At 37.6% G+C, this 72,089-nt stretch overlaps 5 protein-coding genes across 6 annotated transcripts; 3 read left to right on the top strand and 2 right to left on the bottom strand.

The window, feature by feature from the left end:
- Nucleotides 1-3,158: 3,158 nt before the first annotated feature.
- On the bottom strand, nucleotides 3,159-5,699 carry LOC141590864 (high affinity nitrate transporter 2.4-like). Its single transcript, XM_074411389.1, has 3 exons — nucleotides 4,890-5,699; nucleotides 4,503-4,618; nucleotides 3,159-4,091 (listed from the first exon to the last, which is right to left on the bottom strand). The coding sequence occupies exons 1-3, from the start codon at nucleotides 5,697-5,699 to the stop codon at nucleotides 3,428-3,430; spliced, it is 1,590 nt and encodes a 529-aa protein (XP_074267490.1). The 3' UTR covers nucleotides 3,159-3,427.
- A 9,095-nt stretch (nucleotides 5,700-14,794) lies between these two features.
- LOC141590863 (high-affinity nitrate transporter 2.1-like) lies at nucleotides 14,795-17,186 on the bottom strand. The gene is made up of 3 exons (XM_074411388.1): nucleotides 16,374-17,186; nucleotides 15,987-16,102; nucleotides 14,795-15,544 (listed from the first exon to the last, which is right to left on the bottom strand). The coding sequence occupies exons 1-3, from the start codon at nucleotides 17,184-17,186 to the stop codon at nucleotides 14,881-14,883; spliced, it is 1,593 nt and encodes a 530-aa protein (XP_074267489.1). The 3' UTR covers nucleotides 14,795-14,880.
- A 12,743-nt stretch (nucleotides 17,187-29,929) lies between these two features.
- On the top strand, nucleotides 29,930-31,436 carry LOC141589678 (borneol dehydrogenase, mitochondrial-like). Its single transcript, XM_074410310.1, has 2 exons — nucleotides 29,930-30,253; nucleotides 30,975-31,436. The coding sequence occupies exons 1-2, from the start codon at nucleotides 29,930-29,932 to the stop codon at nucleotides 31,434-31,436; spliced, it is 786 nt and encodes a 261-aa protein (XP_074266411.1).
- Nucleotides 31,437-33,355: 1,919 nt separating this feature from the next.
- LOC141591629 (iron-sulfur assembly protein IscA-like 1, mitochondrial) lies at nucleotides 33,356-46,408 on the top strand. Of its 2 annotated transcripts, none has more exons than XM_074412023.1 (4): nucleotides 33,356-33,467; nucleotides 43,422-43,616; nucleotides 45,717-45,834; nucleotides 46,030-46,408. In XM_074412023.1, exons 2-4 carry the CDS (start codon nucleotides 43,424-43,426, stop codon nucleotides 46,121-46,123), a joined length of 405 nt encoding a protein of 134 aa, XP_074268124.1. In that variant the 5' UTR covers nucleotides 33,356-33,467; nucleotides 43,422-43,423; the 3' UTR covers nucleotides 46,124-46,408. The 2 variants fall into 2 exon arrangements, with proteins under 2 accessions (XP_074268124.1, XP_074268123.1); XM_074412022.1 differs by lacking the exon at nucleotides 33,356-33,467 and adding an exon at nucleotides 43,103-43,249.
- Nucleotides 35,950-39,158, top strand: LOC141591628 (secoisolariciresinol dehydrogenase-like). Its single transcript, XM_074412021.1, has 3 exons — nucleotides 35,950-36,071; nucleotides 36,835-37,150; nucleotides 38,617-39,158. Exons 1-3 carry the CDS (start codon nucleotides 36,037-36,039, stop codon nucleotides 39,073-39,075), a joined length of 810 nt encoding a protein of 269 aa, XP_074268122.1. The 5' UTR covers nucleotides 35,950-36,036; the 3' UTR covers nucleotides 39,076-39,158.
- Nucleotides 46,409-72,089: the final 25,681 nt, after the last annotated feature.

Here is a 72,089-nt window from a genome sequence, read left to right as displayed (position 1 = left end):
CCAGCCGTTGGGCATTAGCTTGACACGTCCGTCCTGATATTGGGAGATCATAGATTCGTGCCCAGATTGATACGAGAAACAGAGAAGAGTCAGTAATTTTACCGGATTGATCAGGCTCATCGAAGCACCACATGAACTTGTCGAAGTGCCAAGGTTGAAGGTCTTCGCCTTAGCGTCAACAACGTTCCCCATAACTGGCTTCGCTTGTTTTGATTAATGTAAAAAAATACCTACTTCGTATTAAGTACAATTAATAAAAAAAGGATTATTCATAAGAATAATTCCAACTATTGGAGGTCTTCTCGTAATAATCTCAACTTTATTTAATTTTAGAATGAACTGCACCATTGATATGTGATTAGTTTACACCTTTTTACTTCCCATTTCTCATGCGTTTCAACCTCCTTATCACGGTTTTAGCTCCCTTTCGCTCATCTTTTGCCCTTTTATTCCATGTACCGCCACATTACGGTTCCCCGTGATCTTTTGCAGGGAATTAGTCTTGAAAAAGGGAAGACGGAATGAAATACGAGCGAAAGGCTAACCCGTGTTAGCTTGAGAAGAAAAAGAGGTGAAGAATGTTGAGAAGAGTGTTCTGCCGGCAGACCGGCAGTCGGTCTGGCCACCGGCAGAACACATTCCCCACAATGCCAAGAAAATGGAGGGAAAATGTTGAAGGCTGTGTTCTGCCGGTAGGCCGGCAGCCGGTCCACCGGTAGAACACAGCAGCTAGAGATTGAATTGGAATTAGAGAAGAAAAGAAGTTTGGCCTCGCTACCGGTAGACACACCGGTAGCCGATCAACCGGCAGAGCACATCACAAGGAGGTATTTGAAGACCTGAAGACAGTGTTCTGCCTAGGGCTGTTCACTCAGTGGTCCGGACCAAAGAGCAGACCGGACCGGATCATTTGGTCCGGACCAGATCGGACCGAATTTTGTTTGGTCCGGTCCACGATCCACCTATTTACTCTACTTTGGTCTTCGGTCCGGTCCTGGACCAACCCGAATGGACCGCGGACCGGACCATGGACCGAAGTTATGTAATAAAAGAATTTTTAAATTTGTAATATTATTGATTTTATTTTTTACTTTACTTACACGTATTATAAGATGTGTAATTATGTAGTTAAATCTCATAACAAAATAATGTTGTTTATTTTGATCATTACGAACTTCTCGAGTTCTAGTTTTATACGGTATAGCATGTCAATGACAATAATATTTGGTCCACTTTGGTCCATTTGGTCCGGTCCGGTCCGTTCCGTTCTGATCCACGTGTTTTTGTGGTCCAGACCGGACCGGACCAATATTAATATGGTCCGGTCCTCGGTCCACTTCTTAACCCTTATTTGGTCTTCAGTCCAGAGAGTTTGGTCCGGTCCGGTCCGATCCCGGACCAATGAACACCCCTAGTTCTGCCGGCAGGCCGGCAGCCGGTCCACCGGCAGAACGCAACATCTGACGGATTTTGGGCTTTTCTCCTCTTTTCTTCTTAATCTTATAAAAAACTATAAATACCCCCTACCTTAACCATTTGTGGACATAACTCTAGACCTAAATTAATTTCCTTTTCCAAGTTTGAATCTTGTTAATTACATTGCTAATCTTTCCTTAATTAGAACAAGTTCTTCAATTATTTAGTAGTAGAAATTGGGTTGTAAGAAGATTGAAGGTTCCTCCTTCCTTATTGTTCAATCCAAATTCCTTCCTTGCTATTGAGTTGGTATTATTTCTCTTCCTAATTTCATTAGTTTACATTTGTTTTTCCATTAAGTTTTCTTTGATTGTTTATGTTAAATTTCCATCCTTGTTGTTTGATTGTTGTAATTTTCACTCTTGTTTATCTTTCCTTTGTTCATCCTTGTTATTTACACCCAAAGATTGAGTCTTTGACTTCCTTGTGTTAAAGATTGAATCTTTGAGTTGCTTGTGTTAAAGATTGTGTCTTTTAGTTTAATCATCCTCATTATTAGTTTAAATTATCTTTCTTCATAATTATTGTTGGATTGTTGCATGTTTAGAAGTAGAATTCATCCTCCCATTATGTTTATGCTTAAAGACTCCATCTTTGTTGCTCATCTTGCTTTTAGAAACATGATTAGTGAGTAGTCTTTCACTAGGACTCGGCTTGACCCAACATGAGTAGCTTCACTAATTGAATCTCAAAAAGGCTAATTATTTGGGGAAATTGGTGAGGGTAGTTTAGAGGAATGACATGGTTTAAGGATTGATTTTTGGGTAGTGCCGACTTGTGACCCTTGTCCACCAACGAGAGTTGGTTAGGTTGTAATTTGGATACCCGAAATTTGGTTTTATCACTAACCTAGGTTGAGACCGAAATGGAGAACCAAGGGAGGGTACCTCTAGACTAGCGTTTGAAATCGACCCTCGAGAGAGGGAGTGGGATGACCCGAATTATGATGAGTACTTAATGACCTTGACCAAGTTCTTGACCATCTTGGAAATATGCATGTTTTTGGGGTTGTCGGGTGTTCAGTTAGGGATTCCGACCTTCGAACCCGAGAGGGGGGTTGGTGGGTAGTGCTAGTGTCCTATTTCGAACCCGAGAGGGGGGTCTTAGGCGAATTAGAGCCATCTCCTCCTCACCTAGTTACCCTTATGATTGGCCTAGAGATTTAATGGTGTGAAGTTACGAATTGTTTAGGGGAGAACCGAGTCTTAGGCTTTTAAACTATTTGATTCTCGACTTACCATTTCTTTTTGCTCATTTACCTATTTCTTGTTTAGTTTGAATTTCATTTTGTCTTAGGTAGTTTTAGTATAACAAACTCATCCCTTATTGTCGACTTAGCTAAACGGTAGGATTAGAACAATTAGTAATCTTCTTGACTCCTTGTGGGATCGACCCTCTATTTTGCACAACGATAAATCGTGCACTTGCGAGGTATAGCTTGACACCATCAACCATCAACTCCATCTTCTCATACCGTACTCGGGTGACTGGCCACCTGTAAATCAAGTCATTATCTTTTATTTTCTTTTATTCTTTAAAAATTTCATAATAATGACCAAATCCAACACGGAATTAATCAACTTTTATTGTGTAGTACAAATTGTGTGTGGTAGGCCGTAGTTATTTATCACTACACGATAACAAATACGAGTAAAACGTTGTACATTCATCTCCGAAAGCATACAAAAATGGTTTTTCAGATACTTTCAGCTGCCGCTAGAAGGTAATTTAATTTCTCCAATTCTTGATTTTTTTGTATTACATCATTCAATTAGTATCACTATAGACGGATATATCCGTTTAAAGTAAAAGACGGGTCAAATATGCTTAAAGTGGTGACATTTTTTTGTCCCACCATGCAACTTGTTGTTTGTCTTATGCTTAAAGTGTGTGAATATTTAGTCCATCTATAACTATAGAACATTCTTAAGAGAGACGGTCCAATTAACAACTAGACATTGTTAATATTAGGGCTTTGATTAGGAGGAGTAGGCGCAGAAGCCACCTTTCGACCACGTTCAGATTGTGAACTTTGTGCAAACTTAATACTCCCTTCATGCATTCCATCTCTCTTTTCAGCCTCAGAGTACTCTGCCACATAGTAATGTTCCTCGGTCGCGCTTTTCGAGGGCGGGAAGAACATACTCCCCCATTGAGGAAAATGAATTAACGTCACAGGAAGGGTACAGCATATGGTCATTACACCCATGTAAAGAAGTCCTTTATCGGTACTAAAGCTATCAGTTGTGAAAAATATGAATTGAGTCAACCCGGACCCAATATTACCTCCAGCACCGGTCAAACCCGAGATAATCCCGAGAGAGCGACGAGAGACAAAAGGGACGATGCCAAAGGTCGCACCGCAAGCTGCTTGGGCCCCTAAGGAGAAAAGGACTAAGGCTACAATCGCGGTTGTGAGCTTGTCGGATAGTCCAAGCCATATACAAAATAGTCCTCCTGCGGTTTGGAAAATCCATAGGGTCCAAAGCCGGCCTCTCATGCCGAAGTAGCGTGCGCTATAGTCCGAAGCAAACCCGCCAAAGGGACGTGATAACAGGTTCGCCATTCCAAAGCTGGCTGCTATTACTCCAGCTGTGTGTAGTGGGAGGTTGAACCTATTCAATTGTAGTCAACCAATTGCTGATGTCAATTAACTTAGCCGATAATTAATTAATTAATTATTATTTATTTATTTATACTATTATCCTTGTAATTGTTTAATAAGTTGAATTTCATCTGCTATGTTGTTTTCACTAAGCAATAATTCAAAACTCGACTCAATTAAATATGTCATGAATAATATCTCAAATTGACGATAGAGTTTACGACTTGATTAATATAGATGTGACGACAAATATAAGAGTAATTTTATTAAAATTGCAATAATGAGTTCATCTTTTAATTTATCATGAAATTATTCTGAGAATCTTTCCTTATATAGCTTCTTAATGCATGTGTGTCCTTAGGGCACACGTTAGAAAAACCGTTAATCGGAAAACTAAAAATAAGTAAGAAAGTTATAGTACCTGTCAAAGAAGTATTCAGCAATGACATTATCGGTAGTCAATTCCACACCCAAAGAGTAGCCATACAATAGAACGAAGATCCATGTTCGGTAGTTGGAGACAGCATACCAAAACACCTATATTTAACCATCATACTTCTACCATCAGCATGTCGATCATCGTAACTATTTCGCTATTAATTAATTAACGTACTATTTGTATCAAGTAAAACTAAAAGTGAGATTTCATTCGTTAATCGACAAAAATAGAAAACCAAGAATTTTTCAAAGTTTTAACGATTTTCTTCAAGTATACCTTAGAAAAAACCGTAATTTTAATATATGAACTGACCCTAAATAAACCGAGGTTTGAACTATACGGAGTATATATAAAAAAACAAATACGTACCTTGGAGAACTTGTCCTTTTTAACTTCACCCTTCTTTTGTAGGGCACCAAGATTACCATCAGGCAAATCCTGACCAAGAACAAGAACCAAAAGTCCCATAATAATATGTAACCATCCCGGAATAAAGAAGGCAATTCGCCAGGCCGCGAATTTTGTAGCGCCCATTTTACGTATAATTTCAAATAAAACAGGCATAAGAAGTTGTGTAGCACCACCACCAACATTACCCCAACCCGCAGCCGTCCCATTGACGGTCCCAATAATCTTACCATTAAACATGGTACTCATCCAATACTGACACGACACAAATGTGGCTAGACAAAATCCAATCATAAACCTAACGGCCACATACCCTTTGCATCCTCTATCAAGGCCATGCGAAACGGTAGGGGCCGTTAACATGACCAGAAAAGCACACGCATAGCGTGGGCCCATCAGGTCACATAGTGTCCCCATTATAAGCCTAGAAAAAACACTTCCAGACACTGATGCCACTGACGCGTTACCTATGTCACGTTTTGTCAGGTCTATATTATCCCTAATTATAGGGACTAAGGGTGCGGCCGCAAATGTTGATATGTAACACGTACAAAATGATATCCAACTTAAATGAAATGTGGTCATGTGGGGTTTTGCTAATGATAAAATCTTAAATTTTGTTGCCTTGTGCTCCGAGTCGACCGGTAATGCGAACTTGGCCGTGGTATCGGTTGGCACGGTTGAGGGTGACACCGAGAAGGCGAACGACTGTTCCCGTCCCGTGACTCCATGCATCGAACTCCCCGGTTCTCCTAGCTCTTCACTTGCCATTGCTCAAACTTTTTTTTTTGGCTAGTGATAAATGTATGATGATTTTGTTTATGTTTATGTATATGTTTATATTTTGTTTTGTTTTTTGTTGTTATATTAGAGACATGTAAACGAACGTATATATACTAAAAGAAAAGGTTGACATTTTAAAAGGTGACACCATGCAGTTGATAATATATAAAGCCAATTGGGATCCCAATGGTTAATAATAGTATTATTATCTCGGTTTTTTAACGTGTGTCCTGAGAACACACATTAATAACCTAAATGTGGTACGATTTGCAAGATATTCACATCAGATATTCAAGTATAAACTCATTTCTTATCCCTTCTATCTATATAAATTAGTATTGGACGTATTTTATACTTGAAACGGATATGACCGTCTTAAGAGAGACCAGCGAAATGTACATAATAATACAGCTAGTTGTACTAAATTAAGGGTTTAATAGGTCATTAATGAAGACTTTGAAACGAAAATTAATAAAAAGAACACAATACGCCGCATAGTATATTCTAATTCTAATTTTGGTGTGGCCTTATAGAAGATACCAAAAGATTATTTGCCTTTTGAATCTTACTTTTGGATACTTTCTAATTTCTATAATATTTTAATAATAAAAATACGTGGTTTTTTTTTAATATCAGACGGTTAGTTTTAAATCGAAGCTTGATGACGAAAGATATGTGATTATTTTATGGTTAAATGTAACCACAAAAGGTACAACTAGCGAACAACTAGTGTTAGAATTTACATGGTAACTTGTTTTTTAATAGTGGTTCTGATTGGTACGTAAAATGATTATAAAATCTCGTCTTATTGATTTATACCAAATTACCAACATGACCCGTCTGAAGCAGGACCAGGTGCTTGTAATAAGGCATTACTCAAAGTTTGGAGCTAATCAACTAAAGCTAGTTGTTGTACGTTAATTAGTGTACGTGTGGAATATTAATTGGTGTAAAAGAAGATACATCAGATTCAGGCATTATAGGATCTTGTAGGGAAGGTAGTATGCTAATAATTTGATTAAATATGTGATATTATAGATACGACAGAATATTATTGAACATGAATTGTTACCATAGACCTAGTTAATGAGATATTGCAAGTTTGCAACTAATAAGCCGATCTATACGAAGACTTGATAGTTATAAAATTCGGTACAGGTCATTTTTAGGTCTATAGCTAAACAACCTTATCGAATTTTCTCATTCAGGCCGATTTGGGTCAAATTGCGAGGTTTAGTTGGTTAGGGTCGAGAACTCGAGGTGTATGGACTCTGATCCGAGATCTAAGCTTAGAGCCTTAGACTTAATACAAATTAAGTTTCTAGTTAGATGTACAAGCAAGGCTTCATGACGTAGATAACTAAGACAATAATCGTGATCTCATAATTTTAAAGTGACTTTTGAGAAATTTGTTTATAATAAATTGCAACAATAATGATTATGGAAGAACCAAAAGAGTAAATACACGTAAACAAATGCAAATGGTTGGTAGCGACATGCTCAAATTAGTTGACGTTGGTAAAACTGTTTGCTATTATCGACTATGTGAATACTAACTACACAACTTGTATATGTAGACTTGTAGTAATGACTTGTTCAAATTTAGACACAAAACTTCTTAAAGTGGGTGAAACAAAATTTTAAATATTGTATATATAATAATATAATATACACGTAACTTTAAAGAAAAAAAGGTTTTGAAGTCGATCAAATCTTATAATAATATATCATTAAGAACGTTTACAATTAATCTCTCAATTTTCAAATTATAATCAAATGTGATCGATACTTATAAAGCCATATAACATGAATACATGAGTAATAAGTAGGTCATGGTTGTTTGTTAAATTGCTTACATACCAGATATGTAAAATCAAATACTATAAACATATTATTAACGTGTGACACAACATGAGATAATTTTATATTATTTTACTGTGAGATTACCTTCATTATTTTATTTTATTTTATCTTATATCGAGCAAGTTTTCAGTAATCTTCACAATACCAACATAAACCCTTTGGTTTATTAGTAGTGATCATTTTTAGGGTTAACCTTGTTTAAATAATTGTAACTATTTATGTATGTTAAAATTGTTTATTACTGATTCTATTTTATTACAATACCGTATTACAAATTAAAAAAACCTATCCTTATCATATAAATTATAATACTCTGTATAATGTAATGACTCAAACTATATATTATATTATTTCAAATACTTCATATATTTGATTGGGATGTTTATATCCTACAATCTCTATCCCTCAATAATAAGGGTCTTTGAGACACTTAATTACTTTTATATTGTTGTACACCGTCCTAAATGTAGTTGAATAGGAGTCTTAAGAGAAACTATAACATTCAATAGTGAATTAGTAAGGTCCACGTAAGAGGGAAACCTAGCTAGTAGTAAAGGGTATGTAGCACTCGTTATCCACAAATTTCAAAAAATGATTAAAATTATCGATTTTTTCAATCCTAAAATTCTTATATATAGACCTTAATATAAATATAAAACAATAATAAAAAAATTCGCTACCCCAAAATTTTATTTTTAGACTCGCCCAATGCACGTAAAACTCCATAATTAGTTGTAAAGTTTGACAAATTCAAAGGGGTCACTATATATTAGTTGAACATAAAAGTCGTTAATCACCCTTTTAATTTGGCTTCTATATCGTTTTGTTCTTAATACTATATTACTACTAATCATCCTCCTTGTAACTCTTCTTGATGGGGCATATTCTGCACCGCTGACCAAGTCAACACATTGAGCAAGGTCAAGGATATCCACAGCAAAGTCAACGACTTAGACAGCCTTGCCGATGCAGCCTATCGGCCTGTCACCTGGGTCTCGGTATGGCAACCAGCCAGCCGGGACACATATCCGCGTACCCATATCCAAGGACCCTCGGCCGGCCTGCCATAGGTCCATCGGCCGAGGGTAGAACGGTCTTTCCACCTGCTAGCCACTTGGCCACTTGGCCACTACGTGACAAAAGGTGAAAGTCTATAAATACTCCTCAACCTTCATTGAGGAAAGGATCCATAAATTAACTAAAGAATCACTATTCATCTGGTAATATCTTCCTTATCTCTCTACAATACATCCTTAGCCAAGTAACAACAACTTATCCCTCTAAGTTTACTGACTTGAGCGTCGGAGTGAGTACGCTTGGCACAAAGCCAAGCCCTCAGTTCGTTCATTGTTGCAGGAGAGGTCGAGTGGAACGATAAAGACAAGAGGGATTCAACTCAAGACATCATTCTACAAGCCACGGGTGGTAACAATACTTGCTCTGGAATTACACCCGGAACAATTGGCGCCGTCTGTGGGGAAAGACACTAGAAGCTAGTCACATTCATTCCCAAACAAAAAATATACACACAAAAGACCCACCCCAAAAGCCAAGAAGATGTCGAAACAACAAGAGGTATTCGTGACTGACGAAACCGAATTCTACCAAGATGATACCGTCCACAAATCTGGAGTTGTGCAACCCTCCGCTGGTCAAGTGATTCAACCGGAGTACGGGATGCCAATAATACCAGACACTCCGTGCCAGCCAGGTCACCATCATGGGACATGTGGTTGACGCAAAGAAAGCGAAGATGCTCCTGGACCTGGTGGGAGTACGCCGGCTCACACGTCACGCCGACAAGAGCGGCGGAAACCGTCGGGAGACCGGGGCCCAAAATGTGACCCCAAGAAACTTGAACGGAGCATTAGGAGAAGCGACCCGTCAAGACACCAGGAGGAGCCCAAAGTGGTCGTGGTAGACCTAAGTCCTTCTCGCACTCGTGACAAGACAAAGATCGCCCGCGGCACGAACGAGGCACACCCGGAGGAGCGAAAGAAGCCCAACTCGTCGAGTTGGAGAAGAAGTCCGACTCACCGAGTCGGAGGCGAAGCCCTTCTCGCTACGAGGAGAGAAGCCGGACTAGGAATGCGAGGAGCCGATCGCCGCGTGTCGTTCGACATGTGGTCGACGGACCCCTCGCGCCTACGTCCTAGATACCCGGTCGACTAAGCTGAAGTTACCACATATAGCATACAAAGGAGAAGGTGACCCAACCGACCACGTCGAGGCTTACGAGTGTCACATGTCAGTATGGGAGCAACCCGATGAGGTTTGGTGCCGAATCTTCCCAACGACACTGCATGGGATGGCACAGAGTTGGTACAAGGGGCTACCCGACGGGTCGGTATACTGTTACGCCGACCTAAAGGACGCGTTCCTAGCCCAGTATTCCTGCAACAAGAGGAGGGCCGTGGAGACATCGGACCTCCTGACTATTAGACAGGAGGGAGGCGAGTCCCTCCGAAGTTATGTGAAGAGGTTCGACGCCAAGGTTCAGCAAATTCGTGAGCTGAACAGCGAACTGGCAGCCTTCGCGCTGATGAAAGGCCTCCCAAGGGGAGACCTAAAAAACGAGCTCATCAAAAGCGGGCCGACCTTGGACGCCGCCAGAAATTGGCCGATCAAGCCATTAAAGTGGAGGACTATCACAAAACCTGGGTAGACCCTAGCGAGGCCAAACCCTCAGAAAAGAAGAGCCGCCGGGAGGATAACCCGGATGAAGGACGCCGTGACAATAATCGGTCACGGTCTGGTGAAAGACGTCGTGACAATAATAGGTCACGGTCTGATAAATCTGCCAGGAAACAGGACTCGACGGGCGCCGGGTAGAGTTCGGGAACGTACCACCAGAGGCGGTATAATGATAAAACCCCCCTCGTCGTATCGGCCGCCGAGGTCTTCGCCCTGAGCAAAAACGAGGGCCAGAAGTGGGAAAGGCCCCCCAAGCCGAAGGGAGACGATGACACGAGCCAGTACTGTGAGTACCACGGCCACACCGGTCACCTTACTGACAACTGCCGGCATCTGAAGAATGCCATTGAAGAACTGATCCGGTCCACGGTCCACCTATTTACTCTACTTTGGTCTTCGGTCCGGTCCTGGACCAACCCGAATGGACCGCGGACCGGACCATGGACCAAAGTTATGTAATAAAAGTATTTTTAAATTTGTAATATTATTGATTTTATTTTTTACTTTACTTACACGTATTATAAGATGTGTAATTATGTAGTTAAATCTCATAACAAAATAATGTTGTTTATTTTGATTATTACGAACTTCTCGAGTTCTAGTTTTATACGGTATAGCATGTCAATGACAATAATATTTGGTCCACTTTGGTCCATTTGGTCCGGTCCGGTCCGTTCCGTTCCGATCCACGTGTTTTTGTGGTCCAGACCGGACCGGACCAATATTAATATGGTCCGGTCCTCGGTCCACCTCTTAACCCTTATTTGGTCTTCGGTCCAGAGAGTTTGGTCCGGTCCGGTCCGATCCCGGACCAATGAACACCCCTAGTTCTGCCGGCAGGCCGGCAGTCGGTCCACCGGCAGAACGCAACATCTGACGGATTTTGGGCTTTTCTCCTCTTTTCTTCTTAATCTTATAAAAAACTATAAATACCCCCTACCTCACTACTACAAATCCAGGCAACTACAACGCCCCTTTAACAACGATTATTCACGAAAATCACAATAGACGTTGTAGAATGTATGGCGCGAATTTTACTAAAATAAATTACAACGGGTATTGTTATAAACACCGTTGTTATTAGTTTTAACAACGGGTCACACATTCACAACCGTTGTTAATAATTTGGTGCAAAATTGGCGCAAAGTTAGTGAAAAGTAATCACAACGATTATTTTTGAAACCCGTTTTTAAACCTTATTTAACAACGGGTGTTTTTTACAACCGTTGTTAAAACTTATTTCACAACGGTTGTTGTTTAATAACCGTTGTCAATACCTTCCATACTATAAACCACACAAACAAAAGTCTGCTGTGACCACAAAACACAACCCTTAATACACAAACACAAACACAAACACAAATACAGCAGACAAACAAACACAAAACACATACACACTCTCTTTCTCTCTTTCTCTATTTCTCTCTTTCTCATCGTCGCTTTATCTTCTCGCCGTCCTTGTGATTTCATCGTCTATTACGTTCTGTATTTATCAGGTAAATCTCGTCAAATCCGTTAGTTTCATCGTCATTATTTTCTTTTTCTATTTATTTCTTTTGCATGTATGTGTTTTTATCGACCATTATGTTATTTGTTTAAGTATTGTTCGCATAATTAGTTAGTAAAACAATGAAGAAGCAAGATGAAGAAGTAAGATAAACATAATTAATATATATATATATATATATATATATATATATATATATATATATATATATATATATATATATATATATATATATATATATATATATTTATAAATACATAAATTAAAAAAAAATTACATATGTAAAAATGCAATTCTTATATTTTCATGGAGGATCTTATTCTGCTCTATCGTATCCGTCCTCTCCTCCTTGGCTATTTGAGGTTCCGTTCGTGATTGCTATATCGTCATATAGCCGCAATCAATCTCTTCTTTGCTCCGTCAAGCCATCTTCTTTGGCGTGCTTGATGCGGATCGAGCTTCCGCAAGTTAGCTCCTGAAACTTTCCTCAATATGGAGGAACCGGCGGATGAAGTTGTTGTTGTTCTCGATCATGGTAAGAGTCTTAAGGATGAAATCATTCATTTTGTTGGAGTTTTTTGAGTTTGATTTGAAAGATTAAGTAGAGTTTGTTTTAGCAGTTAGAGTTTGGTGATGAATATATGAGATAATGGAAATGTTAGTTGAGATATGCAATGTATTTATACTAAGCAATGTGTGGGTTGAGTTAATTGCTTTTTAATTAATATATATGTTAGGAAGTTGTGCCATAATCATCATCATATCTCTCAATAATGCTGCTTCAAATCCTATTACTAACCCTTCTCATTCCATATTATCCGTTCATATGTACAGTGATGTCAGTAATAATGCATGCATAGGAATTCTAACAGGCGTAATTATGCATGCATCTAGTAATATTTAATTTAATTTTTTTTTATTTTTTAAGAACAAACAACAACGGTTATTTTAAAACAACCCGTTGTCTTTAGTTATAACAACGGTTTTGTATATTAAAACCCGTTGTTATAACTTTTCCCCCAAAATTGAGTCACACTTTCCACAACGGGTTTTTATACATAAAACCGTTGTTAATAGTTTTAACAACGGTTTCCTTAAGAAAACTAACCGTTGTTAAAACCTTCTACAACAGACGCTTTAACAACGTCCGCTTTTTTATATAACAACGGTTTTTGACCGTTGTTATAGCCTGTATCTGTAGTAGTGCCTTAACCATTTGTGGACATAACTCTAGACCTAAATTAATTTCCTTTTCCAAGTTTGAATCTTGTTAATTACATTGCTAATCTTTCCTTAATTAGAACAAGTTCTTCAATTATTTAGTAGTAGAAATTGGGTTGTAAGAAGATTGAAGGTTCCTCCTTCCTTATTGTTCAATCCAAATTCCTTCCTTGCTATTGAGTTGGTATTATTTCTCTTCCTAATTTCATTAGTTTACATTTGTTTTTCCATTAAGTTTTGTTTGATTGTTTATGTTAAATTTCCATCCTTGTTGTTTGATTGTTGTAATTTTCACTCTTGTTTATCTTTCCTTTGTTCATCCTTGTTATTTACACCCAAAGATTGAGTCTTTGACTTCCTTGTGTTAAAGATTGAATCTTTGAGTTGCTTGTGTTAAAGATTGTGTCTTTTAGTTTAATCATCCTCATTATTAGTTTAAATTATCTTTCTTCATAATTATTGTTGGATTGTTGCATGTTTAGAAGTAGAATTCATCCTCCCATTATGTTTATGCTTAAAGACTCCATCTTTGTTGCTCCTCTTGCTTTTAGAAACATGATTAGTGAGTAGTCTTTCACTAGGACTCGGCTTGACCCAACATGAGTAGCTTCACTAATTGAATCTCATAAAGGCTAATTATTTGGGGAAATTGGTGAGGGTAGTTTAGAGGAATGACATGGTTTAAGGATTGATTTTTGGGTAGTGCCGACTTGTGACCCTTGTCCACCAACGAGAGTTGGTTAGGTTGTAATTTGGATACCCGAAATTTGGTTTTATCACTAACCTAGGTTGAGACCGAAAGGGAGAACCAAGGGAGGGTACCTCTAGACTAGCGTTTGAAATCGACCCTCGAGAGTGGGAGTGGGATGACCCGAATTATGATGAGTACTTAATGACCTTGACCAAGTTCTTGACCATCTTGGAAATATGCATGTTTTTGGGATTGTCGGGTGTTCAGTTAGGGATTCCGACCTTCGAACCCGAGAGGGGGGTTGGTGGGTAGTGCTAGTGTCCTATTTCGAACCCGAGAGGGGGGGTCTTAGGCGAATTAGAGCCATCTCCTCCTCACCTAGTTACCCTTATGATTGGCCTAGAGATTTAATGGTGTGAAGTTACGAATTGTTAGGGGAGAACCGAGTCTTAGGCTTTTAAACTATTTGATTCTCGACTTACCATTTCTTTTTGCTCATTTACCTATTTCTTGTTTAGTTTGAATTTCATTTTGTCTTAGGTAGTTTTAGTATAACAAACTCATCCCTTATTGTCGACTTAGCTAAACGGTAGGATTAGAACAATTAGTAATCTTCTTGACTCCTTGTGGGATCGACCCTCTATTTTGCACAACGATAAATCGTGCACTTGCGAGGTATAGCTTGACACCATCAACCATCAACTCCATCTTCTCATACTGTACTCGGGTGACTGGCCACCTGTAAATCAAGTCATTATCTTTTATTTTCTTTTATTCTTTAAAAATTTCATAATAATGACCAAATCCAACACGGAATTAATCAACTTTTATTGTGTAGTACAAATTGTGTGTGGTAGGCCGTAGTTATTTATCACTACACGATAACAAATACGAGTAAAACGTTGTACATTCATCTCCGAAAGCATACAAAAATGGTTTTTCAGATACTTTCAGCTGCCGCTAGAAGGTAATTTAATTTCTCCAATTCTTGATTTTTTTGTATTACATCATTCAATTAGTATCACTATAGACGGATATATCCGTTTAAAGTAAAAGAAGGTCAAATATCTTAAAGTGGTGACATTTTTTTGTCCCACCATGCAACTTGTTGTTTGTCTTATGCTTAAAGTGTGTGAATATTTAGTCCATCTATAACTATAGAACATTCTTAAGAGAGACGGTCCAATTAACAACTAGACATTGTTAATATTAGGGCTTTGATTAGGAGGAGTAGGCGCAGAAGCAACCTTTCTACCACGTTCAGATTGTGAACTTTGTGCAAACTTAATACTCCCTTCATGCATTCCATCTCTCTTTTCAGCCTCAGAGTACTCTGCCACATAGTAATGTTCCTCGGTCGCGCTTTTCGAGGGCGGGAAGAACATACTCCCCCATTGAGGAAAATGAATTAACGCCACAGGAAGGGTACAACATATGGTCATTACACCCATGTAAAGAAGTCCTTTATCGGTACTAAAGCTATCAGTTGTGAAAAATATGAATTGAGTCAACCCAGACCCGATATTACCTCCAGCACCGGTCAAACCCGAGATAATCCCTAGAGATCGACGAGAGACAAAAGGGACGATGCCAAAGGTCGCACCACAAGCTGCTTGGGCCCCTAAGGAGAAAAGGACTAAGGCTACAATCGCGGTTGTGAGCTTGTCGGATAGTCCAAGCCATATACAAAATAGTCCTCCCGCGGTTTGGAAAATCCATAGGGTCCAAAGCCGGCCTCTCATGCCGAAGTAGCGTGCGCTATAGTCCGAAGCAAACCCGCCAAAGGGACGTGATAACAGGTTCGCCATTCCGAAGCTGGCTGCTATCACTCCAGCTGTGTGTAATGGGAGGTTGAACCTATTCAATTGCAGATATCAATTAACTTAGTCAATAATTAATTAATTAATTATATTGTTGTCATTGTAATTGTTTAATAAGTTGAATTTTATTTGTTATGTTGTTTTCACTAAGCAATAGTTCAAAACTCGACTCAATTAAATATGTCATGACTAATATCTCAAATTGACGATAGAGTTTACGACTTGATCAATATAGATGTGACGACAAAAAAAAAAAAAAAAAAAAAAAAAAAAAAAAAAAAAAAAAAAAAACTAGACAATAAGTAAGAAAGTTATATAACGTGCAACACTGCAACCATTGATTATATTTCAACTTTTAATCATATGAAATTTTATCTTTCAATATTTATTCATTTAGTCGGATTGTAGAATATTCAATATTATTTCAGTCCCCTTTACTATACTAGACGTGTTTAAAACTAGTAAAAAAGTTATAGTACCTGTCAAAGAAGTATTCAGCAATGACATTATCGGTAGTCAATTCCACACCCAAAGAGTAGCCATACAATAGAACGAAGATCCATGTTCGGTAGTTGGAGACAGCATACCAAAACACCTATATTTAACCATCATACTTCTACCATCAGCATGTCGATCATCGTAACTATTTCGCTATTAATTAATTAACGTACTATTTGTATCAAGTAAAACTAAAAGTGAGATTTCATTCGTTAATCGACAAAAATAGAAAACCAAGAATTTTTCAAAGTTTTAACGATTTTCTTCAAGTATACCTTAGAAAAAACCGTAATTTTAATATATGAACTGACCCTAAATAAACCGAGGTTTGAACTATACGGAGTATATATAAAAAAACAAATACGTACCTTGGAGAACTTGTCCTTTTTAACTTCACCCTTCTTTTGTAGGGCACCAAGATTACCATCAGGCAAATCCTGACCAAGAACAAGAACCAAAAGTCCCATAATAATATGTAACCATCCCGGAATAAAGAAGGCAATTCGCCAGGCCGCGAATTTTGTAGCGCCCATTTTACGTATAATTTCAAACAAAACAGGCATAAGAAGTTGTGTAGCACCACCACCAACATTACCCCAACCAGCAGCCGTCCCATTGACAGTCCCAATAATCTTACCATTAAACATGGTACTCATCCAATACTGACACGACACAAATGTGGCTAGACAAAATCCAATCATAAACCTAACGGCCACATACCCGGCTGCATCCTCTATCAAGGCCATGCAGAACACAGTAGGGGCCGTTAACATGACCAGAAAGGCACACGCGTAGCGTGGGCCCATCAGGTCACATAGTGTCCCCATTATAAGCCTAGAAAAAACACTTCCAGACACTGATGCCACTGACGCGTTTCCTATGTCACGTTTTGTCAGGTCTATATTATCCCTAATTATAGGGACTAAGGGTGCGGCCGCAAATGTTGATATGTAACACGTACAAAATGATATCCAACTTAAATGAAATGTGGTCATGTGGGGTTTTGCTAGTGATAAAATCTTAAATTTTGTTGCCTTGTGCTCCGAGTCGACCGGTAATGCGAACTTGGCCGTGGTATCGGTTGGCACGGTTGAGGGTGACACCGAGAAGGCGTACGACTGTTCCCGTCCTGTGACTCCATGCATCGAACTCCCCGGTTCTCCTAGCTCTTCACTTGCCATTGCTCAAACTTTTTTTTTTTGGCTAGTGATAAATGTATGATGATTTTGTTTATGTATATGTATATGTTTATATTTTGTTTTGTTTTTTGTTGTTATATTTGAGACATGTAAACCAAGGTATATATACTAAAAGAAAAGGTTGACATTTTAAAAGGTGACACCATGTAGTTGATAATAAAGCCAATTGGGATCCCAATGGTTAATAATAGTATTATTATCTCGGTTTTTCTAACGTGTCTTCTAAAGACACACATTAATAACCTATATGTGGTAAGATTTGTAAGATATTCACATTAGATATTCAAGTATAAATTCATTTCTTATCCCTTTTATCTATATAAATTAGTATTGGACCTATGTTATATTTGAAACAGATATCACCGTCTTAAGAAAGACCCAGCAAAATGTACATAATAATACAGCTAGTTGTATTAAATTAAGGGTTTAAGAGGTCATTAATGAAGACTTCGAAACGAAAATTAGTAAAAAGAACACAATACGCTGCATAGTATATTCTAATTTTGGTGTGGCCTTATTGAAGATACCAAAAGAGCATTTGCCTTTTGAATCTTACTTTTGGATACTTTCTATTATATGTTAAATTTTTAATAATAAAAATACGTGGTTAAATTATACTCCCTCCCAGTCGCTATAATGTTCCCTCTTTCCCAAAACGGATTATTCAAGTAATGTTCCCCTTTCTATTTTTAGAAACTTTTACTCTTATTTTATTCATTTCTCTCTCCTATCACCAAACCCCACACAACTCTTTTACTCATATTTTATTACTTTCCTTTATGTTTTGGCCCCACAATTCTTATTTAACTACTAATAATTCATCCCTCTCTCCTACCACCAACCCCACCCAACTCTTTTACTAATATTTTAATACTTTTCCTTAAGTATCGTGCCCATATCAAAGGGGAACATTATAACGACTGGGAGGGAGTATGTGATCATTTTATGGTTAAATGTCACCACAATGGTACAACTAGTGTTAGAGCGTATGGTAACTTGTTTTTTTAATAGTGGTCACATTTAACTGTAAAATGGTTATAAAATCCCGTCTTATTAATTCATACCAACATGACCCGTCTGAAAGAAGACCAACTGCTTGTAATAAGGCATTACTCAAAGTTTGGAGCTAATCAACTAAGGCTAGCTGTTTTCTTCAAAAAAAAACTAAGGCTAGCTGTTGTACGTTAATTAGTGTACGTGTGGAATATTAATTGGTGTTAAATAAAGAAGGTAAGTAATCAGATTCAGGCATTATAGGATCTTGTAGGGAAGGTAGTATGCTAATAATTTGATTAAATATGTGTTATTATTAGACCTGTCAAACGGGTCAAACGGGCGGGTTACGGGTTCGGTCGTTTCGGGTTCGGGTAAAATACGGGTCGGGTCTATTTCAGGTTTGAAAAATACGGGTTTATACGGGTCGGGTTTATACGGGTTTTGGGTCGAGTTTAGGGTTAGAACGGGTCAGATTAACGCCTTTTTAAAAAAAAAATCATTTTCTTTAATTCTACTTATAAACGCATAATTATTCTTAAATTTTTATTATTATCTAGTTTAATATATGATATTAGTAAGATTAAACATTTTTTGCTTAATATTTTCAATATCACACCGTTAGACGAACGGTTCGATACGGGTTTCGGGTAAAAAAACGGTCGATCAACATCTTTTTTTGTTATTTTTTAAAACTTCTTTTATATCGTAATTCCTACCATTTATATGTTCATTATCATCCTGCTCGTCTTAATCAACTTAATTGTCACCATTCTCGCCATCACCGCCTCATCATCATCATCATCATTACCCTAACTAACTCGCTAAGTACGACAGTGAGACACATATAGGTTAATAATGATGACGTGGCACGTGATCAAAGGTGATGATGTGGCAGTGCTGACGTGGAATGCGGTTCCACATAATACGATGAAAGGGACGGCGTGCCACACACTTCGAAGTGATGACGTGGCATGTGATCGAGGTGATGACGTGGCAGTGCCGACATGGAATGCGGTTCGATGTAACACGGTGAAAGTAATAGCGTGGCACACACTTTAAGGTGATGACGTGGCATGTCGCCTGAAATGATGACATGGCAGTGCTGACGTAGAATAGGGATTAATGTAATATGGTGAAAGTGACGGTGTGGCACACACTTTGTTGTGATGACGTGGCATATGGTTCAAGGTGATGACATGGCATATGGTTCGAGGTGATGACGCGGCATTCCGTATATATACATATATTTCCTTAGAATTTTATAAGTCAATACCTATTTGACATTTTCAATATTAAGGAAGATATATTGCCTTGACCCAACGGTCAACCCGTTACGGGTCGGGTTTCAACCCGCTATTTACGGGTCAAAACGGGTTCGGGTATTTTTCGGGTTCGGGTTGAAAACACCGGGTTATTTGCGGGTTATTTACGGGTCGGGTTACGGTCGGTTTTCGGGTCGGGTCAGCTTTTGACAGGTCTAGTTATTATAGATACGACAGAATATTATTGAACATGAATTGTTACCATAGACCTAGTTAATGAGATATTGCAACTAATAAGCCGATCTATACGAAGACTTGATAGTTATAAAATTCGGTACAAGTCATTTTTAGGTCTATAGCTAAACAGCCTTATCGAGTTGTGTCATTCAGGCCGATTTGGGTCAGTTTGCGAGGTTTAGTTGGTTAGGGTCGAGAACTCGAGGTGTATGGACTCTGATCCGAGATCTAAGCTGACTTAATACAAATTAAGTTGCTAGTTAGATGTACAAGCAAGGCATCATGACGTAGATAACAAAGACAATAATCGTGATCTCATAAATCATAATGTTTAAGAGACTTTTGAGAAATTTGTTTATAATAAATTGCAACAATAATGATTATGGAAGAACCAAAAGAATAAATACACGTAAACAAATGCAAATGGTTGGTAGCGACATGCTCGAATTAGTTGACGTTGGTAAAACTGTTTGCTATATTATCGACTATGTGAATACTAACACAACTTGTATATGTAGACTTGTAAGTCGTATTTTACGGGTAAATTTGAAGCTGTCACCATGCAAATGGTTGGTAGCGACATGCTCGAATTAGTTTACGAGTAAGTTTTCAGTAATGTGTCTTCACAATACCCTTTAGTTTAGTAGTAGGGTTTATTAGTAACCTTGTTTAAATAATTTGTAACTATTTTATGTATGTTGAAATTATTTATTACGGAATTCAATTTTATTACAATACCATATTACAAAAACCTATCCGATCTTTATCATAATACTCCGTATACTTGATTTGGATGACACTCAGTGGCGGAGCCAGAATCTATTACTTGTGGAGTCTTTAGGACATAAAATTTTCAAAACGGACAAATTTTAATGATAAAAAACGTCAATTATAGAAGGAAAATGAATTGGCGCCACCCAATTTAGGCGTCACCCTCTCAAGACCCCACAACCATATATGTGGCTACGTCACTGATGACACTTAATTACTTTTATATTGTTGTTCACCGTCCTAATTTAGTTTTTTTTTTTCCTTGGCAGCAATAAAATCATAAGCATTAAAGTCTCATAGCCGTTTTAGCTAAATTATAAGCATAGTTTATTAAGAGTTCTCAGAATAAAACTACAATAGAAACAGTGAAAAGATGTGAATAGGAGTTGAATAGGAGTCTTAAGAGAAACTATAACATTCAATATAGTGGATTAGTGAGGTCGACGCACGTAAGACTCCATAATTAGTTGTAAACTTGGACAAATTCAAAGGGGTCAATATATTAGTTGCACATAAAAGTCATTAATCACCCTTTTAATTTGGCTTCTATATCGAATTGTAATACTATATTACTACTAATCATCCTCCATATAACTCTTCTACATACTTAAAAGCATACTACTAACCTCTACGTATGTTAGAGCTAATGTGATCGTAAATATACGCATTGATTTTTTGTGATTGGTATGTTAGTCAAAGGTGATAAATGATTCAGGCAGCATTAAATACGCTTTGTTCCTACTCGTAATAAGGGATGTAAAAGAACTGATCTGACTTGAAACTAAATCCAAAAAAGCTTGGGTTTGGTTATATATTACCCCGTACTCCGTAAAATATTGTAACATACAGTAGTGCAGAGATATGAAATTCTCATACGACTGAAAACGAGTTCAAACCAACTTTTAATCCAAGTTATATATACAGAATTTGAGGCCCTGTCGAGCGAGCCTAGCTCATTTAGGCATTTGATTATTGGATTGTTATGAAATGTATCAACCTACACATAATACTCCCTCCAATTCACTGTTTTCTTCCCTATTTCCTTAAACGGATTATTCAGGTTTTCTTCCCCTTTCTTATTTTGGAAACTTTTTACTCTTATTTTATTCATTCATTTCTCCATTATCAAACCCCACCTAACTTTTACTCTTATTTTATTCATCCCTCTCTCCTCTCACCATACCCCACATAACTCACAATTCCTTATTTAATTCACAATTATTCATTCCTCTCTCCAATCTACAAACCCCACCATCTTTCTTTATTCATTTTTTAACTCCCTCCTTAATTCTTGTGCCCCAAAACAAAGGGAAGAAAACACTGAATTGGAGGGAGTATATTTGTTCTTCTAACCGAAGATTAGTTGTACGGCTCCTAAAAACAATGTTAGTTGTACGACAAGCTACAAACGAGTATAATCTATTGCTTTGACATTTTGTTACGAGCTCATCATCTTGTAACATCCTTATCGTCCACATGTGGATTATTGGGTCAACGTGTATATACATTGTATATCCTTTTGTCCTTTAGCTTGATAAGCTTAATACATTATTACTAATTTTCATTTCAGACGGATAATTCCGCCTTTAACATACAGCTTATGTGAAGACCATTTAAACTGAGTCACATACTCACATTTAGCTGAAAATGCATTACATATGGCGCATCTGGAGTCTTCGGACAAAAATAACCGTTTGAAGGGAGACCTTTCGATACATTATACTCCGTACATACATCGCAAATTTGTATAATATAAACATCAATTATCATATAATATTTTTTTTTATGGGTGCAAAATTATCATATAATATTCGTATATAGAAAGATGTCACCAGTTTTGTCTTTGTAGCTTTGTGGCAGAAATTAATTATAATAACTTCCCAACTAAACATAACATAATTATTAGATTCTATAATCCCCTGATCATTAGGGTTGCGTATTTACCATTATATAGACAATGTACAAATTACAATATCGGAAATTACGGGATTTCCATATCAACCATATAATAAACTAGGAAACTAAATATATTTACAATATTTACTATGACACCCCCTCAGTCGGAGCGGGAGGAGGGCGGACGCTCAGGCTGGAACGGAACCGTACAAATAAATGACGAGGCAACCCCTTGGTGAAAATGTCAGCGTATTGGTACTCCGCAGGGACATGTAAAACGCGAACCAAACCAACCTGAACTTTCTCTCAGACAAAGTGAATGTCGATCTCAATATGTTTTGTACGCTGATGTTGAACGGGATTCGTGGACAAATAGACGGTCGAAACATTATCACAAAAAACAAGTGTTGCGCGAGGAATAACAACATGTAGCTCAAGTAGAAGATTCCGAAGCCAGCTCGTCTCGGCTACAGCATTAGCAACACCGCGATATTCAGCCTCCGCACTGGAACGAGAAACCGTGGGCTGGCGCTTGGCGGACCAAGAGACCAAATTATCACCCAAAATCACACAATAACCGGAGGTAGATCGACGAGAACCCGGGCACCCAGACCAATCGGCATCCGAGTATGCCGTGAGCGAGTCAGTACGTGACTTCGTGAGGGTGAGGCCATGGTCAGACGTGCCTTTAATATAACGCAAAATCCTCTTGAGAAAATGGAAATGAGCTTCACGAGGAGAATGCATAAAGAGACAAACCTGTTGAACCGCATAGGAAATATCAGGCCGGGTAATAGTTAAATATTGCAACGCACCGGCAAGACTTCGATAAAGAGTAGGATCGGAGACAACGAGTCCGTCATCAGGACTCAATTTAGCACCAGTTTCAACAGGAGTCGTTGTGGGCTTGCAGTTAGCCATGTTGGCGCGACTAAGTATATCATTAGCATATTTCTGTTGAGATAAAAATAAACCATCAGCTGTCCTTGTAACCCGGGTTTGTAATGCCCAAAAAATGATGAAGAAGGCCAAGGTCCGTCATGGCGAATTCACGGGACAAGTCAGCAATAATGCGGCGCACAAGAGTCGGGGTGGAAGCTGTAAGAACAATATCATCCACATACAACAAAAGATAAGCAGTGTCTTTGCCATTTCGATAAACAAACAATGAAGTATCACAAACACTGCTCTTGAACCCCTGCGAAATAACGAAATTAGCAAAGCGTTGATACCAAGCACGCGGGGCCTGTTTCAAACCGTAGAGGGACTTTCGCAAACGGCACACATGTCGAGGAGCCGTGGGGTCAACAAACCCGGGTGGTTGATGCATAAATACCGTCTCAGCTAGATCACCATGGAGAAATGCGTTCTTGACATCCAACTGGTGGATGGACCAAGAGCGAGAAACAGCTAAACTAAGAACGGTTCGAATAGTGGTAGGTTTGACCACCGGGCTAAAAGTCTCATCACAATCCACGCCGACCTGTTGGGTTTTGCCATTAACAACAAGTCGGGCCTTATACCTCTCAAGAGTACCATCAGAGCGGTACTTGTGACGAAAAAGCCACATACAACGGATGACAGAAACATCCTCGGGACGGGGTATCAAGTCCCAAGTATGGTTCTCCTGTAAAGCACTAAATTCAGCCTGCATTGCCGCGTTCCAGTTCGGGTCACGAAGGGCGAGGTGGGGGCTTTTCGGGATAGGGCTGGGTTGGCTAGGGGAGTCGATGGTGAAGGCTTTTGGTTTAAAAATGCCATTCATGGCACGAGTGGTCATGGTGTGGGTTGGGAGGGGAGGCGGTGGAGGTGGCGGAGGTGGTGGTGTGGGTATGGGGGAAGCCGTAGGTGGGGTAAGGGGAGGGTTTGGTGATGGGGTTCGGGTAAGGTGAGGAGTGGCAAGGGATGTTGGAGTGGGAATGCGAGGTGAAGTTGGTTGGGCTGGGGCAGGGGAATGTGGTTGGGCCGGGGCAGGGGAATGGGGTTGGGTCGGGGCAGTGGGTATGGGGCCTGGTGGGGGTTCGAAGTCATCAAGGTCAGGTTCAACACTTAGAAAATCATAGGTGTTAGGTTGCACTGTGAAGGAGGACGCAAACGGGAACACGGACTCATCGAAGGTAACATGGCGAGAGAGGATTATTTTATTAGACTCGAGAGAGAGACACTTACACCCACGATTTTCAGTTGGGTAACCAAGGAAGACACATGGGACGGATCGAGGGGCGAGCTTATGAGGTCGTTTGGCACTTAAATTTGGGAAACAGAGGCAGCCGAAGACACGGAGATGAGTGTATGAAGGTTCTTTAAGGAAAAGAGCGGAAGTGGGTGAGCGATATTTTAGGAGACGAGATGGGAGAATGTTGTGGAGATAGGCGGCTGTATGAAATGCATCTACCCAATATTTAAGAGGAAGTGACGCGTGGGTAAGAAAGGCCAAGACCATTTCATTTAAGCGACGGATCATGCGTTCCGATTTCCCATTTTGTGGGGAAGTTTGTGGACACGAAAATCGAAAGAGCATACCATTTTTATTAGCATAGGAGCGAAATTCATTTTTATCAAATTCACGCCCGAGATCGCATTGGAATGATTTTATTTGGGAATTAAATTGTGTTTTGACGTAAGCTTGAAAATGATTAAATTTAATGTAGACTTCGGATTTAAATTTAACAGGATAAACCCACACAAATTGCGTAAAATTATCAATAAGCACAATGTAGTATTTATAACCTGTATGACTATGAATTGGAGAGGTCCATAAATCGGCATGAATTATATCAAAAGGTGCTAAAGAGTTCGACATAGACTCAACAAACGGAAGACGACGATGCTTACTAATTTGACACGACTGACATAGTTTGGAGGAAGACTCCTTATTACAAATATGAGAGGATTTAAAAGTAATACGTCCTAAAACTACGGGGCTTGGATGTCCGAGGCGATGGTGCCACGTAGTAGAGGTAAGACCGACAAAAGGCTGAGATGGAGATGGCGACACGGATGATGACACGGGGTAGAGCTCGCCATGGCTATTGCTCCTCAGAATCATCGTCCCAGTCTGGACATCCTTCACAGAAAAACCAAGGGGGTCAAATTCAACGGAGACGTTATTTTCTTTAATAAGCTGTCGGACTGAAACTAAATTCTTTATAATATTGGGCGTATAAAGGACATTATTAAGGTGCAGGGTGCGGTTTTGGGTTGTTATTTTTGAGGTTCCCGTTCCCCGAACTGGAATAGATTTACCATCACCGATAAAAATAGATTGAATATTAGAAACTTTAGAGGAGGGAATAAGAGTACCTGCATCCGCTGTTATGTGCGATGTCGCGCCCGTATCCATATACCACTGACCATCGGAGGGGTTGAAAGAGATAGCCTGAAACGCTTGAGCAATATCCGTGACCTGTGGTGCTTCGGTCTCGGCCACAAAAGCTTGAGGCGGAGACTGCTGAGGCTGCTTGCGAGAGGAAGATCCCCCACGAGCAGGTGCCGGGGTCTGCCAGGGTTGCCAAGGGGAAGACCAACCGGGTTGGGTTGGGTAAGGACAAGGAGGCATAGGCCATGGAGAGGACCATGTCGGTGGTGACCACTGGATGCGTGTCCAGTTAGAGGGACTGTTTTGAGACCTATTAGGGCCTCGATTACTAGAGCGACCACCGGAGCGGTTGTTGTTCTTGTTATTACGACCCGAGGGACGGGACCGTGGTGGGGCAGAGACCTCGTCAGGGGCCTCGTGGCCAGGGGACGACGGAGCGACCAAAGCAGTAGCGGGGTCATCGCGAACAGCCTGTCGTTGCTGTTCTAACTCAAGCATGCTACACGCCGCAGCGAAATCGGGCAATGTTTGATTAATGTACGCAGCAGTAGTGTCGTATTCTTTAGGCAAACCACGGACTAGCTGTAAAACTAGACGCTTATCCGACACAGGGGCATCGACATCTTTCAATTGCCCGGCCAAGTCTTTTAGGCGTTGGCAATAGGCTTCGAGAGACGGCATAGCAGCAAGTTTGAGATTTGAAAATTCGTTCTTAAGGGCAGCGGCCCGAGAACCCTTGTTGTTCGTGAAAATTACTTTCACTCGTTCCCATGCTTCATGGGCAGTAGATTCATCCTCAAGGACCTGGGAGAGAAGATCGTCGCTAAGAGTACCATATATCCATTGAAGGACATGAGCGTCGATTTCACACCATTCATTGTAAGTATCAGCGGTTTCAGCCGGCGGAGGGGTTTCATCGATGTGATGTAACACCTTATACCCACGAGCGTGGAGTTTGAAAAGCTTGACCCACGCGGAATACAGGACCTTGATACCGTCAAGAACTCGGACCTTGTGCTGAATATTCGACACCGAGTAGACAGGATGAAGTTTCGCCGGAGCAGGGTTGGGATTAGGGATTGCGTCGTTGCCAGCCATGGTGACTCGGGGAGGAAGTCGAGGGGGGCTGAGCAAAAAGACGCGGCGGCTTTTAGGCGGCTGTTTGGAGGTTGTTTAGGATTTTAGTTCTAAACCTAACCTGATACCATATTAGATTATAATTACCTGATCATTAGGGTTGCGTATTTACCATTATATAGACAATGTACAAATTACAATATCGGAAATTACGGGATTTCCATATCAACCATATAATAAACTAGGAAACTAAATATATTTACAATATTTACTAATAATAATAACGAATTCTACATAGGTTTTGCTTGTTTAATGTAAAAAAAAATACTTACTTCGTATTAAGTACACCTTATTTAGCTGTTAATAAAAAAATCATAGAAATAACTCCAACTATTATTAATGGTCTTTTCATAATAATCTCAGCTTTATTTATTTTCATAATAAACTGTAGAATTATAGAGAGAGGAAGAATTGCATAGAAGGGAAATTGTATTATTGAATAGTTGTAGGTTGATAATGATAGAATGAACGGTATTTATAATACCTTACAGAAAACCTAAATCCTAGAGACAGCCGTCGTGATGTAGCCGTCACTACTAAACCCTAGATTCCCTAACATCCTCCCTCAAACTCATGGTAATTTGATAAAATTTCCATGAGTTTGCACAAATACAGAATAAAAAAACTTCGATCTTCAACTTCTTGATCTTCAAGAATCTTCTTCGTCTTCAAAGGTAGGTAAGAAACGAGTATAAGACCCGTCAGAAAATTTATTCGAACAAGAACGTTAAGTTTTTCGGACTTGTCGAATATGAGTTAATTTGTAGGAACACTAGTCGAACCTAACAAATATCAATAAAACGGAAAATTATCCGTCAATTTAAAGATCTGGAGAACGTTGATTTTTTCGAACTCCAAATAAATTTAAACCACCATCATGGTGATTTTAATTGCGTAACTCGCCAGTCAATTTTGTACCACCTTGAATGAGTTGGAAAACTTATCAGATACAAAGAGAAAGGAAGAAATTATTTTTCGGATTCATTACATCAAATAGATCTTTTGGGGGATGTAGGCTAAAACAATATGAGATCTGAACTCTCGCAATACCACCACTCATTCATTAAAGTAACGTATTCAAGTTTGAAGTATATACTCTAATGTGGTGCGTGGTTTGTGAATTTTGAGAGTACTGACGTCACATTTTCCTTTTTTTTTTTTTTGGTTTTTGAACGAGAAAAGCAATTTGTGTGTGATCATCAATGATTGGAAAATCCCGCCGGTGAGCGCCATATAATTTCGCCCACCGGCAGAAAGCGGAAGCGATTTTTAGAGTCCTCAAGAAAGAGGCTCTGATACCATGTAGAATTATAGAGAGGGGAAGAATTGCATAGAAGGGAAATTGTATTATTGAATAGTTGTAGGTTTTTTTTTTTTTTTTTTTTTTGACAGCAAAATAGTTGTAGGTTGATAATGATAGAATGAACGGTATTTATAATACCTTACAGAAAACCTAAATCCTAGAGACAGCCGTCGTGATGTAGCCGTCACTACTAAACCCTAGATTCCCTAACATAAACCTCATCTTCTCATAATGCACTCGGGTGACTAGCTACCTGTAAATCAAGTCATTATCTTCTATTTTATTTTATTCTTGTAAAATTTCATAATAATGACCAAATCCAACACGGAATTAATCAACTTTTATTGTGTACATTCACATCGTTTTACTCGTATTTCACCTATTGTTTAGTACAAATTGTGTGTGGTAGGCCGTAGTTATTTATCACTACACGATAACAAATACGAGTAAAACGTTGTACATTCATCTCCGAAAGCATACAAAAATGGTTTTTTCGATACTTTCAGCTGCCGCCAGAAGGTAATTTAATTTCTCCAATTCTTAATTTTTTGTATTACATCATTGCATGTACAATTTTTTAGAAACTTGAGCAAATCACTAAATAGCCCATTTATTTGGTTAGAATAATAATCGTAGTTATATATTAGGATGGACTTATATTATTATCGACTTATCGATCGATGTTATTGGATTTTGTCTAAGCTCTTGTATTCCGACTATATATGTTGTCCTATGATATTATGAAGGGTTTTCTGGCATGTGCCCTAAGTTAATTAGAGAAACTTTGTTAAGAATAAATAATGAAAAATAGATGTACAAACTCACATTTGCCAGATTAACAATAGGTGTCCATATTTGATTTGATGTGGCCATACTCCCTTGTCGATTATATTTGCAAACATTTGCGATCTAATAAAGTTGACCCGGTCAGCAGAAGTTGTATAATGAATAGAGCTGTCTTTGGGGGGGAGGGGGGGGGGTTTCGGGTTGGGCCGGGCTCACCTGGCTAGGCCTTGAACCGGCCAGGAGGAGGGGCGGGCTTGGCCGGACTGGGAGTATGCTGGACCTGGGCCAAGCCCGTGGTGAGTGGAGGGCGGGCCGAGCTGGCAGGCCTGTGTAAATTTTTTATTTTTACTAAATAGGCGGGCTATTTAATCGCACATGGGCCTGGGCTGTAGCCGTCGAGGATAAGAGAATGTCCACTTTACAAGTCCAATGAGATTTCAACCCAAAACTAATTGGCGATGGGAGGAATAGCCCCATGGGTTATAAGCTAGATTACTCTTCTCTATTTCCCCGATGTGCGAGACCTACATGTGATTTCTTCACACGGGCCAAGGGTGGGTTTCGTGACCCGGACCAGGCCAGAGAAGGGAGGAGGTCTGGCCGAGCCGGCTTGGCTGTGTGCTGAAAGAGCCCGTGTGGCGGGCTAGGTCGGCCCGTGCTGTTGGTCAGCTCTAATAATGAATACTACATAACCCGAAACTCAGGTTGACCAAATCTCAATTTTAGGTAGGATGTTAATTTTGGATATTACTCCGTATAATTTTACTTGTCTCAGGTAGCACAAATTATCTTACCAACAAATACAGTATATTGTAAGTAGACTCGAAATCCAAAATAATCCAATCTCATCCACTATCCAAAAAATTACCCAAACAAGAACCAAATGACCCGTTTGTTAGGTCTATTTCTGGCCATTGCCTTACTCTAAACATTAAAGTACACATCTATAGTAAGCGAGTTTTTATTTGAGACGTTAATTAGTACTTTCTTATACTCTCTTGACTCTTACAACCATAAAATGCTTAGATTGGAAGGGAAAGTGGCCATAATAACCGGAGGTGCAAGCGGAATTGGTGAATACACAGCCAAGCTCTTCACCAGTCATGGAGCTAAAGTCGTGATTGCGGACATCCAAGACGATTTAGGCAAATCTATTTGTAAAGAACTCGGCCCATCGGCCACCTTCGTCCATTGCGACGTAACAAATGAAGCCCATGTTGAAAAGGCAGTGGACTATGCAATGTCCCAATATGGGAAGTTGGACATCATGCACAACAATGCTGGTATAGGAGGTCCTCCTAAACCCAACATCACCAACACCGCCTTGTCGGAGTTTGAGCAGGTAATAACTACCCATTTTTATGGACGACCGTCGTATTGTAGGACGAAACTAAAACATTAGAAGCGATTAATTAGTTACTTTATCTCTATTTAGAATTGTTTAACCTAGAATTGTGTTATCCGTATAACCTACTTCCTTTAATATGTTATAATAATATATGTATCGGTTTTTAAGCTAATTATAGAAAAATTGTTGAGAATAGTTCACTAGTTATGACAAATATGAGTTTGTACATTAATTTTTCAAGATATATTCATATATTGTCAACAAACTTTTTTTAATTAGTTGATTAACGTGTGTCCTTAATTAGGAGAAAAAGGATTATGCATCTGAGGTAGTACCTCTGGCCTTGTAATTTTTGATCATATACACATTTTTTCTGAGTATATTACCATTTATAAATATAGTTTTTGAGCAATATTATATTTTTTTTAGTGTAATGTTTTAGTAAATGTGCTAAAAAACTTTATACTAATGCAGAACTCAAAAAACTTTAAAATAAAACTCAGAAAATAAACAATAAGAGGTACTACCTCAGGTGTATAGTCTATGAACTGATTAGTTAGGGCATGCGCGCGATAGAAAAACCGACATGTTTTGGTAAATTTGATGTTATCGTCACTATCTTTCAAAACATATGAACAAATACTATTAATTTATTTTTAAGTATATAATCTTATGAGAGAATTTTTCGTCTTACAAAACAATTTGTGCTAATCAGGTTATCAACGTGAACCTTATCGGAACATTCTTGGGCACGAAACATGCGGCCCGAGTCATGATCCCGGCCAAACAAGGCAGCATAATAACAACATCAAGTACATGCTCAATTATAGGAGGCGGAGCGACATACGGGTATACGGTCTCAAAGCATGGAGTAGTAGGGTTAATGAAAAATGCAGCAGTAGAACTTGGAAATTACGGTATTCGGGTAAATTGTGTTGCACCACACGTAATTTCAACTCCTATGACTAGATCATTTCTTAATGATATAAAAGATGAAGATTTTCCAACGTTTTATTCGAACATAAAAGGTGAAAAATGCAAAGTTGAAGATGTTGCAAATGCGGCTTTGTTCCTTGCAAGTGATGATTCTAAGTTTATTAGTGGTCATAATTTGATTGTTGATGGTGGATTTACGATTATGAATACTGGATTTTGCATTTATGATTATACTAAGTAGTTATTGGTGTTGTAATTATCTTTAAGATTTATTGTTTGTAAATTGCAATTGACATTTTTGTGAGTGTTATATGTATATGAATGATTTTACCGTTGTTAAATAACTATTGTAGATTCCGTGCTACAGCATGATTTTTTTTTTATATTTGATTTATAAAGAGATAGTCTTAATAAAATTATTTGCATAAATTAACAATACTTTTAATTTAATATTAAAAAGAAAGTTTACTACCGTTAAAAACACTTTTAAGTTTATGTCTACTAATATTGACTCCAACTCACAGTTAGGCTCTGTTTGACAAAACTAGCTGAAAAGGTACCTGAAACCTAAAAAGGTACTTGAAACCTGATAAGGTAGCTGAAAAGGTAGCTGAAAATTAGGAGCTGATAAGGTAGCTGATTTTTATTAAAAGTGTTTGGAAACTAGCTGAAAAGGTAGCTGATATTTGATCAAATGACGTAAAAGGGCATGTTTATTATTGTTATCATTTATGTTTTTGCTATTATTTTTGTGTTATTATCATTGGCGTTAGACCTGGCAAAAGCAACCCGATCCGAAAATGTTGACTCGAGATCCGAAGTGACCCGAACTACATCACCCGAGTGTGAGCCGAAAACCCAAATTAACCCGACCTGACCCGAATATGATCCGAGCTTTCTTGACCCGAAAAAGACCCGATCCGAAACCATCAAACCCGGAAATGACCTGACAAAATATAACTCTAATTGAACTAAAAAGACTTGAAATGATATTTCTCTATTATTCATTGACCCCGAAAATGACCTGACCCGAAACAACCCGACCCGCTTGACCCGAAACAGACCCGACCAACAAACCCGAAATGGCCCGTCCCGACCCGAATTAACTCGAAATCAATGAGAGACCCGAACTTACCCGACCCGAATTGGCCCAACCCGAACCCGAACCGTTGACCCGTTTTGCCAGGTCTAATTGGTGTTGTTAGTAATAAAGTCATAATTTAATGTAGTTTTTTCAATGTAGTTGCGCAAGTCTCCAACATGTTTCAAAGAGAATGAGAACAATAATTAATATATCACGATTAGGTAAAAGAAAAAAAATTCAAACAATATATCATTGAAAAATGTATTCTATGAATACAAAATTAGTTCTCTATTAAACTCATAAAAAAAACGATTTTTTCCGCTGAAGTGTATTGAAGAATTTTATTTAACGGTTGTTTGTGTTATTTGGGAGAAGGTATTGAATGGGATTTTAGTTGACAACATTAAAAAAACAAGGGTAAAATCGGTAGACAAAAAGAATCAGTGCACTGATTTCTCAAATCTTACATGAGGAAGATTTCATTTCGACCTTTTTTTTGTCAAAAAAGGTAGTTGCCAAACACTCTAAAAAAAATAAGGTACCTGATTGTTTTGACAAAAAAGCTACTTGAGGCAAATCAGGTACCTGAAGTGTACTGTCAAACGGAGCCTTAGTGTTACAACCGTACAAATTTACATTAGTCGTTTTAAAACCCTATTTGACGAACAGTAGAAATACGGAGTACGTATTTTCTCTCATGTTAGCCAGTTTGTGAGTCGTATAATTATTTTTTATGTTTTTTTCTTTAATATGTTATTACTACGTATAATATAATCTCATTTTCATGTCCTATCTTGTGTCCATTTTTTTTATTTGACACATAAGCATTAACCATAAAAAATAATTGGGTAAATATAATAAAAAGATTAAGCTTTTAAGCTTTCTGAGTTCGTAAACACGAATTATGACCTTTTAAGCTTTTCGAATAAAAAATTTGAATATTTTGTGTAAAGTGCCCAACTTAAAGAGTACCGCGTGAATTATCCCGAAAAAAAAAAAAGAGTAACTTCGAAATTTGTTTTGCAAGAAACTTAAAAAAAGTACATATAAAAATTAACCGCGACAGTTGGCAAACACTTCCCGCCTGTAAATCTACAGTTCTACCCCCAGATCCCCCAATTTTCTTCCGTTCAAATTAGGGTTCTTATTCCGTACCATTTTCCCCCAATCTTCAATTATTCATTCCAGGTAACAATTTCCTTCATTTCTTTCAACTGTTAATCTTCAGCATTAATTTCACCCTCACAATTTATGTGAATTTAATTTCATTATTGACCTGTTCTATTCATTTTTATGATTTTATCAACCGTAAAGAATCAAATGAATTGAAGGAAGTAAGTTTCACTGATATTAGTTTTTAAATTAACAGGCATGGCCGCAACAAGCGTAGCGAAAGCCGTCGCCGAAAAAACCGAACCGAGCTTACGGCGACAAGCTCTAACCCTAACTTCCGCCGCCGCCGCCCGCGTTCGGCAGCTTCTTGAGCAACGCCGCCGTCCGTTTCTTCATCTCGGCGTTCGTCAGCTTTTATAAAACTTTTTGCTTATCTTTAGACATTCTGTTTTATTTCATCAATCTTATTTAGGCCGTTTTAAATTCATATTGAGCAGGTCCTCAAGGTAAACCTTATTGGGCCGTTCTTAGGCACAAAACATGCGGCCCGGGTCATGATCCCGGCCCGACAAGGGACTATAATAACAACATCAAGCACATGCTCAATAATTAGGGATGTCAATTTTACCCGCATTCATCAAAACCCGATCCACCCGATCCTAAAAGATGGATGAAAACCCGATTTAAATGGATGATGGATGGATGACGGATGAAACGGATGTGGATGACGGATGGGTTGGATGAAGAAATTCCACCCGCCATCCATCCATCACCCGATTTTATTATTTTTTATTTAATTTTTTTTTACATATAACACATTATTAAGATATAAAATATTTAAATTTTCATATATTTCTACTCTCAATATAAATATTTTGTAAGCCTACCCACTAGAAAGTTAAACTAAATTAATTATCTAACTTTATTTTTGTAGAGAAAAAAAAAAAATCATTTTTTTAAACTTGAAATTATAAATGCACAACACCCGTTTATCACCCGATCCACCCGTTTCATCCATGGATGATGGATGGATGGATGACGGATGATATGTTTCACGGATGACGGACGGGTTGGATGAGATTTTGAAAAGACGGATGGATGACGGATGAGGCTTCACCCGACCCGAACCCGATCCATTGACATCCCTATCAATAATAGGAGGTGGAGCTCCATATGGATATACTAGCTCAAAACATGGAGTAGTAGGGTTAATGAAAAATGCAGCAGTAGAACTTGGAAATTACGGTATTCGGGTTAATTGTGTTGCACCACATGCAACTTCAACTCCTTTAACAAGGTCTGTTCTTAAGATAAAAGATGAAGATCGATCTTGCCAAGTTTTATTCTAACATGAAAGGTGAAAGTTGCAAAGTTGAAGATGTTGCAAATGCTGCTTTGTTTCTTGCAAGTGATGATGCAAAGTTTATTAGTGGACATAATCTTGTTGTTGATGGTGGTCTTAACATCCTGAATCCTGGATTTTGCATATATAATTATGCTGAATAGTTATTGTCATCATCGTCGACATTGTGCTAGGAGGGGCGCTCACCCCCTTGCGGATGAGATTTTCAAAGTTTGTAGTTAAATTATTTTGAGTGTACCTTGTATTATTACCCGTTCACTCCCCTTAAGTTCAAATCCTGGCTCCGTCACTGGACATTATCGACGTAGAACATTCACTTTTCTTTAGTACCAATTTGGTAGTTTCCGTGAAATAATAAAACTATAGTTTCCTCAATGTTATTTTAATTTGACGATCAATTGTTTACTCCGTATTTGTTAGTTACAGGTCATAATGTAAAATCAAAGATATATAATATATTATTTTATTTGATCAATTTCAAATGTTGATTCATGTCAGTCGATAATGTACATGCTGAGTAAAAAGTTTTATGCCATATTTGGACATGCGTTTTGACTTTCCTGCTCTTAGTTCTTTTATTTATTAACCACCCCAACAACCCCTAAACCATCATATTCAATACTTTTCATTATTTAACTCCTATATTCCCACCATATACAATACTTTTCATTATTTTAACTTCATTCCTTAGTTTTCGTGTCATTGTCCAAATGGACAGTTATTCGGAATAGGAGAGAGTATATTGTCGAAATTGAGGTACAAAAAAATAGTCGGCTTTTATATAAAGGACCGTTGTGATGAGCATTGTAATATTAAACTCCATACATATATACAATATCCAATTTGTGACGAGGATTGTAATACTGAACTCGATACCACCAAATAACACTATCTCATTATATCCTAATGCATAAATTATGATGACTTTTGACAATAATTGGTGATTTACAATGTTCTGTTATTTTCCTCATGTCCAATTAACCTAGCCAAAAAAACACTACCATGCATCCTTTTTAAAAGCTATTCAGCCGACAGGACAAAGCATTAGAGATAAGTCCAATTAAATTCAGCAAATTGTTATGCGGTTTCTGTTCACTATTTCACTGTGACTTGTCGTAATATATTGACAAAAAATGATGACTCTGATTTCTGCCTTCACCTAATTTTTCACGATATTTTCCATGTTATATAGACATGTAGTATTACTTGTCAGCTAATATAAGGTACTCCGAAATAAACCATCTCACAAAAAACTAATTAATTATCGTAAACCATAATTAAATGGCTCTTCCAATTCTTTCAGCTGCTGCAAGAAGGTAAATAAATGTCCCAACTTTTTTCCATTCTAATTTTTTTAAAGTAACTTTTTTATTGATCAAATTATTTTGAGCATTTATTACGATTATCCATGGAATTTACAAGGAACTGAAATTTCAAAAATGTGATGATTGTCGGTTTTTTTTTTTTTTTTTTTCGTTCTATTGCTTATGCTTTTTTAGTGCAAAATATTACTAACAATGTTACTATTAAAGACATCTTAACCTGGTGTAAAGGTGAAAATAATTGTGGTCAATACGTCCTAGGTTTGAACCTCCCTCTCTCCTTGTATTGTTATTGTGGCCCTGCCTATTCATGCAAATGATTTGACCAAAAAAAAAACAAGTTAAATGCTCCATATCTTATTACAGTCCGTCTTATTATAGACGGACACTCTCACAAATTAAAGTGGATAGTGCAAGTGGGGGTATCCATTTCCCATCCACTTGCATTATCCACTTTCATTTATGAGAAGGACACTATCCGTCTATAGCTATAGACGAATAGTGTCCGTCTATAATGAGAATTTGTGATCTTATTATGATAAAATCATATAGCAACTTCGTGCATTCTCCCAGCCCATTGTTATTCATGTAAATTTTACCGAAGAAATCTTAACTTAGTGGTTGAGAGTCTTGAGACCGAAGTATTGTGAATTCGTGACAATAGGTCACGGGTTTGAAGCCCTTTCCCTCCCCAATCCCTGTTATTAATCATGTACCGTCCTTGTCGCTCATTTAATAATAAGAAAAAAATGTTTAGATTGGAAGGTAAAGTAGCAATAGTAACAGGAGGGGCAAGTGGAATTGGTGAATACACTGCCAAGCTCTTCACCAGTCATGGAGCTAAAGTTGTGATTGCGGATATTCAAGATGAATTGGGCCAATCTCTTTGTAAAGAACTTGGGCCTTCAGCTACCTTTGTCCATTGTGATGTATCAAATGAAGCCCATGTTAAAAATGTAGTGGATCATACAATGGCCCAATATGGAAAGTTGGATATCATGCATAACAATGCTGCCATAGTGGGCCCTCTTATACCCGGTATCATCGACACCACATTGTCCGAGTTTGAGAAGGTAACAACTCTACCATCTGTTATTCTTGTGAGTTGTGACGAAAGGTGATTTGTGAATTGTGACATCTCACAACCACCTTTATTTTACCAATCGTTGGTTGGAACAGTGGTAGCATGGGGTTGCGCTTGGTAGGGAGGTCTGCGGATCGATCCCCAACAACTGCGATTGGGAGGGGTTTAAATATCGTAATCCTTGAACACGCCCCGAAATCCGGATTAGTCAGCCCAATGTGGTTTGGATTACCGAATGGTTTGTACCAAAAAAACAACCACCTTTATTTTCAACATTATCTTAACTGGTTGTCAACGTCATAAATGAAATTTGTGAAAAATTCTCCTATAGAATGGTTGTATATTAAAGAGAAAAGAAAAAAGAATAATACAATACTTTTTTTATTTATGACATTTTAAATCATAGTGATTACGTTAAGTTGATATATTATCGGGATCCTTATCGAATCAGGTCATCAACATAAATTTGATCTTGTTTTTTTAAAGTTGGACCAATAATTTCATGGTAAAACTAATCTTATGCACTTTTATTGAAAAAAAATGTATGTTTATTATCTTATTTAGAGCATTATTACGTTAATTAATATACACAAATTATTGTGTAAGCTTTAAATTTAGGTAAGACTGACCCAATAATATTAGGCCCATCAAAATTACTTACTAAAAATATAAAAATAATATTTTTATTTTAATAACTTAGTATTATAAGTTGATAATATACATATTTAAATATGTTAGTTTTCAAAATAAGTTATAAAGTTATCAAAATAAAATAAAAGGCTTGATATATTAATGACTTGTACCTGAGCTTTCGCCTAATGGGGTAGTCATTTGCTATAGGACGGTCTTATAGAAGAATTGTTGATTAATATATTATCGACTTATCAATTGGACTGAGTCATTATTAGGTCCGTTTAGGTACATGTCAAGACAATTAAGGTTTTTATCACTTTAATCTTGGGTCGGGCCACGTCCCACCATATTTCAAGTTTTTCTAGAGTCAGGTTTTGGATACTCCTGATTAGGGGTGAACAAAAAGTGGTCCGGACCGGTAAACCGGACCGACCTGGACCGACCGATCCGGTCCGGTCCGGTCCAGACCGAATACATACCGGTCCGGTCTCCGGGTCCCAAAAAATATGGTGACCGTCTCCGGTTCGGTCCGGTCCGGTCCACATTAAAAAAAATAAAATAAAATTTGCCTAATAAATTAGTACCGGTCCGGTCCAAACCCGGAAAAAACCGGACCTAAAGGGTTCCGGTTCGGTCCGGGTCCCCTTCTAATCGGTCCAGTCCGCAGTCTTGGGATATGTGGTTATCCGATCCGCGGGTTCATCCGGTCCAGTCCAGTCCGGTTTTGGACAGGTGAACACCCCTACTCCTGATTGAATTCCCCGAGTTAGGTCAACCTTTGTCAACACTATATTAATAACATATCAGAAAATCATTGAGTAGGTCATCAAGGTAAATCTTTTCGGACCGTTCTTGGGCACGAAGCATGCGGCTCGAGTCATGATCCCGGCCAAACAAGGGAGCATAATAACAACAGCAAGTACAGCCTCAGTCATAGGAGGTGCATCAATGTATGCTTATACTAGCTCCAAACATGGAGTAGTAGGGTTAATGAAAAATGCAGCAGTAGAACTTGGAAATTACGGTGTTCGGGTAAATTGTGTTTCACCACATATAACTTCAACTCCTTTGGCCAGATCATTTCTTAATATGAAAGATGAAGAATTTTCTCAGTTTTATTCGAACATTAAAGGTGAAAGATGCAAAGTTGAAGATGTTGCAAATGCTGCTTTGTTTCTTGCAAGTGATGATTCAAAGTATGTTAGTGGTCATAATCTATTTGTTGATGGTGGATTTACTATTATGAATACTGGATTTTGTATGTATGAATATGCTAAATAATTATTGTTGTTGAATTAGCGGTTTCCATTAGTTATGTGTAAGACGATTTTATACAAAGATGGTGTAAACAGATCGAAATATAACCATTTTAAGAGTCCGTTTTTGAAATAATGCTCAAAAATAAAAGAATTGTCGTTTTGGGTCGGTTTTGAAAACAATTATCGAAATGGTGTCCACGTAGGCTCGTTTTTGACGAGCTCAGATGAGGCTTAAACACGCCATACGTATTGGCGTGTTTACTTGAATGAACACGCCATACGTAATGGCGTGTTTAGGCGATCTTTAATTCTAACCCAAAGTCAGTAGCAACATAAGGAAAGACACAGAACACGCCATTACGTATGGCGTGTCTTGAGAGGTAAACACGCCATTACATATGGCGTGTTTTAGCAGCCCAATTTTCCAACCCCTTTCCAGTGACTGATCAAATTGCCAAAAACTAAACACGCTATACTTATCTAAAATATAAGTAACAACAGAGTTTACTTTATATCCCCAATCTCCCTCAACAAGGTTACGAATCTCATGACTTATGAATGCTCGTTTCAAATTCATGTGGTCTTGAGGTACCATGTCACAAACACAAGACTCATCATGAGGACCTTTGTATGTCACAATGGTAAAAACTTCAGAATGAAAGTCTTTTTGTGTAGCCCTTAACCGCCAATTACATGGTGTAGGAATCCGGCCACATTTGAAGGTAATAGTATTAGGCTTTGATTCGGCAACTTTGAAAAATTGATTTGCTTTAACACAATATGATGTCACCTCATCGCTAAGTGAAGCTTTGTTTGGGAACACTTGTCCAACCGCAAACTCTTTCCCATGTTCATATCTTACCATATTTTCCCAAGTTTTCCAGCTATTCAATTCATCCTCATCTAATTGATCAATCTTATTAAACTCAACGATGGGAGCACTAGCAAAGACAAGATCATCATCACCATCTTCTTCATTTGCCAACAAATTCTCATCAAGTATTGCCAATTCCTCATCAATCTCATCACCTTGTAAGTTACCATAAAATTCCCCTTCATTTACGTAATTAGTTTCAAGTGAAACAAATTGAGCAACATCATCTAGCCTAATACTTGGTGTAGGAATGACAATTTGACTAGTAGAAACTTCTACAAATATGTCCATTGAAGGAGCATGTGAATGACGAATACTTGCCCATAACGCTTTAAAGGCTCCCTCATTATTAAGAGGAACAATTTTGAAACACCCAAGCACTCGGAAATTTCATCATTACCTTCAATTGAGTACCCAAACTTTGAACACCGATTCCCTTATAAATCTCTTCAACTAATTCAAGATATGTCATCTTTGTACTAGCTAGAATAAAACATTGATTCCCTCCTCTATAGGTTACACATCCATTTTGCTCCAACACTTCTCCATCCCAATAACAAATAAGAGGAAAATCACAAATTTCCATTCTATAAAAAAAATTTGAACAAATTTAGTATAAATCAACTACCAATAACATAATTTTCCTAAAATACATACCTAAACAACAATTAAAAATCAGAAATCGTTCATCCTACCTAATTTAATTAGGGTTTCGAAAATTTGGGGCTTTTTTTAAACTACCTTAAATTAACACATATAAGTTGTAGATATAGGTACAAAACAACATAATTACTAACAATGAAGACAAAATAAGCAAAATCTACATTCAAAAGATGAAATTAAATAAGTTAAAAGAATTAAATTACCTTGCTAATTAGGTAGAATGTATAATTTGAATAGCAAAAACCCAATATAATGCCGGAGATACGCCGGAGATTCGCCGGAGATGAGTGTGAGGTGAAGAAATAAGAAGGGGAGTGAGGTTTTTTGTATCGCGTTTGGGGAGTTTGAGTAGCGGAGATGGTGAATGGTATGTGTTTTGTGGTAGAAAGTGACGGGAAAAACAAAGTTGTTAAAAAAAAAAAGATTCTCTTTAAACACGCCATACGTATTGGCGGGTTTCTTTGAGAAGACACGCCATACGTAATGGCGGGTTCTCTTTCTTTCCAAAACCCACCCTTTGGACTTGGGCTAGAAAATAAAGCTTCTTTGAAACCCGCCATACGTAATGGCGTGTTTTTTTGTCTTAAGACACGCCATTATGTATGGCGTGTTTCCTTTGCTTATGTTGTTCGACCATCGACTTTGGGTTGGAATTTTGATCGCCTAAACACGCCATATGTAATGGCGTGTTCATTCAAGTAAACACGCCAATACGTATGGCGTGTTTAAGCCTCATACAGGCTCGTCAAAACCGAGCCTACGTGGACACCATTTCGATAAATGTTTTCAAAACCGACCCAAAACGACAATTTTTTTATTTTTGAGCATTATTTCAAAAACGGACTCCCATTTTAATGAATGAAAGTAGTTAGATAAATTATCTAGAAAAGATTGTTATTTCATTTATTAATTATTATTTTTTTAAATGGATTCCTAGTAAACCTAGCAAACAAATCAAGCCGTGTTATGTTCGTGTCCATGTCAACTTTAAACGGTCATCACTATCCCAAGTCTCCAACCCTAACCCAACGTAATTACGTAAACAACTCATTTGTCTTAACCCTAACTCTGTCCAATTAGTCTTTCTATAACCCAACATCACAAGTTTAACCCATTTATCTTTAAGTAGGTCATTTTTAACCCTTGATTCGTTTAACCCAATAAATTATGATAAAAATAAACTAAGTTTTATAGCTCTATTATCCCAAAATGATGAATGAAAATGTTTATTTTTATGTTGTTTGATTGGAATATTTACTCAGCTCAAATTTCATGACAATTTTAAGTAAATAGATTATTCGTGTCAAATGAGTTCAACCATAACCCAGCCCATTTAAATTTCGTGTTGTATCCGTATCAACCCAATTACATAAATAGGCCACAACTTAGCTTTAACCCGCTAACTCCATATCGTGTTCGTGCCGTATTTTCGGATCGTGTCAATGACTACCACCTCTAATTGTGCATCAAAAATACATACAACAAAGGAAAATGTAAATAAACAACTTTGACACCATTAAAGAAAAATGTAAAGATTTAATGTAGGGTCTCTCTTCCTCCCAGGGGTGTTCAATGGTCCGAAATCAGACCGAATCACATTATCTGGATTGAAAATTAAACAAGGGTTAAAAGGTAGTTAAGGATTGGACAATGTTAATATTGGTCGTCCGATCTGAACCATAAATAAAAGTGGATCACACTGAATCAAACCAAATGAACCAAATATGATTGTCATTGACGTGGCTCTCGGCATATAAAATTAGAACTCAAGAAATTCGTAAAAATCAATATAAACAACATATGTACATAGTTACACATCTTATAATACGTATAAACAAAATAGAAAATAAATCAATAATATTACAATTTTAAAGATTCTTTTCGTATATAAGTAAGGTCCACGTTGTTTCAAAAAAAAAGTTTGGTCCATGGTCCGACCCGCGGTCTATTCGATTTAATCCAAGACCGAACCAAAGACCAAACTAGAGTAAATAGCTGGATTGTGAACCGAACCAAATAAAATACGGTCTAAACCAAATTGGTACGATGTCCAGTCCGAACTGGTTTTTGATCCGAACCATAGAGTGAATACTCCCATATTTCCTCCAACCATAAAATTATGGGTCCGATTCTACCAGTAAGTGGATTATACATCTGATGTAGTACATCAGATGATATAGTTTTTGAGCATTAAGATCAAGTTTTTGAGTTTTAATCTAAAAATTTTGAGTTTTATTATAAATTTTTTTAGTTTATTTACTTAAGTTTTAATCTCAAAAAGTTATATTGTAACTCAAAAATATACATATAAGCTCATAAAAATTTGATTTTTGACATCATAAAACTAAAATATAATTTATAAACTCTATATTGCTCGAAAAAAATACACAAAAACTCAAAAAAAGTCATTAAGTATGATATACATCCGATGTATAATTCTTTTTCTCCGATTCTACCGACCAAAAAAAGAGAGTAGCTTCGAAATTTGTTTTGCAAGAAACTTAAAAAAAGTAGAGTATAAAAATTAACCGCGACAGTTGGCAAACGCTTCCCGCCTGTAAATCTACAGTTCTACCCCCAAATCCCCCAATTTTCTCCCGTTCAAATTAGGGTTCTTATTCCGTACCATTTTCCCCCAATCTTCAATTACTCATTCCAGGTAATAATTTCCTTCATTTCCTTAATGTTAATCTTCAACATTAATTTCACCCTCACAATTTAGGTGAATTTAATTTCATTATTGACCTGTTCTATTCATTTTTATCAACCGTAAAGAATCAAATGAATTGGAGGAAGTAAGTTTCACTGATATTTGTTTTTTTAATTAACAGTCATGGCAGCAACAAGCGTAGCGAAAGCCGTCGCCGAAAAAACCGGACCGAGCTTACGGCGACAAGCTCTAACCCTAACTTCCGCCGCCGCCGCCCGCGTTCGACAGCTTCTTGAGCAGCGCCGCCGTCCATTTCTTCATCTCGGTGTTAAGGCTCGCGGTTGCAATGGCTTGTCATACACGCTCAATTATGCTGGTAATTCACATTTACTAAATGATCATTTTAATTGATTTTTGTTTTATGTTTTTTGATGATTGTTTGTTAGTCTATTGATTAGGTGTGTGATGATTATATCCTAATTTTAAGTCTCAATTGTTATTATTAGTATTTTTGATCTTTTGCGTATCGATTAATTAGGTATGTGGTAGTATCTGCACAATTGAGCCGTAATTGACGATTGTTTTATGTTTTTAATCGGTTGTTTATCTATTAATTAGGTGTGTGATGATCATATAGTTGTTTCAGTCTCAATTGTGCACATATTAGGCTACATAGGTGTTCAAATTCATTGCTACTGCGTTTTTGATCGTTTGCTTATCTATTAGGTAGATATGTGATAGTATGTGCACAATTGAGCTATAATTGACGGTCGTTTTATGTTTTTTTATCGTTTGTTTATTTATTAGTTAGGTAATTTGATGATTATATCCTAAATTTAAGTCTCAATTGTGCACATATTAGGCTAGATAGGTGTTTAAATTCACTATTATCTAGTTGATTTTTGTTTAAAATGTTTGGTTTCCTATTAATTACTTAATTAGTTATGTGATAGTATGTGATGAATTGAGACTCAGTTGACGATTGTTTTATGTTTTTGATCGGCTGTTTATCTATTTATTTGATATGTAGTGGTTATTTCTTAATTTCAGTCAAGATTATGCACATATTAGGTTAGATAGGTGTTCAAATTCATTGTAACGCGATGAAAATGTGTCACTTTTGGATTACATTGACATTATTGATATATACTTTTGTATTAGAGTGGTTGTTTATTCATCAGTTAGCTACGTGATGATTATATCCTTATTTCAGTCTCAGTCTCAGACGTGCACATACTAGGCTAGGTTCTTTTTAATGTGATGAGATTATTTTAAATTTTGATATTTTAGTCTCAGATGTCCATATCTTTATGAGATTTGGTATGCCAAAGGCCTACTATTAGTATAAAAATGTGTCGCTGCGAATGAGGATGGAATTTGAATTTCTATATGCTAAGGACCAGATTTTTATCTTTATGAGATTTGGTATGCCAAAGGCCTACCATTCTGTGGTTGTTTTAAACAGCTATCAGAGGCCATAGATGTCGTTTCGGCAACTATCTATACTGAAATAGTTGCTTATCGAGTGAATATACTGAACTTTTAGAATGAAATGGCAATTGCTTTGGTCTTGGATAAAAATGTAGGTGAATCTAAATAAACATGCTAGAGCAGTATTAGAATTATGCCTATTTAATTACTTGTATTTTTTGGGTATTGAAGGCAGATATCTTCATTCTTTGAGATATTGGGGAATTCATAGAAGCACTAATATAGTGTACGAACTATCAGTTGCAGTTATCCTAATCCGTTTTTTATTTGTTTTTCATCAAAGCTGTGATAGTTCAATCAGTAAGAAGATTAACTTCTGTTTGTTTGAAGTTTGGACTTGCTTGAGGTTGAGATACGTTTCTTGTTTGAATCATAGAATCCTGGTGGTTTAAACTCTTTATCCTGCATCTTGCTAGACGTATCAATCTTATCATATTTGTGGCTTTTGAAGTCATGTATTGAAGGTTGAACAGATGACGTAATCCATGAAAGGGCACAAATTACAAATACTAATACCAAATAACAAAGAGGGAGATTATATCTCATTCAGTGTTAGTGTTATTTGTAGGCTACAAAGGATGTTTTCGGTTGCTTCTCTTGTGTAGATTAGCTTATCATAGCTATTAAGCTTCATAACGATGTGACAGTGTAATTAGATACAACTTGTCTCTGGCAAGTAACCTATTGGCATGCCTAACTCTGCGCACTCATGCGTAACTCTGCGCACGTATGCATGTGTGTAAATCAACAATTAGGTCTTGGCTCTCTATTGATTGAACATGTTTCATAGTCATTATGTTGCAACTTAACAAAATACTGGTGATTGTTTGAAATGTTTTTTGAATTATGAACATGAAAACCTTTAGCTCTTAAGGTGGTAGGGTGTTCTATTACATAATCCACTCTGCATGACTGCTTGACATTGATTCTAAGATAATAAATATTTAAGCTACAGGAACATAATGTATGTATTTGGGATGTTCAGATGAAAAGGGAAAGTTTGATGAGCTAGTCGAGGACAATGGAGTCAAGATCCTTATTGATCCCAAAGCTTTGATGCATGTTATTGGAACAACAATGGATTTTGTTGATGACAAACTCAGGTGTGTATATATTAACTTTTGAGTATCCCTGAGCAACTGCCTCTATGTGTACGTAATTGATATTATATGGTTGTAAGCATCTAATTGGACACTTTGACTACTAAAGTCGGCGTTGCTATCATATGGCTTTTCATACTAGGACTAAGGCTTTTGCTATTTGCTTCATTGTCACCAATCTCACTATGTTCATCGCAGGTCAGAATTTATATTTATCAATCCGAATTCAAAAGGGCAATGTGGATGTGGAGAATCGTTCATGACAACTAGCAGTAAAGGGGCTGCAAAATGAGGTGCCAAACAGCTACAACCAGATTTGGGCGGTCGACTGCTTCAAGTTAGTTCTCTCACCTGCTGCTACTATGATTTAACTTCATTTCTTCGATCTTCTGTTGCTTGTTGTAACTTGCATAGAATCTGACGGAAAAAAAATAAATTGGCAATTTTTTTGTTTTTGTTTGTGAACCAACATAGATTATTTTGTTGTATGGGTGATGCTCGATTGGCTGTATATAAATTATACTGAAAAATGTAATACAATTTTGATGTACCATTTTAGTAAATTAGTTTATCAGCTGATCTGATTTTAGTTTTAGATAATTAACTATATATGTTATATGTATATAGTGTTTTGTGAAAACTGAACGGCAGAGGCCCAAGTTATGCTAGAGAGGGTAACTTTTCTTATGTAATGTTCAGAGTTATATACCTGAAATTTTGCGCCCTTTCTGCCCTAAAACATTTGTGTTAAATACCAAAGGATTTACTATAGAAAAGTAAGGCATGTCTCATGAATCAAACTTAAATCAGACTATCACATTTAGTGAAGGGGAAATTGCTTGATGAATATAGATGACCGGAGGGGTGACTGGAGAGGCTCAACAGATGTTTCTCGTCCTTCCGACCATTGCTGATGGTACATTATTAAAAGCTAAGACATCATGTTAGATTTGTTTAAAATCAAATTTATAGGCATCTGAAAAAGGAGTTTTCAAGTGATAAAGATTCAAAAGTTTAAGAAATGTGAACAGAGATAGATGCTTTGACTACTGCCCAGTAGAGCAACTCCCAGGGGTAGTATTACATGATAAGATAATATGTTGGAGATCCTTTTTCTCAGTCTTTGTATTTTTCTTGATATGTTTTTTTCCTTCCTCGGTAAAAGAATGAAGAATCTGAGGTCACAAAGATATTCTCGTAGCTTGGGGAACAGTCGTACGGTAGTTTTAACATTACATTGGAGTTCTTTAAAGCATGAAACATCATCATTTAAGCTTTACAAGGCTAGGTATTGCGTATTATTTCTCTCAAAGGTAATTCTGTCCTAGATGGTTTCGGGCAAACTTTTACACACAGGCAATAAGGCAACCAAAGGAATTTAATCATTTACAGAAGCATGTCTTGAAAACTTAGGCATCAGCTACCCAGTTTCTGCCCCTACTTATGAAGGTACATAATTATAGAAACCTTCCTGTCTATGTCAAGATCTCTGTTCCAACTGTGACTATGTTCTATGTAACTATGTCGGTGCCCATTGCCCAATATGTCGGTGTATCACATTGGCATTCAGTTTTTCTTCAGTTCCTGTTGAACATGCACCAATAAATAAGGTGGTTAACACTTAATAAGGTTTCTCCTGATAAAACTTGTAGCTTTTCGCTTCTTACTCTATTCCTGTTACCCTACTGGCCTACTGTGTCTTAGTTTAATACGGTGAAAATCTGTCCGGACTCACAAACATGACCCGATCCATTTGTCAGGTCTAGGGATGAATAGATTGTTGTAAATATCTTTGGCAAATTGACAAAATGCCAAACATACAGTGATACAGAACTTATATCCTGATTACTGTTATCTGAGACTGATGGGAGTATGACATTTAAAAAAATAGACTAGAACCAACTTTTGTAGGCACTGATTTCCGGCCTTCTCAAACTTCTGCTGTCAGTATGATGTTGCCTTTTTAAGGATTATCATCATATTACAGTGAAGAATGTTCCTATACACTGCAGTACTGTACCTTACTGCTGTGTAGGCGTGTAGCTGCCATTGGGAAAATAGAATTCATGATGACCGTATTTGGACATGTAATTTAAAGTTTGTGATTCTGTGTCGATAATTAGGAATTTGAAAATGTTGTTTCTTGGAGGTCAAGTTAGATTTCTTATATTTTGTCATTTTATGTTTCCTGGTTAATTTTTGTAATTTTTCCAATGCCAATAGTAGAAACTCTGTTTCCATGTTCATGAATATGTTAGGTTAGTTAATTACTTGCATGATTTTAGCTATTAAACCAATATTGGTTTGGAATTTGGATTCTATGCTATACTAGTCCATATGGTCCTAGGAATGCTATTTATGCCTAATCAAACAATATAATCTCGAAGGTTAATCAAGTAATTTGTGTATTGTGAGTTGACAACTATTATATGCTTGAAAGATCACAAAAACTTATAAGAACTGTCATACGTTAAATCACTTTTATTTATAAGATTATAACATAGCTAGGATGGCTAGGATCATGGTGTGATTTGATACTTTTTAAGATATTTTCATATAGTTTTACGAGGGACTTGGATGATTTGTTAGCTGATTGCTTTCTTTCTCTTCTTTCCTGTCTTTGTATGAGGTGTATGAAGTTAATAAAGGGTAAGGGAGGTTATACGATATTTAAGGAGGAGGTTGTTTACGTTGAACGATATATGTTGCTATATGGTGTGAATTCATGTGGGGTAAGAAATCATTGACGGTTCGTAGCAGGCTTGTGTATGCTACAGGTTTGTGAGGGTTGTTATGTAAGTGAAAGGTATTGGCAACAATCCCTTGCTCTAATGGTTACGCAAGTTGCTACTACATGGTATTCGAGGATCAACATAACTTATCTTTCTAGATAAACAAATAGTGGGTGCTTCGTATTACCTAATATATTAGGATATGAAACCATTGATTGAGCTTTAACCAAAAGTTTAAGCTGATAGTTTAGGCTCAATCATTGGTTTGAATTTTTGACTTTTTCGTGTCCTTATAATACTAGCAATTGCACCATATATGGACCAAAAAACCAAGACAATTGAGATTATTGACCAAAAAATAAAATAAGGGATTTAGATTTGAGATTGATGTTGACTTGTTAGTATGAAACAATCTAGAGGTCGTTGCTAGCTTGGTATACGCCACCGCCGCTCTTTATTATTCAATTCCTGGTCTATAGCCAGAAATTATGAGATTGCTAGCTTTAATTTGCTGCCTTTCTTGTGAAGCCATTGAAATTTGAAACACATTTACTGTATTATTTAACAAACTTTTTAAAATAAGAAAAAAGAAAAACAGTGTGCATATTTTAAGTGTGATATATACTTCCTATAATTTGTTGTATGCATTTTAAAAATTGCAAAATACTGGATTGAGTTCTATTAATAGAGTTCGTCTTAAGCTTAAGTTGTTGTATGCATTTTCAAAGTTGCGAAATACTGGCTTGACTTTTAGGCCCTGTTCTTTTGGACTTAAAGTCACTTAATATAAGTTCACTTCAGATCCTATAAGTTCAGTTCAGTTCAGATCCTATAAGTTCAGTTTAGATCCTATACCTCACTTAATTTAAGTTTACTTCAGATCCTATAAGTTCAGTTCAGTTCCTATAAGTTCAGTTCAGATCCTATAAGTTCAGTTAAGTTCAGATCTTATAAGTTAAGTTCAGTTCAGATCCTATAAGTTCAGTTCAGATCAGATAAATTTTAGTCCAAAAGAACAGGGCCTAAACAAATGGAGTCCGTCTTAAGCGTAAGTTATTATCAAACGAGATTTCGTGTTATAGAAGAGTGCTCAAAAGAATGATTGTATTTGTAGAGTATGAGATTATGCAGGAATTTAGGAAGTACTTTGCATTAAGCTACGTAATTATGGTGATTGGTTGTGATATCATCGACATCGTATTTGTAGGTATATCTCATTTTAGATGACTAGTTTCAGCATTGATTATTTTGAAAGTGATTCATCAGATCACAAAAGAGAAAGGTCCAAATTTAATTACTTGCAAAAGCTTCAACTATAAAAGAGAAGTACTAACTACATTTTTCTTGTGCATGCACTTCCTTTATCTAGATTATTCTGTGTTATGACAAGTTTTCTTACTTAGCTCTAAATCTACATCTTAAAAAGTTGTGAATACTTAATACTCCGTATTTCTTTCGTAGTTTTTTTTATCGTATTTTTTAAGACAACTTTGTTATTTAGGCAGTGTCTGCTGTGTTTTCTTTGACTTTCTTAACATTAGTCGTATAGTATTAACTTTATTTTTGTGTTTTCGCTCTTTTCCTACTTTTTTCATTCTTTTACACGGTATTGATGGTTTAAGTAATGATTCATACTAGCTTAGCCTACTTAAGTATTGTTTTTAGAAGAAAATGGATAAAAGTTAGGGGTTCGATTTAATCGAACGTTGAATTTCCACATGGGAATGAGAGACCTCACGATTTAGGCAGCCTTGAGGCCATGACCCTATATATAGAGTATTTCTATCACCATCTGACAATTGGAGTGGAATACAATAGGTTTTATCACCCTCGAAATCGGTCGTCATGGGACTCATGGCGCACCATATGGTTATTATATATAGCTATAACATATATGCTCAATATGCAATCTAAGTAAACTGCAAAGTCTGATAACTCGGTCGTGTTCTAATATCATGACGGGTATTGAAAACTTTGGGATTGAGTAGCGGAGATTATGTTTGACAATATTGAGTAGTGGCATGAAGGACGCCATGGCTCTGTGCAATCAAAAGATTGCGATCAAGAGCGATATTAGGTTGCAATTAATGGTGTGCTTAGATAAGGACGAGAGAGTAGTAGCTTTCATTTGATTGCTGGAGATATCTGATTATTTTCCTTTAGAACCATGTTTTAATTTTATTTCATATTTATTTTCTTTATCGGTAGAGTGGTCAATGAACTAGCCCACACGCTTGCATTCTTGCTTGGGAGGTTTAATAGAAGCTCTTGACTTTGTAATTCTTCATTTCTTTGTCCTAGTAGCTAATTTTGTGATGCTTGATTCACTACCGATGAACTGTTTTTTTTTTATCCTGGAGTCCCGGACATTTCTGTTTTGCTTCTAAACGGACTCTGAAGTATAAACAAACTTTTGCTAGTCTCTAGACAACTTGTCTTATCAAATGATATCTATCATCTAACGTGTTTTAATACAGTAGTAAAATGGATATGTGTTCGTTGGGATCAGTGGCATGGGTACGTTGAACGTTGGGATCAGTGGTGTGATAATGCGGGGATAGTAGTGACACGCGTCCACTTACACAATGACAATTTCCAAATTTTTTGGTTCAACTTTTGACTATTTTCATGTTTACCTTAATTGTATACTTGTATTTCTGTCCTGGTAAATTTATGGCCTTCAAAACATATACAGTATTCTTCAAAACATATACAGTATTATGATTTCACCAGGAGGTAGAATGTCTAGTTTTGAAAACCTGCAGGGGGTAAATCGTACCCCTGATAATAAATTAACAGTCATTCTCCCTTGCGACGGGTCGAATCCTTGCGACGGGTATAAATTAAAGTCTGTTTGGTACTTACTCCATGTCTCCAATTGAGTAATAGCTTTATTGTGCAATGGACATGTTTCGGATACTGTAGCATGCTGCATGACTGCGTTAGGGATCTGGGCTGTTTTTTGCGTTGACCGTTGAGGTGGAAGCTTTTTGCGTATTTATACACTGTGTTGACAAATTCATCTCCTTTTCTGCCCAGCTAGTCTTGCTATAGACGGATATATCCGTCTATAACTAAAAACGGGTCAAATAGCTTGAAAGTGGTGACATTTTTGCCCCCCCCCCACCCCACTTGTTGTTTGTCCTATTAGGAATGTGGTATTGTATTTGGTCCGTCTTTAGTTATAGACGGATATGTGCTGTCTATAATGAGATTTTGTGTTTTCTGCCTCCATTTTGATCATTTATTTGCCTATTTTATTGGGACTTGCTATTTCCTACACAGCATATTACTCAATCCTACACATTTTGACAACTTTTTCCAACTTTGCCCCTTTTATTTCTTAGCCTCCACAAAGAACAACCTTAAGAAAGATAGAAGAGGGTTTAATAAATCGCCCCACCAACTACCCCACCAGCCGCCCCATCAGACAACCACCCCGACTCCGGCCACCCCTTTCCTCTCCCACAACCGATCGACCTTCCTCTCCCTCCCTCGCCACCGTCGTCCTCAAGCCACCACACCATTTCCTGCACAGCCACTTCAATAACCGTCTCACCAACCTATTACCGCCGTTCTACAGCCACCAGTACCACCACCACGTCGGCGACGCCCTCTTTACCATCACCCTCCACTTTGACAACCACCACAGCCACCCCCTCAACCACCCATTTCCAAACCCTAATTGTATAAAACCCCTTTTTAAAAAAAGAAAGACTAATTGAATCAATTAATGAATTAAAAGAGGAATATTAGTGAAATAATGAAATTATTAATAAACCGTACAAAATTTACCTGTGATTATTAACAAATTGTGATATGCAATTGTTAGATTAGTATTAAATTGATTGGGTTTTGGATTTTGCAGGAGAGATGATAGGGATAACTTTTTTTTGGTTATTTTTATGAGGAGGGTAGTGGTGGAAAAAATGAGAAAAATGTGTAGGATGTAGTAAAAAGGCGTGTAGGATTTAGCAATTATTATTTTAGAGTACCTTAGTCAATTGTTTACCTTTCTTATTTGGAAATGGCTTTAATGAGCAATTTGATCTCTCTTCCTTAATTTTAGTCTACTTGTTATCTAATACGGAGTAATAGACTTCCTCCTCTTTTTGGTTTTTATGTCAAAATGAAAAGTAAACAAATAACATGACTGAGAGAGTATATTATTAGTTTATTACCCCCACATAGTGTATAGGGAATCCCTTTCTTATTTTGATGATTTGTTATGTGCTGCTTTATACAGTATAAAGTAATTTAAAATGTGGGTGAATGATACTTTTTGGTCCCATTTATTTGTACACATGTTTATGAGCTTTAATAAAAAGTAAACAAATGAATTTAATAAAAAGTAAATAAATGAATGTGATAGAAGGAGAATGATCAGAAACAACATTACTCTTTTTAATTTTTATTACTAGATACGAAGTACTCCCTTCCAGTTATTATATTGTTCCCATTTGATATGGGCACAATACTTAAGGAAAAGTATTAAAATAGGAGTAAAAGAGTTGTGTGGGGTTGGTGATAGGAGAGAGAGTTGAATTAGTAGTAGTTAAATAAAGAATTATGGAGCCAAAACATAAAGGAAAGTAATAAAATAGGAGTAAAAGAGTTGTGTGAGGTTTGGTGATAGGAGAGGGGAATGAATAAAATAAGAGTAAAAGTTTCTAAAAATAGAAAGGGGAACATTAGTTGAATAATTCGTTTCGGGAAAGAGGGAACATTATAGTGACCGGGAGGGAGTACAAAATTATTTCTGAAATGGTGAAGGGTTAACTGATGAAAGTTAAGAATATGCTTATAGAAGTATGCCACAGTGTCACATTCTTTCAGCTAGTAAAAGAGAGGTGTTTTATAATGAATTTGGATCCTCTTTATTTTTTTCTCTTTATTTCCTCTTTGATATACTCATGTTTTAATATATTTTCTCTCTCCCTTCATTTACACTTTATTTTCATGAAACGATTATAAGTATTGGATCATCACAAGAATTGATCCGGGCCATTTCTAGGAAATGGAGTTTCATTTTTTTTTTTTTGAGGAAATGGAGAGAATCCGGACCGTTTTATAACCACCTTTAAATATGTGATGGAAACTAGAGATTTGGAAGACCTCGTGAGAAATTTGTTATGTTATTTTAGATCTAAAATTGAAGGTACTTTTTTTATGTGTTGCTTCTGAAGGAAGCAAATTATTTGAATATTTCAAAGGTCTCCTGACAAAAAATTTCATCGTAGATATTACAATTTACATTTATTTTCCTTGAATGAGAAAGTTATAATCATTTGTTTCCCTTCATGCTCACTCTTTTCGTGGTAGCTCTAGCAGGCTGGTTAGTGACGAGGTGAGATATGTTGGTCATATTCTAGATGGTCATCTCAACTTCTTTTCTTCATTTTTAAAAGAAAAAGGAAATGATACAAATAATTTTCTTTTCCGATAGACGGATAATACACCGCTCATGAACTTCCACTAAATCGAGCCAAATCCAACCTCCCAAAGAAAAAGTGGGAAGAAAAAAACAGTTTAGGTCTACTACCAACTTATTAATGCAAATCAAGGCACACATTGTCTATGAATGAAGCCTCATAAAGAAACTTGAAGCCTTAAAATAAGTTGTTGCAGTATTGTATTAGATCCAACCAACTTCGTACCATTTTATTTGTGAACCGATAAATGTCATTACTGCAATGTTAAGAATTTAAGATTTGATCTCTTACACTCCTACTTATAACGCACATGTACTATCTTTGTCTCAATTATTTGTTTGCTTTTTATATTATTTATTATGTATATTTTAATCAAAGACAAATAAATAATTGAGACAAATAAAGTATTTTTATTACATATCATAACTAGTGGACTGATAGTATAGTACCCAATTGCATAATTAAGGATCCACAGTAATCAAGTATGGAGTATGATTATAATTCAATAACAATACTTTTTCTTTTACGTTCGTTGTGAAATTTTATTTGTCGATGCTACTCTTGACAACGGAAAGAAACAAATATTTTGATTCATTCCATTTCGTGTCATACCTTCTCCTTTATATCTTTTCTTTTTAGCACGTAACTAGAAATGAAAGTAGGCACACGGGATCGGTGTAATGGGGGTTTAATTTTACACATTTTTTTTTGTAAACTAACACCGTAATTTTCTTATTAATAATGTAGATATAATATTGATTATTTTATAAATTTTTAGGTAAGTTCTGAAAAAAAAATTGTGATATGTATTGATAAATTTGGCTGACATTTAACAAAAATTCATTGTAACAGTTACAGTGGACGAAATTAACAACGAAAAATATTATTGAAGTCAATAACACAAAGAAATTTATTATAGAAAATTCCGAATTTAAAACCCATGTTTTAGAAGCAAGAAAAATCAAGGATAAATGGAGTCATGGGATTCGAACCTATGACCTCCAAAACAAAAAACAATCATGCATTACCACTACACTTGTACACCACTTTCCCAATAATGATACAATATTACACAAAATTGCTCTTATCTTTTTTCAAAGGGGGGGTTCAATGGAACCTCATGAACCCCCATTGAAATCGCCTCTGGCTGCCACGCCTTTGCGTGGGCCATAGCTTATCTAGCATGACTTGGGATAGGCCCAACATGACACGCAGACTGTTGTGCCGGCACGCCTCGTGGCCTATTTTAGCACGAGTTTGGATTGCCAAAGCCCAAGGCGATACAACATGTCATGGGTCGTGCCTGGACCCCGAAGTTTGAGAAATAAGACCGTGCCTAGCTAAAGTAGGCAAAACCTACGTGGGCACAACCAAATTATAAAGAAATAAGGCTGAAGTACAGAAATTGGTTGGGCACGCCCAAGCACTTAATGACACGGGACAATACGTGTGCCTAGAGGTTGCCATTTTCATCTCACCAGCACGGCACGACACGAAACTCATCTTCCGGTGCCTAAGTCATGCCATTTTCTCTTCCAGACAAGGTGGACTGGCACGTGCATGATCCCACACAAGGCGTTTCATCTCTATGTATCTCTTTAACATAAAACTCATTTGTGAAAAACCAATTATTTGTGTTAAGAAATAAAAGGGAATGATGACCCTGGAAATATCATATATCATTTCATGTCTCATTTTCAGGGTATTGCTATAAATTACCAACCTAAATTAAAAATTAGACGTGAGTGTCATACGTTTGAATCTGATTAATCATACAGAATACTATTATTATCGTCTTAAGAGAGACTAACTGTTATCCTAATTACGAACTCTAGATCTCTAATCCGAAAAAAATGTGATAAAAATGGTCACCATCTTCAAATGGACTAACCACTTGTATGAATGAATGAATGAGTGAAGTTAATAGGGGAAAGGAGAGTACTAATTAATAAAAGGCCGTTAGCTAAGAGTCACTGCTGTCGTGTGGGTGGATCATTAAAGCAAATTTCAGACAACACCCTTTGTGTTAATTACTATCTTTAATTAAGTTGGTTGAATTGTGCATTTCTTCTATACTCCATCCTTTCCTACCCTATATTTACTAATTATATATTTTTCTTTTCTTATTTTCCTACTATTTATAGTGAATTTAACAGTTTTGTGTGTTTGCAATTATGGCCACAATCAATAACACCGCTAGCAGTAAGCAATTGGAGGAGGGACCAAATTTTCATTTAAATCCTATGTTAAATACACCACTTACTCTGTTTGTATATTCTTGTACTGCTTTTAGTTATTACAATGGTGCACAATTTTTCGACCAGACCACTTTCTTTCTAGCTTAATTTTAGCTTACTTTAGTTTCACTGAGAAAAAAGATTGTACATCGGATGTACTACATCATACTTAATAATTTTTGTTTTTGTGTATTTTTTTCGAGTACTATAGAGTATATAAATTAAATTTTAGTTTTATGATGTCACAAATCAAATTTTTTTGAGCTTATATGTAATTTTTTTGAGCTTATAATGTAACTTTTTGAGATTAAAGTTTAAGTAAATAAACAAACTTTAAAATAAAACTCAAAAAATTTAGATTAAAACTCAAAAACTTTATCTTAATGCTCAAAAATTATACTATCTGATGTACTACATCAGATGTATAATCCACTTACTGAGTTTCACTCACCTCAATTTAATCTAGTTCAACTTACTTTAATTCAAGCCCTATTCTTTTGGCCTGAATGGAGTTGAACTGAAATGAGCTAAAGTAAGTTAAACTGAACTGAATAAAGTTGAACAAAATTGAAATTTGTTGAGATAAATATTTGAATAGAGTTGAAATAAGTTGAGCTGAATTAAACTAAACTGAACTGAATTGAGCTGAATTGAACAAAAGTGAGCTGAACTGAGCTGAAATAAGCCGAAAAGAACATAACCTCAGTTTAGCTTAGCTCACCTCTAATCTAATTAACTCTTAGTTTAGCTTCATTCAGTTGAGTTCAATTCAGTTCAGCTCATTTTAGCCAAAAAAAACAGAGCAAGAAGTGACATTGTTAAAAGGAAACATATGAAATGCATAGACAAAATTGTGATTATTGGTTGGTTAGTAAAATGGGTAGATTTATTAATTCCTTGAGGATAAATTATACTTCGTATTACACATTTTACAAAGACCTACAAGTAAAATGCTAAGATTAATAAGATACATATATATAGATTCATCACCACTTTGCTCCACACCTCTTCCCTTTTAAAAGACTCTCCAAACAAATTATTAGGCATTAAGATGTAAATAATTGAATGTCATATCTAAAAAATATTTACAACAAATAAGAACAGAACGGCTTTAGGTTTTGCTTGTGGTGACAAGGCATGATTTGCATACCTATATGGGTCCGATAGGATGGTTGTAAAATTATTTGAGAAAGAAAAGGTAAATGTGTGAGAGTGAAATATATAATAGAATAATCCTTGTGAGGGGAAATGGACTAAAAAATCATGGAGAGGATTCTTTTCTGGTAAAATTATTGTGTACGACAATGTGAGACAGTTCTTATATATGTAAACACATTACGAGTATTTATAAATACAAATAAATAAATGTTTAATTAATAAAAAAGAGATGGTTCATCCTATTAAACGGCAAATAATTTGTGTAACTTTAGAGTTTAGAACTTTAGACCAATTCATAGATTATACAACAGATGTAGTGTAACGGGTTGTGTAATTTTTGAATTTTATAATAAAGTTTTCGAGTTTTATTTTAATGATATGATTTTTACTATATATAAAGTTTTGATCTCGTTCACTTAAACATTAAGTTAAAAGAAATTACAATATTGCTCAAAAACTATATATATAAATTCAGTTAATTTTGCGTTTTTACGTCAAAAAATTAAAATATAATTTGTAAACTTTAAAGTTCAGAAAAAATATATGTAACCTTACTTATCAAAAAGGTCTAATATAATACATATTTTCTTTTTTCATTTTAGACTACTCCATAGTCCATACTAATAAATCCATGGTTTGTTGGGGACTGAAATTATTTACCAACTCAAACGGAGTATAGTACATAATATAATGTTGTAGAGTATTTTCAATTGATTGCTTTAATTAGGCTCTTTTATTGCCGTTAGTTTCTATGCTTCCATTCTTAACTCTTCAAGTTTAAATTAATAGGGTAGATATAGTAATATCTTTTGTTTTTTATTTTATTTAATATTTCGGTTGTTCGGTAAACAATTACTCTCTCCGTCTCGGCTAATAGTTTACTGTTTACATTTGCTTTATTTTTCCCTCACAAAATAAAACAAATATAAACTATTTAATGGGTCAGAGGAGTAATTAGTTGAACTGGAAAAAAGTTGATCAACTGAAAAACTATGGGGACCTGGCTATACAAATAACGCTCTAATGCATTTTTTAAGTAAATGACTAAACTTGCAACATCATTCTGAACTATAAGGTATAGCAAGAAACTTATGTAAGCTAAAAGTTCATGTTCGCCTCCTCAATCTCAAGGTATATCGAAAATGTGTCAACTTAGTGAGTATGATCAGGGAGGGCTAAGATCATGTTCAGCCATGAGCGCGTGAATGAACTGAGCCTCTGGTTTTGGTCATCAAGTTTACAAGTTTTATTTATGCAATTCAATTCAACCTTGAAGCATAGTACCCTTTGCATTTATATTTAAGGTCTCCATTTGTTTTAAGACTTCCCGAATGATATAGACGTATTATGATTAATTGCTCTTACGTTTAAAGCGCCCTAAATAAGTTCTTTACATTGTACTAGTATTACGTCTGATTTTAGAAAAAAATAACTAAAAGTATGGTTTGAACTATTTTTTATAGTGATTTAGGGTTTAAAAGGAAACATAAAAACAGAGTTGCACGCATGTATGATGATGTATGTACCTTGTAAGTTGTATTGCTTGTATGATTGTATGAACCGTGGGATGGAAAAAACCAAAAAAAAACGGTTTGACTTTGCAATCAACAGCTCGGCGCCAATGCGGCAATGCGTCAACACAATAATAAACTACAAGTAGTACAATTTCAATATTGGACCATTCGAACTAACCTTTAGCCGTTGGATTCATAACCGAATCCTGAAGATTGGCATTCTATCATTTGATGTAGTCCAAAAAAAAGCTCATCTTGTTTATATCACTAGTTCTTTTTTCAGTATGGATTATTCCATTTAAAGCCTTTAAACTGTCTTATGTATCCATTTTTATTCCATCTAAATTCTTATTAAATGCCGAGAAATGTTAATTCGGTCTAAAGGAATTACGCTAATCTGATAGGAATTTTATAAAGTTGAACGAATTTAATAACTACAAATTTTCTTTGGTGTTACAACCGTCGTTCACCAGGGCTTCGGTCTCCGACTCTTCTGTCATCAGGTCACCAGTTTCCTTGACCTTCAGGCACTAGGCAAGCGTCAACCCCCATACATGGTCTTATGACTTTGTGGAGACCATGTGTTTTTGGTAAATAGTCGCCCGGGCCTAGTCACATGGACCGCTTTTGTGAGGGGGCACCCCTCTACTCCTGAAGTTACAAGGTTATTTTGCCGAGTTCTCGTCATCTTTATCTTCTGACATATAGTCAATTTGTTGTGACCTTCACAATTTTTCTTGATTAGGAATCATATATGTGTACATAAGGAAAAGTTATGAAACACACAAAAACAAAATACGATTCTTACTCTAATTCGAATGTGCAACTTAATATCCAATCTAACTTTATTTTAACTCCTAGTTAAACACTTTGGTAAACTAGGGGTGGTCAAACATTACGGTTGACCATCTCTCCCATACTCGACCCCCCTCCTATTGATTTTTGCTCGACCCACCCGTTAGTGGCCCTGGTCGAACAAATTTGACCCGGCCGCCCTTGATCCACCCAAGCCTGCATCGGCCTGTCTAATTTGATATTATTTGAAAGTAATGTTGAATCAGTGATCCGGCCCGCCCAGACCCGTCCTCGACCCTCGGTCCAGACTAGTTCCAAGTCCACCTTCATCAGGCCCAGCCCTGTCCGTGTTGACCTGCCCCACCCCTGGCCGGTTCTGAGTCCGCCTAGCCAAGCCCATCCAATCCCCGATCCGGCCCGCACAAACCCGTCCCTCTACCAGGCCGGTTCCGGGTCCACCTCCAACAAACCCAGCCCGACCCTTGTTGACCCGCCCCTCCTCTGGCTGGTTCTGAGTCAACCTAACCAAGCCCGCCCCCGCCCCCGAGGCAACCCGACTCGACTCAAAACCGGCTAATGACCACCCCTATGATAAACTACTCCACAAAGATTTAGCATATGACCTTCCTAGTAGTATATAATACTCTATACTAGCTCGACGACCCCTAAATTACTCATAAACAAACACACAAAATGTAGGCAATAAAACGCAAGCCAACAATACGTAATCAATGCATGGACAGAAGAAAGCAATTACTCCCGATCTTACTAATATCTTTCTCTCGATCACTCTCTTAACCAATATTTTTTCCTTACTCTCCATCATTTAATTTTTTCTCTTAAAACGCATTTAATTTTTGCACTCGTCTTCTTCCTCATCTCTTCCTTCTTTAACCTTCTACACTCTCAACAATTCAATAATTCAATAATTTTCCTCCTTTTGTTATGCTACATAATAATTAATAATATAATTAACATGTAATTTTCTACTAAATTATCTCTTTTAATTTTTTTCTCCCTCTCTCTTACTCTTACTCTTACAATTCAATTCAATACCTATCCAATCTTTAATTGTGAATTAAAGACACCCCTTTTCTTTCTCATCATCCCCTCTATATAATAAACTTCACATGAACTATCCCATGTCTCAAACTTCCTTACTATAATCCCATCATATAATTTCTCATAACACAAATTTTTTTCTTTTTTTTTTTCATAAAAAAAAAGAAGAAGAAAAACTATCATCCTACATACTCTTCCTCAATTCCCATACCTACAAGTAAGTCATTTTTTAAATATATTTTTTGAATTGTTTTTTTAAGTGATTAATTATTATTTTTTAAAAAAATTAGAGTATTTTTCTAATTTGTTAATTTGACTTGTTTTTGTTAGCTACAAGTTATTTTTTAAATAATTTTTCAAGTGAATAATTATTTTTTTAAAAAAAAATTAGAATATTTTTCTAATTTGTTAATTTGGCTTGTAAAGTTAGGAAAAGAAGATGTTCAGGAGGGGCAAAAAGGGGTCATCATCAAGAATCATTAACAATCAAAACGTTGATATGAAGTTAAATATTATTACATCCCCACTACCAATAGTGGAAAGGGTCCCACCAGCATCAGCGATGCCAGTGGGACCACACAGGATGTCAACATCTTCATCAGAAGTGTCCCCTCCTAGATCATGTGTGTCATCCGAAGACAGTCTCAAGTACTGTAGTAGCCCCGAGACAACCTCAATGGTCTTAGTAGGGTGTCCAAGGTGTCTCATGTATGTCATGTTGTCCGAAGCCGATCCAAGATGTCCTAAGTGTAAGAGTACCGTCCTCCTCGACTTTCTCCACCAAGACGAACACCGTGAGGATAATGATGGCAACGACAACGACGAAGATGACGATGATATGTAATCATCACGGCCCGACGTACGTCTATTTGAGGATCCTTTATAAATGGTAGTTAGATTATTAAGGGGGGAAAAAAAAACTCTATCTTAATTAGTTTTTTTTTTTTTTTTTTTTTTTTTTTTTTTTTTTTTCAAATCGAAGTTTTAAATGTTTGGTTGCCCACAAGACGGGGAGGTTAAAATTGGAAGGGTGTAACAAAAATTCCCGTCTTCTTTGCAACCAAATGGAATTTTAAATCTTGTTTTTTTTATTTATTTGAGTATTATTAGAAGATTTTAGTAGGATTAGTTGTTTTTTCAATCTATCTTATGGAATTTTATTTAATTTAGTATTATTATTAGCTCAAATGTCGTAGTTACCGTTGGTTCTTATCTTATATTTTCCTCCTAGTTACACTTTGCATTTAATTTGGGATGAGTAAGCTCTTATCTTACCCTGAATTTACGGGAGTCATTGAGATATTTGGATTAGACTTGGTAAATGGGGTATTTGGGTCGGGTTAGAGCCAGGTCAATTCGAGTTCGGATTGTTTAAGTTTACAAGATTTCGGACCAGGTTAGGTCGGGTCATTTCGGGTTCAGATATTTTCGAATGGCTTGTAATCAAGTTATTTGAGGATAACTATCGATTTTCGATAATAAACATTTGGATCGGGTTGAATAGAGTCAAGTTAATTCAGGTTTCTGCTCCTTAATTCAGGTGCATGTCAAATCATTTGGATCGGGTTATTTTTACCAGATGTAATTGGGGTAATGGCGCTGTTTGATAAACGACATATTGACCAATTTTTAGCATATTAAAGGGTTTTAGCATTTTTGACCAATCAATATGCTAATTTTAGTGTTTGGTAACAGCATATTGAAACAGCATATTTGGGGTCCATATGCTATTTTACAATATGCTACTTACCCCAGCATATTGGTTAGCATATTGTAAAATAGGAAATTTTTCTCCATTTACAAAGAAAACTAACAATCTACTGATCGTAATCGCCAATTACTTACCAAACACTCAAATTAATTCTCGCTAATTATAATATCTAGTCAAACTTTTCGATAAAATCTACCATTTATAATCTATCTTTCTTGTCGAAATTAATCCATTGTTACTAAAAAAGGGCCATCATTATTGTTGTGTAAAATGTTCTGAAGTTTGCATGAAAGGAGGGTGACGTTGAAGAGTTAAAAAAGTCAATATAAGCTATTTATTTCCATTTTTTTTTTAGTTGGGAAGATTGATTACGTGGTGGAGTTAAGGAGTTTGTACAATAAGAAATACGTAGTAATCAAATTGTTAAAGTAGTACTAGTAGTAGTTATGAGGTATTTAATGTTAACACATAAAAACAGTAACTAAATTTAATAGAAAGATGAAAATAATGGGACAATACACGTGATGGCTTATAAATGTCTAACTAATATGCGTAATGGTTGAATTAATTGTGAACGATTAACTACAAATAACTTGCACTCATCATCATGTATGGTGAGTTCGGTGAAAAATCAAGGCTAGAAATGGGCAGCATAGTTAGCTAGAGAAATTTTGTAATTAATAGTATATAATTATAAATAATGCGGGCTATTCTAGCTTAATCAGAAGTTTTGGGTTTGACTTCTGAAAATGTGGCAGACTCGGTTGTGTAAAAGCTCATCAAAAGAGCTTTACCATTTTTGTAGTTTTACTCTACTCAAATCCAAACTAAACGAAATAGTATATACCAAAAAACAGCAAATAGTTTTTTTTTTCTTACTCGCATATATAAGCCACAATTATTATTTAATTTTAACCTGCGTTTTAATGCCTTATAGCCCTTAATACTTTTCGTCTGTATTATTAGGTTAAAGATTTGTCAATCATAAGTGTTTTTGTCATAATCATATTTAATTTGCCATTTTATTAGGTTGAAGTTTCGTCAATCATAAGTGTTTATGTTATAATCGTATTTAAGGGTGCCATTTTATAGACGTTGTGCAAAGAGTAACATTTTAAGATGAAAATTGTGAGGTGACAAAGTTCATGATCAAACGACTTGCGTGCAAGTGTTTTAAAAAACTCCTCAAAACCCGTTTACCCCGTATATCCATCGTAATAAGCGGGTTATTCTACAATCTCCAGATCAACCAAAGAAAAGTAATCGGTCAGTGGCTACAAGTACATCAATGTTTCATAATGATATAAAATTATAAATGGGAGTCGGTAACTCCTGAATTAGTTTTGGTCGGGAAATTTCGGCTTTGCAAGAATGCGGGACAGATCTGGCCGAGTCGGGTTGTTATCAAGTTATAGAGATAATGATCAGTATGTTATAACAAACAATCTGGTCGAGTAGAGTTGGATATTGTCCGGTCAATATTTTGGTCGAGTCCTCCCCGTCTAGGTTTAAGTGCGACGTTCACAATCTCCCCATTGATCGAAATTTAAGGCGTCTTAGGCTCAAGCACACATACACCATCACTTAATTACACAAATTGCCATTGAGCCGTGTATAGTGTACTGAGTACTGACTACTGTGTGGCCGCATGACTGCATGCTAACGCTCGGCTTACGCTTTTCCGTGCATTATAGTACAAATGGGTTTATATATAGCACCATCGCAATTCGCAACTATTCCTTTTCTGGTCCAAATCAACATGAATTTTGTTGTACATAATAATGGACGTTATACATACTGCTTATTATATGAGATCGTTTTATAATAATTTTTGATAACATCACTTTTATGAAAAAAAATTGAACCCGGTTTAATAATAATTGTGACACTTTAAATTGATAATCTTTTGTTGTTTAATATCATTGTGTATTTTATTGTACTGCATCTCATTATCTTTCATGTTTAGTACTCTACCTGACTCGTTTTGTATATGTTCACACTTATTAGAGGACTTATATTATTGACCATGTAATCTCAAACTAATTAGTGTATGTCACATTGTTTTACAAAAAAGACTATGATAGAATATATTGCGTTTATTTAAATTCCAGTGTTCTATGAAAATAGCACTACTCTCTATTGAGTTTGTTCTAATTTTCTACGTAGTACCTTGTATTGATTTCCTCCCAAATGCTATACAAAAGTAACATTTGATTTGTAATCAATATTGAGTGCTTTTTATTGAAAATTGACATTTATTTTTTTCCTGTACAAATAGCTTAAGAGTTTGTCTTATTCTTTTCCATTTAAAAGAGCTGAACTAAATAGTCTAAACAAAATGAAACTAAGCTAAACTGAACTGAATGAATTTGAGTTATACTTCGTACTAAATTGAGATGAACTATAGTTAATTTGATTATAGATGAGTTAAACTGGATGAAATTGAGTCGGGCTGAATGAAGTTGAGCCGGGCTGAATGGAGTTGAGCTGAATTGAAATAAGTTGGAATTTAGTTTCCAGAACATATAATTAAGGCAAGGAGTGCCTCCGATCGATCTTAGGTTCGAATTCCTCCTTCGTCCAATTGAAGCTTCAAATTGAGCAAACACAAAGTAAAAGGTTAAAAAATGATAATAATGTTGTACCTAAAGTGAAAACATGATAATAGTTCTGCAATTTCTCAGCTTTCTACCATTCAATCTACAATTCATTACAATAGTATGTGAATATTACATAACATTAATACTATCATTAATTTTAGGTGCCTTTCATTCATTTCATCTTTTGCTCGACCACTGCAAAATGCACCCACCATGTTATTACTACAACAATAACTAGCCAACCATGAATTCTATTAATTTCTTGATCTTAAATCTCATTTCAATTGAAAAAACACAAACCCTTTTTAAGACTAGCATATCTAGACTTGGTAAAATTGACCGGTCTGAATGATCCAACCCGTACCTGATCAGACACCTGAGCTAATGACCTGAATTCGAATAGACCCGACCGAATGTTTATTGTTAGAAACTCATTGTTATCCCTAGGTAGGTTGACAATAGTCGATCCGAAAATCACTCGAATCCGACTCGACCTGAGTAAACCAGACCTGAACTTGACCCGATTGATCCGTTTGTCAGGTCGAGACATATTCATCATAATATAAAACAAATCTAATAGTTAAATGACATAAAGAACAAAAAGCCTTGGGAATGACAAAAAAACTTGTCCCATCTATCTAATAATCTGAGTTAATATTTGACTCGTTTTAAACTTATGATTGATCAAAAATTCTACCGTCCTCGGGGAGGACGGTACTCCTCAGTCCTCACACACAAACACAATCCACCCAAGTGGGATATTATAATGGCTTGTGTGTGAGAGTACCGTCCTCCCGGAGGACCGTAGAATTACTCTTGATTGATATGACCGTCTTACCCACATTTGAAAAACAAAATCATAAATAAAAAAAATAAATTTTATTGAAAAAAATAACCCAATTAATTATCTTACTACATTGAACATGATGTTTAATTGATTACCTACATTGAATTGGGGCCAAATGGGCTTGTTTTAAACTACTAAAAAAACGAATTAAAGTCCATTAATTAATAGGCCGTATGAAAATTAATCACCCATGCACATGTATGATTTTAAGAGCCACAACAGTAAGAGCGGCTAGCTGTATTCATTTATTTATAAAATTTATTAAATAAATGAGGTGGTGCAATTCAATCTCTTTAATTAGAAAGGTCGTCTCAATTAAAGCCTTCTTAAATAATTGCAGAGATATAAATATATAAATATAAATTAGATAGGAGAACGATATATAATTTAATTTAGTAGTTATAGTTAACTGACTTACCCTTAATTGTTGTGTCCATGACCCATGTTATATTGCATCTACCTATAATTAGTTTTGTGTGAGATCGGTTTAGGTGTATGATAACTCGATAATTATTTTTTTGGAATAAACTTTATAAAATTAGATAAGTCTATATATAGGTTTACTAATTTTATTTAAATTTGGTCTGTCAAATTGTTGTGTAAGACCACTTTATACATAAGACTAGTTCAATAACCAAAAGTTGAAATAAATTAGTTAATAAACCTGTAAATAAAATTTTTATTTTGATGACATAAAATTTTATATTGATAACTTAGTATATTTATTGTTCCGGGTGTAATTCCAGAGCAAGTATTGTTACCACCCGCGGCTTGTAGAATGATGTCTCGAGTTGGATTCCTCACGTCTCTATCGTTCCTCTCGGCCCACCGCAACAATGAACAACCGAGGGCTTGGCTTTGTGCCAAGCGTACTCACTCCGACGCTCAAGTCAGTGAACTTAGTGGGATAAGTTGTTATTACTCGGCTAAGGATGTATTGTAGAGAGATAAGGAAGATATTACCAGATGAATAGTGATTCTTAGGTTAATTTATGGATCCTTTCCTCAATGAGGGTTGAGGAGTATTTATAGACTTTCACCTTTTGTCACGTAGTGGCCAAGTGGCCAAGTGGCTAGCAGGTGGAAAGACCGTTCATCCTCGGCCCATTTGGACCCATGGCAGGGCCGAGGGTCTTGGATATGAGTACGCGGATATGTGTCCCGTCCGATCGATCGGTTGCAGCCGAGACCAGGTGACAGCCGATGGGCCGCATCGGCTAAGTTTGCTCGAGTCGTTGACTTCTTTGTGGATATCCTTGACCTTGCTCAATATGTTGACTTGGTCAGCGGTGCAGAATATGCCCCATCAATTTGCCCCCAGCGTAGTCTATGCCGTGGTATGGGCTCCGATGTATGCTGAGCGTATATTCTGCGAAAGTAATTTTTGGTCAGTGGTGCAGAATATGCCCCATCCTCGACTCCAGCGGTCCCGAAGGATCATTTGGAGGTCGTCGATATCACTGGTGGGGTGGTGACCGTTGCTCAGGTCTCCTCTCCTCTGAGGAAGAGGAAAGTGCCACCGTGTGCTTCCACCGTTCTTTCGGGAGGAAAGCGCCCCAACCGCCCCTCCGACTAAGAGGGTCCAGACTGGTACGGACCTAACTTGCGGTTCAGACCTAGCTGGTTCGTTGGACATTCCCGATGACCGACTTTCTGATGTGTCGATGCGTGTTGACGTGGATGCTCTGTGTAAATTTTTTGTAGATCCGCCGTCGATAGCTGCCGTTCTCACTGAGCGGCGGCTCGAGAAGCAGCCTGAGAAGACAGGTGATAGAAATGTCACCGTTGACTCCTCGGTCCAGAAGATTTCTTCCGACGAGCTCGTGGCGGAGGGTGAGAGAATATATAAGAGGCTGGCGAAGTGGACCCGTCTAGCCGGCTCCCACATCATAGAGCAGGAAAAGAGCGTGGCCCAATCTGCGCCGTTGATCGCGAAGCTCAAGCTTGATCTCTCCGCTTCAAGGGGGAAGCCGGAAAGGCTAAGCTGGACCTCTTTGCTGCCAAGAGGCGTGTGGAGGAGGTTGAGAAGCTGCTGGTGGCCGAGAGAGCCAAAGTTGAGGATGCTGATGCTGCCACCGCCAAGTTGATGGAGGAGCGAGACCGGTACAAGGGCGCTTATGACGCCGTGGTTTCCAAGAGGGACGAGTGGAAAGATTTGTTCCATAACCAGGCGGAGGCGCTTAGGGATACGCGGGCTTCCCTTGCTCAAAAGGAGAAGGATATCGAAATGCTTCAAGATGATCTCCTCCCTAAACTGTGCGCCCAATACCGGGACCAGGCCGAGGAGGCGACCAGGGAGACAATCAAAAAGCTCATCCCTGACGGCTCCTTCCCGTGGGATAAATTTGAGACTTCCGGATGAGATGGCGATCTTTGCGGAAGCGGCAGCTGCGGAGAAGGCGGAGGCGGCGAAGGCGGCTCAGATAGCTGAGGCCAAGGCGGCCTACGATGCAAAGGTGAAGCAGGGTGAGAGGCTAAAGGAGCTTGAAAATGTCGAGCCCTCCTCTGAGCCGGCCACCGAAGATCTTCTTTATTCGATGGAGGGAAGAACGAGGCATAGGGAGACGGGCGGTCGTCACCAGACTCACCCGGCATCTCGGATAGCTTTAGCTGTTCGGGGGCCAACTATTGAGCCTTTCCTCCCTGCCACTTTTGGTGCTTCAAATGACATGTCTGTAATCTTTTGCTTTTCTTTCCCTTGTTTTGTTAGTAAAACTCCTGGTAGGTTGTGTTTAGGCTTATCCCTATGGGGACGGCCGTCGTCTGTATTTTCTCTGTAATTGTTTTCAATAAAGTTCGTTTTATCGGCCTTTGGCTTGGCCAGGGCTTCGATCACAATTCCTCGTTTGTCTTTTTGCGTTATTAATTGAGTGCCTTCGTTTCTACCCTCGGCATGACCGAGGTAGTTTGAATGCATGTCCCAACTGTGTTTAACGTCTTTAGCGTGTCGACCGGCGTGTTCTCCGTCGCTCTCGGCTTTGACCGAGGTAATCGGGGTTGCGGCTTCGACAGCGTTCGTAACTGTGTAGGCATATTGATCGCTAGATTTGCGTCTCAATTGCACTGAGTATACGTTTCTTCTAGCGTATCGACCGGCGTGTTCCCCGTCGCTCTCGGCTTTGACCGAGGTAATCGGGGTTGCGGCTTCGACAGCGTTCGTAACTGTGTAGGCATATTGATCGCTAGATTTGCGTCTCAATTGCACTGAGTATACGTTTCTTCTAGCGTATCGACCGACGTATCCCCGTCGCTCTCGGCTTTTGCCGAGGTAATCGGGGTTGCGGCTTCGACAAAGCGTTAAGAATCGTGTAGGCATATTGATCGCTAGATTTGCGTCTCAATTGCACTGAGTATACGTTTCTTCTAGCGTATCGACCGACGTATCCCCGTCGCTCTCGGCTTTGGCCGAGGTAATCGGGGTTGCGGCTTCGACAGCGTTCGTAACTGTGTAGGCATATTGACCGCTAGATTTGCGTCTCAATTGCACTGAGTATACGTTTCTTCTAGCGTATCGACCGACGTATTCCCGTCGCTCTCGGCTTTGATCGAGGTAATCGGGGTTGCGGCTTCGACAGCGTTCGTAACTATGTAGGCATATTGATCGCTAGATTTGCGTCTCAATTGCACTGAGTATACGTTTCTTCTAGCGTATCGACCACGGAGGAGATAAATACTGACGGGAAATTTGGACGTTTCTTCACTAGATATAAACACGCGCCGGGGTGCCGACAATGGTTTTGGACACCTCCGTCGCTTATACAAAATATTTTCTTAGGTTGTCAGTGTTCCAGTGGCTCATCAAAGGCACGCCCCCATGTATGCTGTCGTACCGGTATGTACCCGGCCTCATCTCTTCAACTACTTTGTAGGGTCCCTCCCAGTTGGCCGTTAATTTTCCATGAATATTTCCTTTGTTGGTGGCGGCCGACTTTCTCAGGACCAGATCTCCTGTTTTTAAGTCCCTTTTGTGAACTCTTCGGTTGTAGGCTCTTTTCATCCGGTTTTGGTATACTGCCAAGTTGAGGCGTGCCGTATCTCGGCTTTCTTCGACCAGGTCTAGGGAGGCTCTTAGGCCTTCCTCGTTTTCAACTGGGTTAAAGGTAGCCGTTCTGAATGTTGGCACCGTCGCTTCGATTGGCAGGACTGCTTCGGAGCCGTAGACTAAGTGGAAGGGGGTGTACCCCGTTGCTTCTTTCTCCGTGGTCCGAAGGGACCATAGGACACCGGGTAGTTCATCGGCCCACCTTCCCTTAAGGTCTTCAACTGTCTTTTTCAAACCGTTGAGGATGGTTTTGTTGGCCGCCTCCGCCTGCCCGTTGCTCTGTGGGTGACAGACGGAGGAGTATGCAAACTTGATGCCAAGCTCTTCTAACCAGTTCATTATCAGGTCACTCCAAAACTCTCGGCCGTGATCAAATACCATAACTTGGGGTAATCCGAAACGGGTTATAACATTTTCCCAGATTACCTTTCTGACGGCCGTGTGTTTTTTTGCAGATCGCTACCGCTTCAACCCATTTGGTGAAGTAGTCAACAGCGACGATCAAGAACTTCCTTCCTCCGGAGGCCGTTGGGAATGGCCCTAGCATATCCATCCCCCACTGTGCGAAAGGGAGGGGATTAAGCATCGGTTGTAGGTCCCGGGAAGGAGCATGTATCACCGGAGCATGCATTTGACAGTTCGTGCACTTCTTGGTTTTAGCCTTGGAATCGGCAAGCATGGTGGGCCAGAAGTAGCCGGCTCGGAGAGCTTTGTGGGCCAGCGTTCTTGCCCCCATGTGATGACCACAGATGCCTTCGTGAATTTCTGTCAAAATTAGCTTTGCGTCGGCTGGGCCGACGCATTTCAAGAGTGGTCTTATTACGGACCTTCTGTATAATTCACCTTCAAACAATACGTACCTGGCGGCGATCCTCTTTATCTTGGCCGAGAAATTGCGGTCCTCCGGCAACTAATTTGCAAGTTTGTATTTCATTATGGGAGTCATCCACGTCGTCACGGCCTCGATGTTGCCCACCGTGTAGAGTGTCTCAGTGATGCTTTTAGCGGTCCTGATATCTACTAGCACGGTTCGGCTGATATTCTTGATGGTTGAACTGGCAAGTTTTGAGAGAGCGTCGGCTCGGTTGTTCTCAGATCTGGGAACGCATTGGATTTGGAAAGATTTCAATTTTGCTATGTCGGCCTTTACCCTTTCCAGGTACCTTACCATTCCGTCGTCCCGAGCCTCAAACTCCCCTCTGATTTGGTTAGTAACCAACAATGAGTCTGTCTTCAACACAATGTGTTCTGCTCCAGCAGCCCTGGCTAGCTCGACTCCGGTTATCACCGCCTCGTATTCGGATTCGTTGTTCGAGGCCGAGAAGGTGAATTTCAAGGCATACTCAAACTCGTCCCCATTTGGGCTGATGATAAGGATGCCGGCTCCTGAGCTATTTGTCGTGGAGGAGCCGTCGGTGTAAACCTCCCATACTCCTGGGTTTGGCTCTTCTTGATATGTGCATTCGGCCAGGAAATCTGCAAGTGCTTTCCCTTTTATCGAAGGCCTTGGTTTGTACTGAATGCCGAAGGCAGAGAGTTCCACTGCCCATTTGATGAGCCTACCGGATCGTTCGAATTTTTCCAAAGCTTTTTCCAATGGCTGATCGGTTAGGACCGTCACGGGGTGTGCGTCGAAGTAGGGTTTTAACTTCCTCGCGGCAACGACGACGGCGAAGGCTGCTTTTTCAATTAGTGGGTAATTTCTCTCGGCGGGCAACAAGCGTATGGTCGACAAAGTAGATTGGGTGTTCTTTGTTTATCCTCTTCCCGATGATCACAAAGATCGACCGTGGCCGAGGTGATCTGCTATGTATAGGTATAGCGTTTCCCAAAGACCGGCACGGACGAGTTGGGAGAGTCCGAAGATGAGCTTTCGGTTGCTTGAAAGCCGTGCTCATTCCTCCCCAGTGAAGTCTTTGTTCCCCTTCAACACTTTGAAGAATGGGGTGTTTTGTCGGTGACCGAGAGATGAAACGGGCGAGAGCCGCCATTCTCCCGGTCAAGCATCATAACCTCTTTTCGATTCCTTGGTTCCGCGGGTCTAGGATTGCTCGGACTTTGTCCGGATTGGCATCTATGCCTCGGCGCCGACAAGTACACCTAGAAATTTACCTGCCCGGACACCGAA

The sequence above is a fragment of the Silene latifolia genome, chromosome 7 (genome assembly GCF_048544455.1).
Source record: "Silene latifolia isolate original U9 population chromosome 7, ASM4854445v1, whole genome shotgun sequence".
In the NCBI taxonomy this organism is placed as follows: Eukaryota; Viridiplantae; Streptophyta; class Magnoliopsida; order Caryophyllales; family Caryophyllaceae; genus Silene; species Silene latifolia.
The sequence above is the reverse complement of the archived record's forward strand: the minus strand, read 5'-3'. Positions and strand labels throughout refer to the sequence as shown.

Coding starts and splice junctions, on each gene's coding strand:
- LOC141590864 (XM_074411389.1), bottom strand. CDS start 5,699: ATGGCAAGTGAAGAGCTAGGAGAACCGGGGAGTTCGATGCATGGAGTC. Junction 4,619..4,889: donor AAAAGGACAAGTTCTCCAAG/GTACGTATTTGT, acceptor GGTTAAATATAG/GTGTTTTGGTATGCTGTCTC. Junction 4,092..4,502: donor GCTGAATACTTCTTTGACAG/GTACTATAACTT, acceptor ACAATTGAATAG/GTTCAACCTCCCACTACACA.
- LOC141590863 (XM_074411388.1), bottom strand. CDS start 17,186: ATGGCAAGTGAAGAGCTAGGAGAACCGGGGAGTTCGATGCATGGAGTC. Junction 16,103..16,373: donor AAAAGGACAAGTTCTCCAAG/GTACGTATTTGT, acceptor GGTTAAATATAG/GTGTTTTGGTATGCTGTCTC. Junction 15,545..15,986: donor GCTGAATACTTCTTTGACAG/GTACTATAACTT, acceptor GCAATTGAATAG/GTTCAACCTCCCATTACACA.
- LOC141589678 (XM_074410310.1), top strand. CDS start 29,930: ATGCTTAGATTGGAAGGGAAAGTGGCCATAATAACCGGAGGTGCAAGC. Junction 30,254..30,974: donor CCTTGTCGGAGTTTGAGCAG/GTAATAACTACC, acceptor TGTGCTAATCAG/GTTATCAACGTGAACCTTAT.
- LOC141591628 (XM_074412021.1), top strand. CDS start 36,037: ATGGCTCTTCCAATTCTTTCAGCTGCTGCAAGAAG. Junction 36,072..36,834: donor CTTTCAGCTGCTGCAAGAAG/GTAAATAAATGT, acceptor AAAAATGTTTAG/ATTGGAAGGTAAAGTAGCAA. Junction 37,151..38,616: donor CATTGTCCGAGTTTGAGAAG/GTAACAACTCTA, acceptor ATCATTGAGTAG/GTCATCAAGGTAAATCTTTT.
- LOC141591629 (XM_074412023.1), top strand. CDS start 43,424: ATGGCAGCAACAAGCGTAGCGAAAGCCGTCGCCGAAAAAACCGGACCG. Junction 43,617..45,716: donor ATACACGCTCAATTATGCTG/GTAATTCACATT, acceptor TGGGATGTTCAG/ATGAAAAGGGAAAGTTTGAT. Junction 45,835..46,029: donor TTTGTTGATGACAAACTCAG/GTGTGTATATAT, acceptor TGTTCATCGCAG/GTCAGAATTTATATTTATCA.